We start from the raw sequence: 72089 nt of genomic DNA on the forward strand, positions 1-72089 counted from the left end.
TGAAATTCTTCAGGAGTTTCACCACGGATTCTCTCTAGAAGATCTACCTTGAATTCCTGTAGAAGTTCCGCCAGGAATTCTTTTGAAGGTTTCACTGGGGATTCTACACTAAGTTGCAACGGAAATTCATACAGGAGGTCTAGCTGTTCCCCCTGGAGTTCCCTTAGGAATTCGAAATATTTTTTTAAACAGTTTCACTGGTTTTTCCTCTAGAATTCGACCGGAAAATATTGTATGAGTTGCTTTCTTAGAAAGTTTCTCCAGTAATTACTTTAGGAGTTCCACCGCAAATTTCCGTGTGGGTTCCATCGTGAATTCCTTTATAAGTTAAATCAAATATTGCTCTTTCTGACTTTCTGCAGGAAATTCTACAGAATGATCTTCTAGGATCTCCACCGAAAATTCCTCTAGGCAGTACACACGTAACGCTGACATCTTAATTTTCTGACCCCATCCCCCTCCGTTTTTTTTGTATGAAAATCCTGAAATTCTTGCATGGGCCGTTCGGGTTTCTAGCACAACTAACCTGTACTCCCGTTTCTACCTAGAGCGTTACGTAGCTTGTGGACGCCACCCTCCCCAATCATATCAAAATGTGATATCAATTTGTTGCTGAATACAAATCATGTTCTCGATTTGCTGTAATTTTGTTGTTGGACTTTGCTCGGGAATCACCACGGGGTATTAGATTTCGTTAAGCATTAAGCGGTGCTATCCTAGATTTTCATCGGAGTATTAATCATCAGAATTTTATCCAGAAAGCTAAGCGGCGAAAATCTTTCAGGGATTACTCAAAGTTTCAACTCAGATAATTCTCCATCCATTTTTTCAGAGAATCCTCAAGAAATTTTCGCGGAGATTACTCAAGGAATTCCCTCGGGGAATCCTCAAGAACTTGGCTTAGACATTCCTTGTTGAATTCCTAATGAATTTCTTATCCTTTCAAGTCGTGCGCCTGTGAGATCCTAATACTGCACCACGCGAACGCTGTATACGACGAGCTCAAATCCTCAAGGAATTCCCTCAGAAGGAAGGCTCCAGAGGCATGTTATTTTTATTTGGGATATTTGTGCCAAACAGAAAATTTCGCCAGAAATTACTCTAGAAACTGTCTCAGCAAAGCATCGAGTAGGAAGGAATTCCTGTAGTAATCCCACAAGAGACTGCTGAAGGAATTCCTGAAAGAGTTTTTAAATAAATTCTTTATGGAATTTCTGAAGGAATCCTTGAGTGAACTCGTGAAGTAATCCCAGAGGATAGGAATCCGTGAGCGAACTCCTAAAATGATTCATGAGGGACTCTTAGATGAATTCCTCAGGGAATTCCTGAAGGTTTTCTTGGGAGATCCCAGGGAGAAAACCTGAAGGATTCCAGAAGGAATCCCTGAGAAAAATCCTAAAAGAATACTTGAGGGATTTCCTGAAGGTATCCCTGAAGGGATTTCGGAGGAAATTCAGAAAGTTAACGCAAATGGAACTCCTGGCGGAATCCCTGAGGAATCTCCAGAAAGAACGCCTGAGGACGCCTTTAGGGAGTTTCTGATAGAATCTCAGAGTGAATTCTTGAAGGACTCCCTGAAGGAATTCTTGAAGGAATCCCTGAGGGAATTTCTGAAAGAATCCCTGAATTGTAAAGGAAAACTCCTGAAGGATTGGCTAAGGGAATTCTCGAAGAAATTCCTGACAGAGCTCCTAATGGAGTTCCTGAGAAAATACCTTCAAGAATCCCTGAGGGAATTTCTGAAAAATTCCCAGAGAGAATTCCTGAAGTAATCATTGAGGGAATTCTGGAAGTAATCCCTGAGTGAATTTCTGAAGGAATCGCTAAGGGAGTTCCTGAAGGAATTACTAAGGAAACTTTTGAAGGAATCCCTGAGAAAATGCGTGGAGGAATATAAGGCAACTCTCCATGATTCGCTGAGACCTTTTTCCCCTGGACATCCGTTGAGAAATCCCTGTAAATATTTTTGAAGGTTTCCCTGAGAAAAATATTGGAGGATACTCTGAGTGAATTCCTTGAGTAATTCTTATGGAATTTTGAGTTATTTATCTGCGAGGGATTTTTTTGAGAATTCCCTGAAGAATCGCTGAGGTAATGCCCTGAGTGATCGCTAAGGAGGTTCCTCAATGAATCCATGAAGAAATTCCTTAAGAATTCTCTGATGATATTTCCTGAGAATCCCCTTTCGCAATTACTCGAGGAAATTCTTGGGTAATCCTTGAGGAAATTTATTGATTATCTCTGTGGGAATTAATTGAGGATTCTCTGGGGATTTTTCTTGTGAAATCCCTGGTGTAATTTCTTTTTTTTTTTTATCTTTATTATCGAGACTTTCAGCCCGAGGCTGGTTCGTCTTCGTGTAATTTCTTGAATCCTTAAGGAAATTTCTTGGAGAATCCCTGAGGACCTTACCAATGGATTCTCTGGCTACATTTCTTGAAGAATCTCTGATATAATTTCTTGAGTAAAACCTGGGGATGTTTATAAGGAATTCCTTGTAGATTTTCTGTGGAAATATCTTGAGAAATCTCTGAGAAAACTCCTTGAGGATTATCTGGGGATTTCGTGGGGAATTTCCGAATGAATATCAATTTCCCTGAGGACTTTTTGAACGAATTTCCGGTGGAACATCTAAAGAAATTCCGGAGAAGTTTATTAATGAATTCTCGAAGGATTTTTTCGAGGAAATTTCAAATTAATTCCCGGAAGAATTTCTGAATAAATTTGTAGATGGATTCCCGGAGATTTTTTAAAGGAATTTCCAGAGAAATTTTTGGATAAATAAATTACCGAAGGATTTTTTGGACACCTAGAGACATTTCCGGAGAAGTTTCTTGACAAATTTCCGGACGAGTTTCTGGAAGAGTTTTTTGAAGAATTTCTGGAAGAATTCCCAAAGTAAATTTTGAAAGAAGTCCCGGAGAAATTTGTGGAGGAAAATATGAAGCAATCCCCAGAGAAATGTTTGCATGAACACTCTGAAGAATTTCGTATGAAATTCCCGGAGAAACTCTGCTTTTGGGGGGATTCCTGGAGGATTTTCTTGAGGAATTCTCGGAGGAGTTTCTTGAGGAATTCTCATTTTTTTTCTGGAGGTTTTCACAGAGGAATTTCTGGATGAATCACCGAATAATTTCCTGAGTGATTCCCAGAGACAGTTCTTGATGAATGCCGGAAAAATTACTGGTGAATTTCGCAGAAGAACTTCTGGAGGAATTTCCAGAGTAATTTGGCGGAAAAATTTCCGGAGGAATTTCTGATGGAATTCTCGAAGATATTCCCGGAGTAATTTCTTCATGGATTTCCGAAAACAAAAAAAACCCTGGTTGAATTCCCAGAGGAATTTCTAGAAGAATTCCCAGAGAACTATCTGGAGGTATTCCCAGAGGAATTTCCAGCGAGATTTCTTGAAGAGTTTCCAGGGAAATTTCTGGAAGAATTCACTGGAGGGTTTTCCAATTCAATGCTTGTAGGAATTTTTAAGGAATATTTGAAGGAATTTTTGATGAAACTTCTGAAGGAATATTTTGTGAGGTATTCCTGGAGGAATTCACAGAGGAAATTTTGGAGGATATCCCATTCTGGAGGAATTCTCAATACTTTTTGTGGAGGTATTCCCAGAGTAGTTTCTGGAGAAAGTCTTGGAGTAATTTCTTGAGGAATTCCCGGAATAATTAGTGGAAAAATTCTCAGAGAAATTTCTTAAGGGGTTCCCGGAGAAATTTCTGGTTTCTCAGTGGAATTCATGGAGGAATTCCCAGGAATACTTCTGAAGGAATTCCTGGAGTTGTTTATTGAGGATTTTCCGGAGGTATTTTCGAAAAAAAAAACCCTTTCGGAATGTTTCTTGAGGAATTTCTGAGGAACTTCTGGATGAATTTCCAAAGAAGTTTCTAGACAAATTCCCAAAATGGTTTCTAGACACATTACCAGAGGACTGGAGGAATTCCCGAAGGATTTTCTTTAAGAATTTTCAGTGAAATTTCTGGAAGGGGAGGGATATTTTGGAGGAATTTCCGAAGAAATTCCGAGAAAATTACAGAAGGAATCTTTGAAGCAATGAAAAAAAATCTGAAGTAATTCACACAGAAATTTCCGGAAGATTCCTGCAAGAATTTCTGGAGGAATTCACTGAGAATTTTTTGGATAAATTCCTAGAGCAATTTCTTGACGAATTTTTCGGAGTGATTTCTGGAGTCATAGCTAGAGAAATTTCTCTTTTTCTTTCCTGGAGAAATTTCTGCATAAACTTCTGATAGGAGTTTCTGGATTAAAACCCGGGAAAATTGATTGAGGAATTTTCGGAAGAATTCTTGGATGAATTCCCGGAAGGATTTCTGGATGAATTTCTTGAGAAATTCTTTTATGAATTCCAGGAGAAATTCGTGGATGGATTTTTGGAGGAATTCCCGTAGGAATGCAGTTAGTGATTTACTGAGGATTTTTTGAAGGAATTTTTACGGAAAATTTTACCCACAGAAGGAGTTTTAGCTACAGAAATCTCGCAGGAATTTTGATTAGAAGGAATCCCTGAACTAATCAAAGAAAAAAATGGAGAGAATGCTTCGAGCTACTTCTCAAGGAACTCCCGGAGCAATTCATAGAGACACTTCTGTAGGAATGCCGCACAAATTCTTCTTATTCTTCTTCTCTATGGCACGACGTTCGCATTGGAACTTGACCTGCCTCTCTTCAGCCTAGTGTTTTTGAGCACTTCCACAGTTGTTATTAATTGAAGGGCTTTCTTTGCCTGCCATTGCATGAATTTGTATATTGTGAGGCAAGTACAATGGTACAGTATGCCCAGGGAGTCGAGAAAATTTTGCCGACCGGATCAGGAATCGAACACACCGTCTCCGGATTGGCGATCCATAGCCTTACTCAAGCAGCACACAAGTCACAAAGGAGTGTCGACAGCGCAGGTTTTCGGCTGTACTCGAGTCATTTTCAAATTATTCTGCCTTTGAGTTAGAATTACATGAATGTAGCTCCTGTACAGCCAAAAACCTGCGATTTCGACACTCCTTTGTGACTTGTGTGCTGCTTGAGTAAGTACTAGGCTAACTGGAGACTTAGCTATGGCGGCAAGTGCCAAAAATAGGTACATCTGCCCAAATAGTCCTAACTTCAAAGAAACTTTGCTAAAAATTAGGCTGTTTTTACTACTAATGAAACAAGTGTATAACAACATAATACAACCTGTAATAAATATGCATCGTGGAAAAAATCCTTAAAATTTGTTCACAATACACTTTTGAACGCCACTGTACTCAAAAATATCACTTAGCCACCCCGGGCAAAAGAAAAGAAAATCTTTTTCGCTCGCGTCCTCACTTCTTTGCGTCCGCCGTTCACTTTACTGCCGAAGAAAAGCGATCACGTTTCGAAACTTTTTCCGGAAATGCTGCACCGAACTTCAATTCAAATCCACCTTTTTCACCCCCAAAACTGACCCTTTCGACCCTAATCGTTTTTAAAGCTCCACTCCCGTTTAATTGTCACCCCCTGCGGCAGAAAAGAAAAAAAAAACTTTAGAAACGGTAGTTTATACCGCAGCGGAGCTGCAGATTACTACCTGCTGGCAGCCACGGCAACGACATTGACCGGATGGAAAACAGCGCCACTAGGTACTGGCTGCAAACAATAAAGCACACGGCAACTGTTGAGCGCCTGTCTGCACCTTTTCGCTCGTTTGCGCTCGCTTGAAAACGCGGAAAATGCGGGCGGGAAAACACTCTGGTTGCCGTGCCGAACTCCGATGCTGGCTGATGCTCCGACGAACCTGTGTGTGAGAGAATGTCGGCGCGCACGAGAAAGAGGAAAAACTGCGGCACTCTCTGACTGTGGAGCTCGCGTTTGTACCGGTAAGGAATTTTGAGGAAGAAATTTTACTTCGTATCACCACGACGACGGTCGGTTCTCGACTGACCGGTGAGTTTTCCGTGCCGTCAGGTGCAAGTGGTCATTTTCGAAAGGTGGAAAATGAGAGGAAAATTTTAAGAGTACATTCGCAGGGGTGTGTTAATTTGATATGCTTTTATATTACTGTATAAATAATTCAATTCAATGGTTCAATTGATTTGATATTGCAACATTGTAACATAGAGCACAGGTTAAATAAGCTGAACATTTGCTCAACTTTGGGGGCTGCGCGGGCCCGTGTTAAGTTGATCATCATTAACTTCTTTTACCGATCAGCCTAGATAGCCGTGTAGTATTAGTAGCGGTTAGCTCAACTGCCTAATAATAGCACTATGAACCACCTGTACCAGCGGTACGTGCCCACTAGTCAGGTTACCCCTTATTCATGATGTTATGCTGCCATATGCTTACCGTGCGTAGGAATGGATGGTTAGGGGATTTAACCTTCACGTCCCGACCCCCGACAATTAATTTTCAAAATGCTGGCATTTCGTCAATTTTCATCCGATTTTTTTGAAGTCGTCCTCAAACAAACACCTCCCCCACCCCCCTGACCCCAGTGCAATCCGGAATATCTCCGGAATGGTTCCGGATATTACATGGCCACTTCAGTCTAGTAAACTTGCACCAATTTATGATCGATTGAGGGCGACTTCAAAAAAATCAGATGCAATTTGACGAAATCCCAGCATTTTGAAAATGAGTTGTCAGGGGTCGTGTACGTGAAGGTTAATAATAACCGCAAATAGAGCCTGTGGAGTACCAGGGTACCCTACCATTGTAAACAGTGGAAAATGACATTATAGACATCGTGGAGGAAGAATTTTCATATCAGTACTAATGTCTAGGTGATTACATTCGGATTAAAAAAAAACTGCACTCGCTGAAGTCTGAAATAAAACTAAATCACTTAATTTATTTGCCCGCCCTGGTAACCGTACTTCACCAGGTCAGCCTAGGAAACAACGATGTCGCTGCACTATCTCCTATCGAAATGTCACGTTTCAGGACTCCAGTTTCATCGTGACAATTTTTTTTCTCGCGTGGCGTGGAAACCCAATATTTTGTGCCGAATATTTATAGCTTTTGTAAGCTAATTCAAGTTGTTTTCTTTTTATTTAATAGCCGATTGTAAGCGTTACTATCCTATAAAAAAGCTAATGTTGTGTGATGGTGCTCAAGAGAAACCGATTCAGGTGGAATTCCCAGGTCGAAAATTTGCCCTGGTTGATGCTATTGTTTGACTGGAGGTTTGATGTTGATTTTGTTGCTGTTGCTGCGAAGGCGTTCTTAGGAGTGATCATTGTGGTCATCTTTGATTGGAACCTAAGGTAGCATTGGTTGCGTAGTTTGCGTTGGGTGGCGTAGTTGTTCCTTGCCGTTGAAGGTGTCAACGGCGTCATTAACGTTGGTGGTATCATCAAAGTACGTGATTGATTTTTTTCTTAGGTATGTGATTTGGCAACTCGAATTTTTCTTGACTTAATTTCTTTTGTTTTTCAAGTGATAACAATAGACAAAAAATATGGGTTTAATTGGCACCATTGATCCATACGTGTAAAGGACGTCATTTTCTCATTATGTTGAACAGATGAAGTATATTTTTTCGAGGAACGGTAATCAAGAGGCAAAGAAGGACATTTTCCTGAATTTGTGTGGGGTGACAGTGTTTCGCAAACTTAAGCGCCTTTATCCAGCAACAGATTTGAAAACAGTTTCAATATGACAAAGTAGAGTCAGATATAGTGAAGAGGAACAAGTTCCAGTGTCGAATTCAGGTACCTATAGAAGCGGATGAGATTTTTTTGCTGAATGTGAAATTATTGGCTGTCGGTATTCCATCATTTGTTCGCCCAGGTTACAAATCTATACATCTAAAGCAATATTTGCTGAACAAAAAAAGTCAAAACAAACACTGCTATTATTTTGAACAATGTTTAACTTTTTTGCCGGTTCAAAGAAAATATACAAATTTTGCTATAACCAAATTCAGCATATTTGTATTTCGCAGTCACAAGTTTATGGGCGTCGTTGGTTGTTTTGGGAGGCTTTACAACCGTCAGCGCGGCCGCAGAATTTGACAACAGGGATGCTGCAGTTTGACGGACGTCTTGTCACCAGTTAGCTCCAAATGTCAACGATGAGAGGGGAAGTGAGATATGTGCTAATGATCGGTATGCATTTAATAGCTTCTTGTTAAAATAAGTAAAATCTACTTTATTTTCTAATTGGAAAATTACGAACTAAGAAACCGTGAATTATGTACATTGAATTTGACATTGCTTGGGAGTGAAACATGCAGATGATTGCTGGAAGATCAAATTAACTTTTATTACACTACATTTACATTTGTAGGTTAACTTCCAGGCAGAATTTGTGCTCCAGTTACTAAATTAAAATTTAAACTATACTATCATCTACGACTACGCCTGTGCCTGTGAGTAAATTTAAAATCCATTGAATGACTTTTTTTCTGTTCGGATGAGCCACTGCGACCAATATTTAGATCTTTTGTGGCAATACCCGTATCCTTAGTATTTAATGCATGTCGTACTACTTCATTGTCATTGAGAGGCAATGGAGAATCGATTTCTGTGCAGATCTTGTTTTGCTACCTCAGAGGTTCGAGAAATCGAATGTGATAAAAAAGTACCGTTTTCACAGGGATAAAAATCCCAGCGAAAGTGTGCCCTTAATCACACATAATCGATTCTATTTCTGAGAAAAACAAAACGGAAGAACTGATATCTGTACATGCATCGGAACTCTGGCTTCATCTATGTATTGCTTCTAGTTTAGTCCCAGGACAACATTGAAAAACCCGGGGCTTTAGGCTAGTTGCAAAACGCTGTCAAATTAGAGAATGTATTCGGTGATAAGAATTCACATGAGTCCTTTCATCACCAGCACTTATCAGCCCTTAGTAGGATATAACGCTATTAGATACGCAAAGCATGTTTGTTTTCCTTACATCAAGTGTAGTCTTGGCGAGGACGAACCGAGTCTTTAACTATCCGTAAGGCAAAATAAATGCAATTTTAGAAACTGTCACTAGTAACAAGGACTTTGTACCATGAATCCTTATTACCAAAACGCATTACCCTAGCTTAACAAGTTGGATGTCACCAGGGTTCAGTTTGGTAGATTTTACACCATAACGCAACCCAAAAGGGAGATCTACCCACGTTGCGGGCTCCATTAAAGATCGAGCATATTTGAAACCCCCTCAACCATTCATCCCTCAGCACGGGTCGCCTGACACCTTGGATTGGGGTTCCCTGTTTGGTGGACTTTTACCCCCGGAACAGGGGGTCCGTAGTGCTATTCTATTTAAGCGAATGACTTATAACTAAGACAATTATGTACGTTGACTAAAACAGGTAGACTAGATTATCACAGTACGGTTTCCAAGACGGAAAGAATTGACTAGAGACACGGAGTTGTGAATATTTGTTGTGCAAAGTTAGTTAAGGTCTATAAATCACAAAACTATAACTATTTGAGTTTCAAAGCTTCTTCCGAAATAAATGGATTTGCTACTAGAGCCGTGATCGCCTATTCTTTGTCCTGGACCGTGCCTACACCGGTAGTAAAGTTGTTCCGCAGATAACAGATATTTATCTTAGAACAAAATTTTACAAAACCTGTGTAATAACTGTAAAAACTTAATACGCTCCCCACCGCTTCCATCTGTAAATCGAATTGCTACAGTAATTGCTCTCTGACAGCGATTATTTACGTTTGGCATTTGTACTCAACCATTATGAATGCAATCGTTGCGCCATTTCTAAATGGTTGCCAGTTAGGTTTCGTTATTGAAATGACAGTTGAAATGGTTAAAACATTAATAAAATCTAGGAGATGTGTTGTCGCTAACACTATTGAATGGTCATTTCTATATAATATTTTGTCATAAGGAACGTCGCCTAGTGCGACAAAATCTCAACAAAAAAAATGGACGATTATTTTAAAGGACGTAGTTAGTGCACTATTTTTTTTGACGATGTGCTAATAACAGGAAAAATTTGGAAGAATACTTGAAGAAACTGGAGTTTGTGTTAGAACTTTTATCATTAGTCAATATAAAAAATTATTTTAGTAAGTGTAAATTATTCGTTAATAAATTGCAATGCTTATTTATGCCCTAAGCATTATTTCAGACCAAGTTTTCTAAGTAAACCTGGATAAAGAGTTGACAATACAATTCACAAAAAAAACAGAAAACATGAACGAATAGAAGACTGATTTGATTGCCTTCTACCAATTATTGAAAAATAATAATAAATTTGAACGGAATTCTAGTAAATCGTTTGAAGATTTGGTAAAGAAGCAACAAATGCCTTATCTTCTATGATCCAAAACAACCTATTGTGGTCAGAACTGCTGCATCGTCCTTTTGCACGTAGAGGCGCTGGAAATGGTATCTACTGTAAAAAATTTCTATATAGGTATTTTTATGTGATTAGAAATTTACTATATACACAGTCCATAAACCGCTGTTTGGAATTTTGTGAAAATCAGGTCGCAACTCGATTTTTGTTACTAGATTACATTGATATATAATAGATTTAGCTATTTACGACCATAAGATAACCGTCAATTTGATTCCAGTCAGAAATTTGTTTGAATGTTGCGTGCAAGTTCTGTGCGACAGCTTAAGTATAATATATGCAGGAATATTACACAAAGACAAGAACCAAAACAAACCACGTAGATAGGCAAATAACTGACATTACTGACACTAACGACAATGACTTCCAATAGGAAACTATAACCCACAGAACTTGTACAAACAAATTTCTGACTGGAATCAAACTGACGGTTTAAAATTAGAATAGCATAGTGACGATCAGAGTAGTGACCCACCATACAAAACTTCCCAGTTTTTCCTGATAAAAAAAAGTTAGTAATGTCTTAAATGTTATATTAAATTGTTTATTTTGATCATTGTTTGTAAAATTGTAGGAAATGGATGAAGCCCATCCGAAATTTGACTATAGTTCGTGTGCAATTCATACCACCAGACGAAGAACGATATTTCTGTAAGTTGTGTTCACCTTTGTAGTTTTTCTGTTTGTCTTCAATATGTACTACGTCCAATTTGTTTAAATAGAATCATTGAGGAAGATGGCATAGTCCATTGAAACGTCGGGCATCGAAAATATATGTCGTTTTGACTGCAATGGAGACTGCAACGCCGAAAAAAATCCCAAGTACAAAATTACCAGTCGATAGCATCCACAAGATAGTAGAGTGGGTCAAAATTGTATAGAAAAATTTAATTTGATCGTGTCAACACGTAACAAAGCATTTTTTTATTCATATTATTCAATTCATAGCCTTGAATGTGCCGAAAAACTTGGCGAAAAATCGCAAAGCGATGTTACCCTTGTGACAAAAGCTATAGCATCAGAATGTCTGATAATGCTTAACATTTAACACATAAAGATATAACTTGAGATACAGTATGACCCATAAAAAAATGCGAAAGTTTTCAAAGATATTGTTCACCTGCTTCCAACCGCTAAACCTCACATTTATCTATTGGATATCATAGTCGGTACACTAATCTAACAAAGTCATATAAACATTGACTGATTTAAATCATAACACTTTGAAAAAATAACGTTGAACATATGGATCTCAAAAACGTCCACGCGAAAAAGGCTATTTTTTAAGGTTGAAATTTTCGATAAATTTCTCCCAGTCACATACAATTTAATTTTATTTAAAGAACAGCACTTTCCTAGCTAGTCAATGTCTTCAGGCATCCGTTGACGATTCAGACAAGTAAAAAACTTTATTGTCCTATAAATTATGGGACGTTTTCTGAAAGTTTAGGTGTACAATAAATGAAGATTTTCAGAAAAAAAAATGTTTGTAGCATCAAACTGTTTTTAAGTACTACATATTTGTGTCAATTATAAACGTAGGTTTATAAGCCTTCATTAGCAAGAAATTATTTTGATTTTTTTAAACAGTATTGCTGCCAGCACTGCCCGTGATGGCACTGCATACTTACCTTACCGGTCAGGCTAAGGCCGGGGTGGCCTCTGCTGTACATAGTAGCCGCCTCCATTCCACTCGGTCCATGGCTGTTTGTCTCCAGTTCCGCAATCTGCGTAGGGTCCGCAGATCGTCCTCTACTTGGTCGACCCACAGCTCGTTGCGCTCCACGTCTTCTTGTACCGGTCAGATGACTCTCGAGAACCATTTTAGTCGGGTTGCCATCCGACATCCTGATGACGTGACCCGCCCACCGTAGCCTCCCGATTTTCGCGGTATGGACGATGGTTGGTTCTCCCAGCAGCTGATGCAGCTCGTGGTTCATTCGCCTTCTCCAAGTCCCGTCTTCCATCTGCACTCCGCCGTAGATGGTACGCAACACCTTCCGTTCGAAAACTCCAAGGGCGCGTTGGTCCTCTGCACGTAGGGTCCATGTTTCGTGCCCATAGAGGACGACCGGTCTAATCAACATTTTGTAGATGGTTAACTTCGTGTTACGGCGAACTTTATTCGATCGTAGAGTTCTGCGGAGTCCAAAGTAGGCACGATTTCCTGCCACAATGCGCCTCTGAATTTCTCTGCTGGTGTCGTTGTCGTCGGTCACCAGTGAGCCCAAGTACACGAATTCTTCAACCGCCTCGATTTCATCACCGTCGATATGAATTCGGGGAGGCGGACGCGGTGATTCCTCCCTGGAGCCCTTTGCCATCATGTACTTTGTCTTCGACACATTAATGACTAATCCGATTCGCCTGGCTTCACTCTTTAGTCGGATGTACGTTTTCGCCATCGTCTCAAATTTACGAGCAATAATATCAATATCATCGGCGAAACCAAGCAGCTGAACGGACTTCGTGAAAATCGTCCCACTCGTGTTTATCCCCGCTCTTCTTATTACACCCTCCAAAGCAATGTTGAACAGCAAGCACGAAAGACCATCATCTTGCCGTAACCCTCTGCGAGATTCGAAGGGACTCGAGAGTGTCCCTGATACTCGAACTACGCACATCACTCGATCCACCGTCGCCTTGATCAACCGTATCAGTTTATCCGGGAATCCGTATTCGTGCATAATCTGCCATAGCTGTTCTCGATCGATTGTTTCATACGCCGATTTGAAATCGATGAACAAGTGATGTGTGGGCACGTTGTATTCGCGGCATTTCTGCAACACCTGGCGGATGGCGAACATCTGGTCCGTTGTAGCGCGTTCACACATGAATCCAGCCTGATATTGCCCCACGAACTCTCTTGCAATCGGTGATAGACGGCGGCATAAAATTTGAGAGTGTATCTTGTAGGCAGCGCTCAGTAGTGTGATCGCGCGGTAGTTCCCGCAATCCAACTTGTCGCCCTTTTTGTGGATGGGACAAACGATACCTTCCATCCATTCCTCCGGTAATACTTCCTCCTCCCAAATCTTGGTAATGACCCAGTGTAGTGCTCTCACCAGTGCTTCTCCACCGTATTTTAGAAGCTCGCTTGGTAGTTGATCTGCTCCAGCGGCTTTGTAGTTTTTCAACCGGCCAACCTCCTCCTCAATCTCTTGAAGGTCAGGGACCGGAAGTCTTTCGTCCTGTGCACATACTCCTAGATCTGTTACCACGCCACCTTCGGTACTTGCAACGTCGCCATTGAGGTGCTCATCGTAATGCTGCCGTCACCTCTCGACCACCTCACGCTCGCTCGTGAGAATATTCCCGTGATTATCTCGGCACATGTCGGCTTGCGGCACAAAGCCTCTGCGCGAGCGGTTCAGCTTCTCGTAGAACTTTCGTGTGTCCTTAGCGCGGTACAGCTCTTCCATCGCTTCGCGATCTCGTTCTTCCTGCAGGCGCTTCTTCATCCGGAAGACTGAGTTCTGCCTGTTCCGCGCCTGTTTGTAACGTGCCTCATTCGCTCTCGTACGGTGTTGCAGCATTTTCGCCCATGCTGCATTTCTCGTTTTTCAACTGTTCACATTCGCCGTCGTACCAGTCGTTTCTGTGATTCGGAGTCGCGAAACCTAGTGCTGTAGCCGAGGTACTACCTATGGCGGATCGGATGTTCCTCCAGCCATCTTCAAGTGTAGCTGCGCCAAGCTGCTCTTCCGTTGGTAGGGCCACTGCTAACTGCTGCGCGTAGTCTTGAGCCACTTCTACGTTACGAAGTTGCTCGATGTTGAGCCGCGGCGTTCGACTTTGACGCGTGGTGATAACTGTCGAAAGTTTTGAGCGCATGCATACAGCGACTAAGTAGTGATCCGAATCTATATTCGCACTGCGGTATGTGCGGACGTTGGTTATATCTGAGAAGAATTTACCGTCGATTAGAACGTGGTCGATTTGGTTTTCTGTTTGATGGTCGGGTGATCTCCAGGTGGCTTTGTGGATATCTTTGCGGGGGAAGAAGGTGCTTCGGACCACCATCCCACGGGAGGCTGCAAAGTTTACGCATCGCTGGCCGTTATCATTCGATACGGCGTGCAGGCTGTTTCGCCCGATTACCGGTCTGTACATTCCTCCCTTCCTACCTGCGCGTTCATGTCGCCGACAACGATTTTCACGTCACGCGGCGAGCAACCATCGTTTGTTTGCTCTAACTGCGCGTAGAACGCTTCTTTCTCGTCATCGGGTCTCCCTTCGTGTGGGCAGTGGACGTTGATGATGCTGTAGTTGAAGAAACGGCCCTTAACTCTCAACATGCACATCCTTGCATTGATCGGCTGCCGCCCGATCACACGTTGTCGCATCTTGCCCAACACTATAAATCCTGTTCCCAGTTCATTAGTGGTGCCACAGCTTTGGTAGAAGGTAGCCGCTCGATGCCCACTTTTCCACACTTTCTGTCCAGTCCAACAAAGTTCCTGCAACGCCACGATGTCGAAGTTGCGGGGATGTAGTTCGTCGTAGATTATCCTGTCACATCCTGCGAAACCTAGTGACTTGCAATTCCATGTTCCAAGTTTCCAATCGTAGTCCTTATTTCGTCGCGTGGGTCTTTGCCGATTGTATCGAGTCGTATTTTCTCCTATGTTATTCGCAATGGGGATTTTTACGGGTGGCTTATTGGGCCTACGCCAACACTCCTGTCTCGCCGGAGGGCCATCGTGCCAGTTCTGTTTAACGTCCAAACCAACACTGGAACGACCACGCTGATGGGGCTACCACCTTGGATCTAGCTGGGCGTGGTGCAGCGTTCCTTACTCAGCCGCTGGATGCCAGAACAGACGCTGTTTGAGCCGCACCTCCTTGGTGAACAGACACTCGGATCGTACCTCCTCAATCTAGCTGAAGTCAGAAGGACAACAGTGCCCAGGCTGCACTACCAGCTAAGCACACAACTCTTAGATGGCGGTCTTTGTCATCGCTTGACCCGTGGAAGCATGAGGTAGGAACTTGTGAGGACCAGAGCTACATTGGACGCTCTCCTTATCGACTCACCGTTTTGCAGCCCATATGGCCATATGCCCATGATGGCACTGCAACGAATCATTATTTCGATAGGACAATTCGCTATACAAAAGAATGGAAATTGTTTTCCTGAAGTAACACAGCGTAAGAAAAATTAACTTTTGATCTGTCTCAAGAGCAAACTTATGCGTCTCTAAGGGGCCGTTCATAAACCACGTAGACTTTTGGGGGGGGGGGGGGGGGGGAGGGGGGTGTCTGGCCAAAGTCTACGCTTCATACAAATTTTATTTTTTTTATGGACAAAAGTCTACAAGGGAGAAGGGGGGGGGTCTGAGATGACAAAATTTTGGTCTACGTGGTTTATGAACAGTCCCTAACGAAAATATTTTGCATGAGTCGTTAATTTAGATGTTAATTGACCAATTTATCCTTTGATTGCTTGAAAAATATATTTCCATGTTTAATGGCTTGCAGTCAAAAAAGCCCAAAATCGCATATTCTGTCCTCTAAATTGAGGTATAGCTCAAAATTGTGACGTGTTGGAGCAAATATGAGGACAGATTCGGATTCAGCGGCCCAAAATCTGTCAGAGACACATAAGTTTGCTCTTGAGGCAAAAAAAAGTTGCGCTGTGTAATGCCATGACTGGTACAGTAGGCTGCGGCTTATTTTTCAAAAGTTGTTGGAACCTGGAATTCGTAAGCTCTTTTGAATTCAAATGACACAAAAAGAGAAACCTCTGAGTTTTAGCCAAAAATATTGAGATTTAGAGGTCGCGCAATCGCTTCAAAGTTGAATTTTCGAGTAATAAAAATTTGTTTTCACTTCAAGTGCCATAACTTTCTCAATTTTCATCCGATTTTCAATCTTTTTTTTTATGAATTTCTCGCAAATTAAATTTCGAATAAACTCGTAGAATATCATGTTTTCCAAAGTCACGCAATTTTAATTTGTGCAAATTTAATTTGTGAAAAATTCATAAAAAAAGATTGAAAATCGGTTGAAAATTGAGAAAGTTATGGCACTTGAAGTGAAAACACCTTTTTATTACTCGAAAATTCAACTTTGAAGCGATTACGCGACCTCTAAATCTCAATATTTTTGGCTTAAACTCAGAGGTTTCTCTTTTTGTGTCATTTGAATCCAAAAGAGCTTACGAATTTCAGGTTCCAACAACTTTTGAAAAATAAGCCGCAGCCTACTGGTACAGGCACTCTACTTAAGTCTTTAAAGTATCAGTTAGTATGTTTTCAAGAGAGAACATGGTTTCCAGTAGTTCTAAAGCAAGTTAGAGTGATCCTTTTGAGAAGCTTACACCAGGAGAAAAGGTTTACTATAGAAACCTACACATGAATCGAACGCAGAGGAGGAGGCCACACTTACTCAAAAGGTTTCTACGAATATTTTACTGATTGCAATCGAAGCACATCTTCTCACGGTCTGCTGGAGACAGGTAAAGCCCGCCAGGAAAAATGAAAGAAGACGAAATGTATCATTCCAAGTCGAAGAGCGGGCTGAGAACAGGCATGACCGAAAGAGCAGGTTAGTGGGTTTGAAAAATCGAACGAACCTCACCCTGCGCGAAGTGAATTACATTAAGAGGTGTTGCAGGAATGCTCAAATGCCAACAATGCAGTGAAACTTCAAGATCTAGTAGGAAAGCGAAGAAACCAAAGAAAGGAGAGTTGTTATATTATTGTTAAGCCTTCAGGACGCTCGTTGTTGTAAAAAGTGCAACACTATCAATAAACCTCGCTCATCGTATACAGCACGAGCGTGGTGCAGTTTCAGCTACCTGATGACGTGTGTCCTGAAAGGTTAAATAGAGGATTGTTTTATACGGGTGGTACGAATCGTGCTGAAAAAATTAACCTTTTGAAACTCGTTCCATAAATAATTATTGTAATTGTTGTATTTCTTTTGTTTTTTGATGAGAAAACATTGAGCAATCCCCTGACGTGGGTGATTAATTGTTTGCTTTCCGCGTTTGTAATTTTGTAAACGCGGTCCTTCACATAACAAAGGTTGATACTAAGATGTCTTACCTCTTCTCAACTGACTGCAAGGACATGGCCGATGCCGTTATTGTACCGAAAAAGAGAGTTTCGGAAGCGTACACGGTACAAATGTTAGCCACTCTCAGTCAATTATTCAGTGGATTCATTGTGCAACTATCATTGGTTCGGGCCAAACACGGAGTAGCAACTATAGAATAGATGTATGCAGTCAGTCTAAGCTAAGCTAAGGAAATGCCACGAGATGAATCCAAGAGTAGTCCAATCGACACAAATATTGGAATACAAAATGAATATTATACTAATATGCGGCTACTTGAAAGTTTGAATACAATATATGATTTCTTTGAATACAGCCCTACCAAACATCAGCTGTCAGAATCTTCCTCTACCTCTGAATTTTCCGCGTATTCGAACATCACCGTTTCTCTCATCTGTTGCCGAGTTTTCTCTCCCGAACAGCTGGCGCCCATCAAGCGTGGTTTTCCCAGAAATCTGGTTTGTTTTCAAAATTGGTTCCGATGTATGCGTAATAGTAGAGGTGCTTGAAAGCCGAATGGTAAGCTACACGAAGCCAAACGCATGCGCTTTTTACCTCATACTTCCTGATGCAGTAAAGTGTGTATCAGACATAAGGTTTATCTTTTTCGGGTATTTTCTATGAATCATCCAAAAGAGATTTCGAATATTGTATTTAACATTTCCTCAGAAAAAAATCTTTATTTTTGTCATAATTATTTCAACTGCAATCAATCACATTTTGAGCAGACGAAAGATAGTTCAAGTGCAAGCAATTTCTATTCGTTCACCGCCACTCGGTCATGGCCTCTGGTAACCGCGTCTTTCAAATAAAACCACCGACTTGGCATGCAACAAGTGTTTGGCTGGGGCAACGTTTGGCACGATTTCGATGTTTAGTTAGGGCCGAAACCCAAACAAGCGCCAATAATACCTGCTGCCGTTTGAATTCCTGCACACACTGTATGTATACGCGTCAATACGCAGTGTTTGCAGTAGTTTTCAGCCGAGTGTTTGTATGTTGGATGTGTGTGCAAATGCTGCATTAGTTTTCCCGCGTTTCATTTTCCACAGACGAACTCTGAATGTATTCATGCCGGGCAAGCACTTATGAAAGGAAAATGAGGAAAACAGCTTCCCTCACTGTCTGTCTGAATCTGAACCAAAAATAACTCATCTTGTGGCACAGTGTTGATGGCGGCAGTGACTTACTCGGGATGGCAGCCACTGAAGCGTGATACAAAAATGTGTTCGATGGTTGTTGATATTTTTGGTTTCAATTGGACTTCGAGGTCAAAAATAACCGCAGAATGCCTGCATTCGATTGGGTGTAGAAGGCAAATGTTTGCACCTTGTTCACAGCTTCCCTCTGAAATTGTTGGTGCTTGCAGCTCTTCGGGAGGTGTTGACAATTTGAAAACAAATTGTTGTTGTTATATTTTCAGAAATGGGAACTATTTTGACATCTTGATTGAAGATGTGGGTTTTCATTAATGAAATTTTTCTTTTCAAATATTGCTTAATACCGTTTGATGCGCTTATTTTCATATCATAGCAACTGATTATTCTCCATTGAACATCCCATATGGTCTAGTGGCTAGGATATCTGGCTTTCACCCAGAAGGCCCGGGTTCGATTCCCGATATGGGAAATATTTTATTAGGAAATTATGCTCACTATAAAACAAACCTCGAGAAATATAAAGTCAATGTGTGAATTATGAGAAAGATGAAGTTACTCTCATTCAGCATATATTACTCTGGATATATCGGAATAGGAAGGAAATGTGTCAGAATCTCAGAATCTCATTGTCAGATATTAACCCTCGAGCAGTCGCGTCTTCGGCCACCTTCAGCGGCACCGCGCACACGCTGTGTATCACAAGCGAGCTTTTTTTTCGTGGCACGTGTACTCAGTACACGACGCGATCACTTCCAGTTTAAAGTGTGCAAATTTGTGTACTGGTGGTGTCCACAAATCGCAGAGATGCAAAGAGGATGCAAAGAGCTCGTACCGATGAGGGTAGAATGGAGCGAAGTGAGATCTACAGAGTGGCTAAACTTGCATTGAAAACAGAGATTAAGGTACGAAGGCGGGCGTGCTTCGAAAATCTGCTAGGCAGCCAATACGACTCCTTGGGGTGATGCCTACAGAGAAATCATGGCCAAGACAAAGGGCGCGTCAGCACCTTCAGAACGCTCCCCCGAGACTCTGCAGAAGATCGTGGAAACGTTGTCCTGGGCCACGATACAAGCCCATGGGCCTGCGTCCCCTATCGCCAAACTGGTCATATCGAGGTCGTCCCGGTAACGAACTACGAGTCGCTTAAGTTGAACAAGGCTCTGACAGTAGCAATCAAGACCGCCATCGAGGCCAGCCCTTACATGTTTAGAATGGCTCTGGCCTCTCGGATAACCGAAAGCATCGATCGACGGTGGAAGCTCCTCTCCTCTCCTCTTCTTGGCGTAACGTCCTCACTGGGACAAAGCCTGCTTCTCAGCTTAGTGTTCAATGAGCACTTCCACAGTTTTTAACTGAGAGCTTCCTCTGCCAATGACCATTTTGCATGTGTATATCGTGTGGCAGGCACGAAGATACTCTATGCCCAAGGAAGTCAAGGAAATTTCCTTTACGAAAAGATCCTGGACCGACCGGGAATCGAACCCGTCACCCTCAGCATGGTCATGCTGAATACCCGTGCGTTTACCGCCTCGGCTATATGGGCCGGCTATATGGGCCCGGTGGAAGCTATTAGAGCTGTAACCAAAACGGCCAAAAGAAGCGATCGGGAATCCTCCGCTATTGCGAGGTCGTCACGCTTGTCGTACAGAATGCGCTCAACAGCGTCAAAAAAAATAAATATACCGGTTGTTCTTGGTCTTAGGGAACCAGTATTTTTTTCCCTGAAGAAGACGCCAAACCCGGTGTTGAAACGTCGGACAAAATTAAATAGTTTGTTCCAATAAAACAAGACTGCAAAGCCGAGACCATCTCTGATCTCCAATCACAGTCGAACCAACATAACAGATGTTGCATTTATAATTACCCAAGCAACAATTTTGGTTTTATCGAAGTTTTTTTTTAGCGATTCAAAAACCCTAACCATAAAGGTATTGATGCCGACTTGAAAGTCCTTTCGAGCTCTTATATGCTTCCTTTGCAGGGTTGTTAACGTTAATCAACGATTAACGCCGTTACGTTAACTCGTTAAAGTTAATTGTAACGATCAACGTTTTTTGCGTTGATTTTTCAGGGCCGTTGATCAACGTTAACGTTAACGCTAAGCGTTGAATTAACGTTAACGACTCCGTTGATTTTACGTTAATTGTGGAATTTGCCCGAATCTGTATGAACTTCTGCACGAATTTATAGGGCACTGCATGAAATTCTCTCCATCTCTTTCACTCTCACAGAAATTTTGAAAACAACAAGGACAAGAAACGTCAAAATCCCAAACAAAATCAAAACAGTGCAGTGCCCTATACTGGCCCTAGTACTGGCCTGCTTACTCTCACAGAAAATTTGACGTTTGAGTGGTGCTGACACCTCTCAAACGTCAAATTTCGTGTGAGAGTAAGCAGGCCAGTATAAATTCGTGCAGTAACCCCTTATACACTTTAGTGTATTCGTTTCATCGCATATCACATTGCCATCGAAACGTTCCTCGGAGATCATCTTAATTTCCCCATAGAGACAAATCCTGCTTCTCAGCTTAGTGTTCTATGAGTATTTCCACAGTTATAACTGCGAGCTTTCTCTGCCAATAGGGCACTGCATGAAATTCTCTCCTTCTCTTTCACTCTAACAGAAATTTTGTAAACAACAAGGCCAAGAAACGTCAAAATCCCATACAAAATCAAAACAATGCAGTGCCCTATAGCCATTTCACATATGTTTATCGTGTGGCAGGCACGAAGCTTCTCTCGAGGTCGAAGAAAATTTTCTTTACGAGAAGTTCTTGGACCCACCAGGAATCGAGCCCGTCACCCTCAGCATGACCATTGACCATGCTGGATATATGTTTTTTTTCTGGTTTATTTTGGAGATGCGAAAAGCGAAAATAGGGTCTGGGATCATTTTGGCAGGGGCATCTGCATGTGCAAAAATTTAAGTCAATCGGTTTGAAATTGACTGAGTTATAGCAGCAAGTGTCCAAAATAGGTGCTCCTGCCCAAATGGTCTCAGGCCCTTTATTTGAAATGAATTTCCTAGAGTGCATGATGAAAATGGCAAAAATGTGGGCTATTTTCTGTTGAATTTTCCAACACTGTACACAGAAAAAAAAAAAATCATGTAAAATTCAGCGAAAAATAATGCACATAAAGGGAATGCTAGAGTTAGTGCATATTTACATGAGATATCATGTAAAATTACGTTACGTTCGTGTAAATTTCCGCTAATAGTCGCGTAACTGGTTGGTGTCCATGATGATTTACGCGATGGTTGGCGGAAATTTACACCATGGTAATGTAATTTTACATTATATCTCATGTAAAAGTGCACTAACTCTAGCATTCCCCTTATGTGCATGATTTCTCGCTGAATTTTAATTACATATTTTTTTCTGTGTATTGTTTATTTTTGTCTTTAAAAAGTCATGAGTAAATAACAAAAAATATTCTCAAAGTCTATGTTTTTGACTTTCACAAGGAATTTCAACAATGCTTGCCTTGTAGGCTTCTAGTTTAGATTGAGGATTTTTTCAAATTGTGTTTATTTCTAGTGGTCACAATAAGCTATGTCAAATTATGTATTTATTTTGACCAGCCATCAGCTCCCGTGCTCCATTATTGCTAGCCCAACATTATATGTGGCAACTCTTTAAGCGACTCTTTGGAGCTTTGCCTAGTGCGCGAAGAGTTATTAGTCCACTAATGTGGGCGCTTTCTTATGAGTAACGAGTCGGTTAACGATATTACAGCGTGCCTGGTTAGTTTAGAAGCATAATTGACGTGCGTATTGTGAAACAACTGCAATAAACACATATTTTAGAGAATGGCCTGTTTGAATACTTAGGGTCTGTGTCAATTGGCGAATTAAAATTAATTTTTACTTAAATTTGACAGTTCAACACTTAAACTTGACAGTTTTCCTAAGGAAATAATTATCGAACTGTCAAGTTTAAGTGAAAATTTATTTTAATTCGCCAATTGACACAGACCCTTATTGATAAAAAAAATACACAATGATCATCATTTACATGGTAGGTAACATGACTACTCACGTTGTATCCCAGCAGTTTTCTTTAATTTGAGGATATTGGGGTTGATATAAAAATCCCACCGATGTATGGTTTTGCTTCGATGTCCCAATCGTCCCAATACATTCACTCTTGAATTTAATCATTTATGCGAAAAACGGGTTTTCTTCATTTTGAATCTTGAATTTCTACCAACTTGGACCGCTTGACTTTGTAGTTTAGTCCACTTTACAAGCCAAACTTTGCTTTTGAGAAACGCGATTGAGTTACCAAAAGTCAGTGAAAAAATTTGACTTTTTTGACATGTCTACTGCGATCAACTCAACAGTTCAAATTAACCACCTTCGGAATGTATGTTATTTAATTACTACGCCAGGTCTACCTAAACTAGGGCAGGAAGTGAGCTGTCCAGTGAAACTCGGAACAAATTTCGCGTACCGATCCAAACTAGGTACACAGATCGAATTCACGGGCCAGGAGAGATGACTGCATTAAAATCTTTCCAAACAAGATCCATTCTGTCACCTTTAGGAAGCATTGCCAGCCTACACTAACGTGTCTTTTTTACATCACAATGAGTAATTAACGGTTGAATTAACGCTATTCGTTAACGTTGATTTAACGCATCCCGTTGACGTTAACGTTAATTACCATAAAAATTAACGCAACGCCGTTGACGTTGAATTCGATGGAATTCAACGTCAACGGCGTTAATCGTTGATTAACGTTAACAACCCTGCTCCTTTGGCCCACGTTCTGGCTAGTTGGCCAAATCTTATCATGATCTACAGGCCTTCGTATGCAAATCGGCTTATATCATAGTTTTATCATTGTATCATAGTTTTATCATATCCCCGATACAACCTTCAAAATAAACCATCTTCGGACTTGCCAAATATTTGTTTTGCTTATTTTTCTCTATCAATGTTCGATCGTAAGAATAAATCATGCTTGGTTGTTTATCCAGCCATCAATTGGAAAGATCTGGAATTCAGATTTGTTTTCCTATTTAATACGTGTTAGGAGACATGCTACGGGAAATTTGTGTTTCTGATGATTTCTCCAATAGGGCTAATCCTTCTGAGGTGGTCATAACTGAGTTCAGGATAGAACTAGCGGTTTTATCACAGCATTTCTTGGTCTATGTTACGGCCACGAAAACTTTTGTTGGTTTTAAGCATTGCCTCACAGTTTTGTACATTTGTTTACAAAAAAAATCTCTCCAACAACAATCGCAAATGAAATTTTAAAGAAAGGGTATATCATAAATTAAAAAACAATTCATGACTACTTGACATGACTACCTTCAAGGCATGCTGATTGTTACTTGGGCACTTATCTTGATCAGTTTTAGCAGATCTAGATCAAAGTAGAGGACGTAAGAATGTAGTACCAACCAATCCAAGGCACTTTGCCGAAGACTCCAACTTTCTAGGGTGCATACCAAGAACACTAGAGCGTCGTGCTGAAAAACAAAACTAATCCAGATCAGTTTTAGAAAATCTAGATCAAAATCGAAGACGCAAAAATATAGTACTAATCAGCTCGAAACACTTTGCCGAAGACTCCAATCCTCAAGGGTGCAGTGTCGAATTGAAAGATAAAACTTATCTAGATCAGTTTCAGCAGATCTAGCTCAAAACAAAATACATAAAAGTGTACCTAGCACCAATCAGTCTAGACAATTTTGTTGGAAACCGTAAGCCTCTAGGATGCCTGCCAAAAGCACTGGAGTGCTTGTTCATCGAAAGCCGCAATTGACCGTAACTAAGGATGTTCAAGAAAGTGACGAACATTTTGTATGACCTCTGTACTATGCCTTATTAGCAGCTTTGCAGTAATTTTAAGATGTAACGCCTTAAATTTGGCATGCAAACAAAAAAAATATTTAAAAAACGTTCCTTACTTACGCTATACTGGAGGAAAAATGAGCCTCCATAAAAACGTATAAAATAAAAGTAGAAAAGTTGGGAAAAAGTTCTCTGAAAGAAAATTGAAAATCGGTTCCCAGGCGGCTGAGAACGAGCTGCTCAAACTTTTAGTTCCCACTTTTTTCCTATCACGATATTCTGAGTGTTAACCCTCACCCAAATCTTTGATTTTGATCTAAATATCATTTTCCGTTATCTAAATTCGATTTAAACATGTTTTGGAAGATGATTCTTTTTAATTCTCGATTAAGTGAATTTCGGTTTTTGATTTTTCTAATTTTTATTTTTGAACATCCCCATACTTTTATATTTTTCCTGGAAGCCTACTTGGGAGACGGATTTTTAGAGACGAAAACATTTTGAGATTTTATGATATTTGTTGAAATATTTTTATTTTTTTTTCATAGATTTTTTTTCCGTGTAATTATAAGAAAAATAAGTTTAGAGTGTATTCGATTCCCTTAAACCATTTTACTATGATAGTAGGGTAGGTAATCAAAATTTGAACCAAATTGCGGCTATCTGAAGCAGTGCAAGTGTTTTTTTCTCCTACATGGAAATAATGTACTACGGCAAAATCGTATGTACATGAAAGCCACGGGTATAAGCTTTCTGTTAAATGGTAAAAAGTTTGTATTTGCACCAAATTTCATTGAAATATTCGATTTTCCATCAACAATGATTTTAATCTAAAATTGAACCATCGTAATCATAATTTGAACCAATTTTAATCTTAATTTGAACTACTGGCGGCAGCAGCTCGAGCAACTCACAAAACAGTCGATTCCATGCTAAACAATTAAAAATCACATGTATCTGCTAATTCTCATACCTATTTTTCATTAGAATGTTCGAAATTCTTTAAGAATTTGGAAACTAAATTTGGAATTTTTTATCCCCCAAGAGTAAACAAAGCAACCACTAGCGCAATCTACAGGCCAACACTGGAAGCTCACCCTCCGTTAACTAGTTCAAATTTAGATTACAAATGGTTCAACTTAAGATAACATTCTCCAAGTAAGAATTACTTAAATTCGATAATTTTATGACAAATAATGCGAAATATTATTCAGTTGGTCGATTCTACGATAAATAAGCTTTCATTTGACGTATACACTTATTGCGTGTGATGCAATGCATGAGCTGTATGGGTGCACCGAAAATGTGCTTTCTCTGGGGGGAAATAGGTGAAATCACAGTGATTTTTCAATTGATTATTTTCGATGGCAAAAACGCTTTTTTCAATGTTTTTAAAGTTTATGTTATCAGATTATATTACGGAAAGCTGTTTAACATCTTTTTCGGGACAATATTTGCCTAAAAAGTACGCTGTTTTAAAGAATTTTGAAATGGTTCAAATTAAGATTACAATTTGACTAGTTCAAAGTTTGATTTCTTACCCTATGATCTGGCAAAAAATTAAAATATGTAAATTGAAGCGATTCAATACAAAATATACAATGACTTCTGAAAAGTGCCTAAAACATTATTTTTTCAATGAAAAAAAATAAGCTTCAAAAGACACCAAAAACCGTTTTGAGATATACAGAATAGTCCTTAATATGAACCAAAAATAAAAAAAATGATTGTCCACGAAACAAAATTACAAAAATGCTCAAACTCAAACGATTTGAATTAAGGAAACAAGGGGTGATCTCTGGGAGTTTATTTCTGTAAGTGTAACATTTCCCATAGTAAATCCTATGCAAACTTTGAACCGATTGCGCTGAAATTTTGTACAGTTCATATGGGACCAGAATGGAATCCAGAAAGTCGACTGAAGCGAGAACTTGATTTTAGTCTCATGCTAATATGCATTATATTGTAGAACATTTCGATTTTCTAGAAAAATATTTAGAAATACCAGGGCAATTTTTGAAAAATGACTGCTTTTCAAAAAAAATTCTCAAAAAAAAAACAATTTTTCGAAAAAGTTTTCCAACTTCTGTTTTATTTTTCAATATTTTTTGTATTTTACTACGACCTATAGGCACTCTTGAATGATATTCGTTTTTAAAATATCGCGTTTATTTTGACGGCAGAAACGTTCGTGTGCTGATAGAAGGACTATTTTTTATTTTGTATAATTTGCTAATGTACAGTTTTTATTTTCATGAAAGAGTCTGATAGTACAGTTCATATGCGTCAGTTTTCTTAAACATATTTTAAATATCTTGTCCAGAAGCTGAGATATTACTCCTTTGGTGAAAAAACAAAACTTCAAATATTGTCAGAACTTTGTATAAATATGGAATTTTTATGCTGGGGTAGTTGGCAGTTGATTCATGAAGAACTTTTATGTGAATAACAAGAACAATGACGTGTGTCGTACCCTTCAAGTGTGCCCATTTAGGAGTCCATAGAAAAACTCAAGAATATTATATTCTATAACATAAGGTAGCCGTCGTATTTGAACAATAAATGTTATATTGAAAAAATTCAGAAACTGAAAACATATTTCGAAAAATTGATTTTTTGAGAATTTTCAAAAAGGGTAATTTATTAAAAATCGTCCCTGGTGAAACCTCTTAATGATTTTTTTTTAGAAAATCGAAATGTTCTACAAAAATGTTTCAAATATGCATATATTTTATTTAAAAGTTGAGAGTTCTAACATCGATTTTTTTGGGATCGCCAACTGTTGGCTGAGCATTTTTTTTAAATGTTTTTACCTTTCGGTTATTTTGAGTGTTCGCTATTTATGAGCCGTGTCCTTGAAGCATTAACATTTAAAAAATTCTATCAGTATGTATCATGCTTTTTTCACACATATTTCTGAATAAAAAAGTGATTTTTTTTCTGTGTAGAAGTTACGTAAAACAAGAATAAAAAAAATGGCTTCATAATTTTACAAAAAATGCAAATTCTCAACTTTTGTAACCCCTTAACCCTTTGGACCCCAACATAGAAGCGGCTGTATAAATTCCATCACTCGAAAAATCGAATACTGTTCGGCAAAGTTGCAGCAAATGGAGTCCTTCATTAGGGAAAAATGGGAATATTTGTATTTGGGACTTCATTGATAACCTAGAACATCCTGAATACCGTGAAATTTGGAAAAACAAAATAATCGACATACCAGTTGTTCTAAAAGCAGAACTTGGATGTGGGGTATGTTTATGTGTATTCATTTAGCCTTCATCAAGAATATCAAAAGGTTTTTTTATGTTCTGGGATGTTCTAGGTGTTCCAAACTGTCCTATAGTGAAGTCCTTCATATCTACAAGAATAATTTAATGTTTTTTCGCCACAAATATGAGCATTGCATACCTATTGGGATCCGTGCAGCTCTTGACATCTACAATGTCATTTATAGACACTATAGGGATAAACCAAGCCAAACTACCTTGCAGTTCAAAGCTTTAGGTCAACACTCGTAATAGTATCCATATTTTTATACTGAGCAATGCTACATAATCAACCGCAGTTACTGGAGCAATCTGATGTCTACTAGCTTACTATAAACCTTTGTTACATTCAGGGTCGTCCAAACTGTTCTTTAATGAAGTCCTTCAAATCTACAAGAATACCTTTATGTGTTTTTGCCAGAAATAATCCGCTGGGAGCCGCGAAGCTCTTGAAATCTTAAATGTCATTTAGAAACACTACAGCGATATTCCAGGTTAGCCAAACTACCTTGGAGTGCACGACTTCAGGTCTACACTCGTTATATCTGCTATACTGAGTAACATTGCATATTTATCCGTGATCCAATCTGAAGTCTACTTTTTTATTATAAACCTTTGGGACATTCAGGGTTGTCCAAACTGTTCTAAAATGAAGTCCCACAACTCTACAAGAATAATTTTATGAATTTTCACCATAAATAATAGTATTGCATAGTCTACTGGTTTCGCGAAGCTCTTGAAACCTCAAATGTCATTTAGAGACACTACATTGATATTCCAGGTCAGCCAAACTACCTTGGAGTTCAAGACTTCAGGTCTACACTCGTAACAACAGTAATATATGTTATACTGAGCATCGTTTCATATTTAGCCGTGGTTACTATACCAATTTGAAGTATCCTTTTTTTTATTATAAACCTGTGATACATTCAGGTTCGTCCAAATTGTTCTATAATTAATTCCTTCAAATCTACAAGAAAAACTTTGTGTTTTCATAATAAATAATAGCGTAGCATAATGTGGATACGGTGGGCAGGGCATGTTGCAAGAATGCCGGACAACAACCCTGCAAAGCTGGTGTTTGCAACTGATCCGGTTGGCACAAGAAGGCGTGGAGCGCAGAGAGCTCGATGGGCGGACCAGGTGAAGCGTGACTTGGCGAGCATTGGGCGCGACCGAGGATGTGCTGAGATCCGTGAAGCTCTTGAAATCTCAATTGTCTGTTTGAGATACTATGGGAATGTTTCAGGTCAGCCAAACTATCTTTGAGTTCAAAACTTCAGGTCTAAACTAGTAACATCATCTAAATCTGACATACTAAGTAACGTTTCATAATCAATTGTGATGACTGGACCAACCTTAAGTCTCTTATATATTATTATGAACCTATGGGACATTGAGGGTCGTGCAAACTGGATCTATGACATTTCGTCGAAAGACATTTGGTCGAATGACGTTTGGTCGAATGACATTTGGTCGAAAGTACATTTGGTCGAACGGACGTTTGGTCGAATGGACATTTGGTCGAAACCCATATTATGGAGTAGGAAACCTATGACATTTAGTCGAACGGACAATTTGTCGAATTGACATCTGGTCGAAAGGCACTAACTGATGAAAAGACACTAGACCAGTCGATGACAAAAACCGCTAGATAAGAGTTATGTGCTTAGCAGGTAGTGCAGTCCACGCACTGTTGTATTTTCGACTTCAGCTTGAGGAGGTACGTTCCGAATACTCAATAGGGAGGTGCGTACCCAAGGTGGTAGCCATGTGGGCAGAGCAGCCCCGGCAAGGAAGCTTGCTTTAAACCGCCACCTACCAGAAAAAGTGAAACTAGAGAAAAGGGATTGATTTAACGGCAACAGACCAGGCAACGATTTAAGGATAACGATTGGAAAATCAAATCTTGGAACGTGAGAAATTTAATTCCACCCATACGTGTTGCGCACATGGCCCGTGAACTGCAGAATGTCGACGTTAATGAGGCTACTATTCGCAGATCAGCGGAAAAAACTTTCGTTGAACCTGTCATTGGAAAACTTTCATTCCGTTGCCAATTATATTGCTCTGCGGCTTGTAGCATCCGCTGCTAGAGCAATGCAAATCAGTAGTATATATTTACTTCGTAGGTGAGAATGTTTAAACACACACCTAGCGATTCCTGAGTGATACTTGCTTGCAGATTGATACAACCGTAAGAGGATAACATGAAAATAGTGACGCATTTAAACGCGTTCAAGTTTAAACTCGGCACGCTGCGATCAGAAATATTTGAAAATTCTTCAGTTGGAACAATAGAAATACTGTAGAACTCCAATGGCGCTGTAGTCACTTTTCTCATTTAATTATTTTAATAACTTTAATTGCAATAAATTACTATTTTTAAGTGGCTTTCTTGTAGCGGACCTTTTGTTTTGGTAAACAAATTTAATTTGACACTTCTAGTACCGCTGCTGACGCTGTAAGGGCGTGGCAAACTAGATGTTAGTCACACGAACAGTCGCGACATTGGACTTCTGTGGCTAGTTATTCTACTGTTGGAACGCGAGCGAGCTCTACATAACTACATTCGCAAAATGCCTGCATGATACCCTGGTATCCTCAAAACAGGAATGGTTATATATCCGCCATTTTTTCGATTTGAATAATTTTGGGATTCGATTCAGAAACTTATCTTTTATTGGGAGCATTTCCGAGTGAACCGGATTGATTACTGTGGTTTACGGAAAATCCAGATTTTCAGGGACATGTTCGGCATGTCAGCTATAATAACCATCAAAGATCATAAACTAATAGTCTTGTCCAATCAGTCTTGTCATCAGCTCATTAGCTGGCAATTCCATAAAAAAAATCTCAAAAAGTCATGGCAATCAATAACACTTTCTTACACCTCAACCTCACAATGTATATTTATATTTACGGATTTTCTGAAACTCCGGGTGACCAGACCAGTTTATTCGCATAACGTATCGATAGAGTAAGCACATATGAGTTCGGAGCTGAATCGGTATCTGAACGGGCGTTCTTGGGCAGTAAAAGCTCTGACACGCATGTTAAATGACTATTGCGTTTCAATCAAAACATTGAAAGCATTTATGTTATTTTCGGCTCGTGTTCAGTTCAAGTGAATTACTAAATTAAAGAACAGCCTATGTTTAACCCGGGAGCGGTCGCGTCGTGTACTGAGTACACGCACCATGAAAAATGCACGCTTGTGATACACAGCGTGACCGTGGTGTCGTTGAGGGTGGCTGAAGACGCGACTGCTCGAGGGTTAAAAGAAGGAAAAATATCAGATAAAAAATCTGCAGCTTCAACATGTGAACATGGTGGAAACGTGAAAAAACAGAAGGAAAACCACTGATAAAAAAATAAGCAGGTGGTACATGAAAACGCAATGAAAAATATCTAAAAAAAGGCATCAGCTGATGAAGAACAGCTACACAAACTAAGGAAAAATTTCTTCTGAAACATTCAGCGGTTGGTACAGGAAAACAATGTTGGGGTCAATATGACAGGCACGCTGAACGTGCATTATGCCATCGTGGTGCGAAAAACCTAACATCCTAGGAGGGTTAATAAACTTGAAAGAATAGCCTATGTTTCAAAGAAGGAAAAATACATACATGAGAAAAAAGACAACAGCTATAATATTCAAACATAATACAAATACTAAACTTGAAAGAATAGCCTATGTTCAAAAGAAGGAAAAATCATCGATAAAAAATCACAACCATAATGTCCACTGTCAGCATAAATAACAAACTTGAAAGAACAGCATATGTTGAAAAGAAAGAGAAACCTTTGATGGAAAAGCCAGTATGTGCTACACAAAAACACAATGAAATGATGAAACTTGAAAGAAGATCCAAGATTAAATATAAATAAGGAGAAACCTTCGATGGAAAATCAACATTTCGCCAATGCCAACGACAACTGTATTGCGAAACAAGTTACCTTTTCATGTTTGATATTATTTAACACGAATAAATTGCTATACGACTTAACGTTCATACTACCAAACATACTTTCAACCAAATAAGCTCAGTAACAAATGAGTTCAGATATCGAAATCTATATTATTTTTTGCACTTAAATCTCTTTTCATCGGTTAGTGCCTTTCGACCAGATGTCCATTCGACTAAATGTCATATGCTTCGTCTTCCACAAAATGGGTTTCGACCAAATGCCCTTTCGACCAAACGTACTTTCGACCAAATGTCATTCGACCAAACGTCATTCGACCAAATGTCCTAAAGCCGTGCAAACTATCCTGAAATTCATTTCTTGATAGTTACAGTAGTTATTGTCACAATGAACTATAAATTGTAATCTGTAACCCCCCTGGCATTTCATGAGTCATTTCAAGATAGTTTTGAGATATTCCAGATCGACAACACTACTCTGGAGACCATAGCTTCAGGTCAACACTTGTGATAATAGCTTTTGCCGCCACGTTAAGTAGGGTGCCTGTACCAGTTATCGCACTACCTAAGAAAAACTATTTCTACAAAAATAAGAAGAAAACCGACGAATGTCATCGATAGGTCAAATGATTGATTAGTATTCATACTTGACAGGAAAAATATAAAAACGAAGCCAAAACGACTTTTAGTATTTATTACGGCGTGTGCCAATGATAGGAACCTTGTACCAGTTATGGACACATTTGTTAATCTGGGTTCCACTTCGCACTATTTACATGCATTCCTTATGGGATTTGCCATAACTGGTACACTATGGCAAAATAGGGTGCAAGGAGGCCGAAAAGTTAAGGAAAATGATTTATTTGTACCATAATTTCAGTAAATTGTAAAGTTTGAATGATGGAAATCATCTTTTGTGATCGTTATCTGTTGTTCACGAAATTTTTCGTTATCTGTTGTTCACGAAATGATTGGCATCTTTAAAGGTTGAATATCAACCATGGCGAATTTGAGGTACTATAGCTATAACTGGTACACTGAGCCTAGTGTTCCATAAACCGCTGTACTTACCAAAGTAGTTAGAGGAGAAATAAGCGTTGTTATATAGTTTTGGGATATTATGGGCTTCCTTACTGTTATGAAGCTTAGTTGATAAAAACAACCACCCAGAAGACTTCCTGGACATAAATTACAAATCGTAGTTTTTAATTAAAGTAGTTACCTTCACATCCGTAGACTTTAGGATCTAAACTCAAGAACAGTTTGGTTGACCTAGGATATCTCGACTGATCTGATATTGTCTATTGACCTGTCTACTGGACATGATAGATTACTAATCGTTGCTTTGTATAATGAAAGATGTTACCGTTATACCCGTAGACTTTTGGATCTAAACTCGAGAACAGTTTGGATGATCTAGGATATCCCGACTGATCTGATATTGTCTATAAGTCTTTTAGAAGACTTACTGGACATGATGAATCAATCAAAGCAGGGCCCATATAGCCGAGGCGGTAAACGCACGGGTATTCAGCATGACCATACTGGGGGTGACGGGTTCGATTCCCGGTCGGTCCAGAATCTTTTCGTAAAGGAAATTTCCATGACTTCCTTGGGCATAAAGTATCTTCGTGCCTGCCACACGATATATGCATGCAAAAATGGTCATTGGCAGAGGAAGCTCTCAGTTAATAACTGTGGAAGTGCTCATAGAACACTAAGCTGAGATGCAGGCTTTGTCCCAATGAGGACGTTACGCCAAGAAGAGAGAGAGAGAGAGAATCAATCAAATCGTAACTTTGTTTAATAAAAGAAGTTACCGTTACACATGTAGACTTTAGGATCCAAACTCAAGAATAGTTTGGATGACCTAAGATATCCAGGAAAACTATTCTACCATGTTTATGCTAACTACAGAAAAACGTAGAAAAACTCCGTCATAACGCTTGGAAAAATTCCGGCTTCAAAGGGTTAAACATCTTGGCCAATTTTATGCTTGTTTGAATCGACTGTAAAAATGATAAATTAGTTGAGTATTATTTTCAGGAATTATTTCAATGTATATGACTTGCATATAAAGACTATGTAGAGTAGACTATATACCGTTACCGCAGTCAGTAATAAACAGATGCCACTGCATGAGTAATCAACATTTGGGTTTCAAGTGCCTACCCGGCATTTCACACAGCAAGAGAGATGAGGCAACAGGCTAACATTTTTGGACATGCGCTCTCCTATGCCTACAGAGCAGGCAACATATGCACTCATTAATATGCAACAAAACTGCATTTGCAGATGTTACTGCCTGCCATGCATATGTATCCCATATGGTCTAGTGGCTAGGATATCTGGCTTTCACCCAGAAGGCCCGGGTTCGATTCCCGGTATGGGAAAACTTTTTTTCATGGGAATTTTGACAGTCGTTTGTCATGTGTGTTCAATAATGTAGATTTGTTATCCAATCCAAGATGATGTGATATCTACCTACCGGCAATGAGAACAAGTGAACACGTTCAGTTTTAATTTGTAATGAAAAATAATTAAATTTATTAAAAATTATTTAATGTATATATACTTGACAGAAAATTTGTTCTTCTTCCATGTTTTTTTCGTCGTCCGCTCTCTGGCTCACTATGTTTTTTTTTTTGTTTTGTTTTGTCCATTTTGACGGAAGCGGAGCTTTTCTTCTCTGTACACATTGTTTTTGTTCACATTTTTTCGTTCGAATTTTCTGTACACCCGGCGTTTTTTTTTCTTCTGGTTTATCATCGACTTGTGTTTTTAAATCCACTTCATCCCTGCACAAGCGATTTTTGTTTTCGTATTTTGTTTTGTTATGTTTTACTTCTGTACAGTGTTGTTCTCTTTTATAATTTCATCAGTATGCATTTCGAATGAGGAATTTCTTGGTTTGAACTGAAACATTTCGTTGAAGTTGATGCGTGAATGGATTGAACACTTTCATCTAATTTGGCTTAACGTTCCGTGTGTTGATTGTTTGTTTTTCTTTTTGTTTACCGGTTGTGTTGTTGAGATGAGTAAAACTTACGAGTGTGTTTGTGGATTATAAGTGGACTCGGATGTTGTGGTTTCACTATTGGATTGTTTTTTTGACTATCTACGAGAAGAGTTGGTGTGGTTTGTAACTTGTTTTTTTTTTTCAAATTGGCTTCGTCCTATGCATGATATAAGTTTTTTTCCTTTTATCTACCGTTGTTGGATTTGGGATTGGGCTTAACTTGGAACGGAACAACAAACATCAGGAGAAAGTTGGAGTTGCCATGGGTTTGTGTGTATTGTGTTGATTCAGGTGTGGTTGTTTGTTTGTTGGGGCTTTCAAGTATGAGATCATTTTGAAAAACAAAACTACTACAGGGTTTGGAAAGAGTGGCAAATAAATTAATCGACTAATAAGGTTAGTTGCTTGGATCATCGTAATTGTTCGATACTTTTGTTATTCTTATGATCGGGGTTGGAACTTAAATTAAAACCGCGAAGCATCCGCGTGTCTACCTTTAAAGAGTATTTTTTAGTACGGTTAAGCTCTCGTTTGTATTTATTTATTTTGTTGTCTCTGTTTGTGTCAGCAACTTAGGTCAACGTACGGAAAAGAATTGGGGAAACAGGGGCTTACAAATTAGTGACTAAAAATAATACTTAATCGAGCGAATAACTTAAACGATGATGGTTCGACTCTCAGTGTTTCCTACACTTGAGCAAAATCGAACGTTAAAATGACAACATTTCTCACAATGTTTTCTCTTTGGCAAATAATTTGATGGAGAGGCTTTTGCGCATTTGCAGTTTGATCGTTTCTTGGCTTAAAACAATATTTACAAACAATTGTCGGCTAAAACAGAACAAATAATCCCGACTTTGGATCGGGTTACCATTTCATTCGTATGTGAGTGTTTGTTTCAGTGTTGGTTGAGTTGCTCTCTTGCTTGTTCGTCCTGGCTGGCGGACTGTTAGAAGAGGCCCGCCATTTTGAGGTATTTTCCTGTTCTGAGAGTGACGATTTGTTAAAAATTTTCGTTACGATTCCTGTTTGTTGCCGTTTTTTAAAACACGTTTGAACTGAAATGGAGTTTTATTGAGAATTTAACTGAAACACCTTGAACAGTTCCGACTGATTTTTTTTTGGAAAGATGTACCGTCAACTTGGACTGTGCTGTATTTTAACCACCATGCACGCCTCCCGCTTTGTTCATGATTTCATTTGATTTCATTTTTGGTTAATTAATTATTGTCTAAGAAGATAAGGAATTTGCTAATCGTTTTTTTTTCTTTCATATGAATGAGAGGGAAAGGTTTGTATTGTTTTTTCTTAGCCTTGAATGAGCATCAACACAATCAAAATGGTTGTTTCAAGGGGGATAGGGAGGAAAATTGACTATTTGCTTAAATGCAGCTCTTTGCGCTAATTTCATACTGATGAGTGTTTCTCTCTCTCACGTTTGTCGCTCTGGTTGTGAATTTATCCCTGATTTCTTACATTTTCTGCCAGATGTAGAGTTTTGCTCTGTCTGAAAGATGAAATTAAACATTTCCTTCCACTTGGGCTTTTAGTATAATACATGTATATAAATTTTGTTTTCGCTTCCTTAAAAAAACTTTTTGAAAGTACTTTTTTTTTGTTTCTGTTTATATTCATAGAGTCAATAGTATATTACAAGAAATATGTACAGTTCTTATCCTCTCATCTTTATGATTTATTCGCTATTCTGTTATTCCCTAATGTTTCTTTCGAAGATTTAAAAAATCAATTATTATACTTTCAATGACTTTATCTATAAATAAAAGACTTTTCTGTCCGAACTCCTCGTCGGATTCGACCTGTTTGATTCATTATCTTTTCCATCTCCCGTCGGTTCTATTTACACATACAACGTTTCGCATTTTATTTTTTCTTCCATCCGGAGTGATTGGTTTAAACTCGTTTTTAAACTTAATAATTGGCATAATGTGAGTTACATCTGCGTTAGCGACCTTGGAGATACACTTGCTATATGGACTGGAGGATCGCACGGTTGCGACCCATTGGCCAAGGTTCGAGGCTTTAACTAACAGATACAGATACTTGTGTACACTTAAAATTTTTGTTTCATGCGGTTTCGTTTCTTAAGCTTTCACCGTGTGAATGTTTGTTTCTGTGTTTGCATTGAATTTGGGTTTCACTCTTGGTTGGTTTGTTTCGTTTGAGATTTGACATCGGTTACGAACATTTAAAACGTGTTTTTTTTTGTGTTCTGATCTTTTATAGTCTCTTTTTCGCGATTGATTAGGTTTAATTTGATAAATTTCTCCATCTTCTGAATTTTGCGCTAAAACCGCGGTTGCTCACTCTGTCCGGTCGACTACTTGCCTTCTTGCCCATTTCAATTACCTATCAAATTGTGTTTAACTACATTCTGGCTCCTTCACTCTTATCTAGCTGTGTCCGTACCGCCAAATTGAGCTTTCGCTTTGCTGCCTCAAGTATCACTCAGTTCATGATTCAAGTTAAAAAATGAAGAATGAAACACTAACGAGATCCCGACATAAAACATATGGTTCAATTGAGAAGGTGAACGATGGATCACAACGAAGGTTACATTTCCCGACAGCAACGTATTCAAAAAAGTAAGTCTTGAATAAAACATCGTTTTAAAAAAGTTTAAAACATGTCTTATCCAATAATTAGACAGCAGTGAAGTTACATATGGATATGGCGACCGTGACAGTCCAAACATAGCGACCGTAACTATGATTGTGACAAAAATATTTCGAAAAATGTTTCAAGTCATACAATTACAAGACATGTTGAAAGCGAAATAAATATATATGGATATGGCGACCATAGCAATTTTTTACATGGCGACCGTAACTGTGGCTGAGGTTAGCAAGTCTGTTTGTTTTGCTCGCTGGGACTACATTTTAAGAGAATATTAGACACGCCACGTCCAATTTAGTCATTTTTGTAACAAGTTTTTCACTATTGACATCCAGTCATTTCTATGATTCCCAACATACTGATATGGGATGTTTTAATGGTTTCATAAAAATATAGCTAACATGAGTGTCGAACTTACGTTTTGATACATCAAACATTCATTTCAGTCCTCTGAGCATTTCCCACACACTCATAATTTGTTGGAAAGAATATCTTTTGTTCTTTTTAGATTTTTCTTCGCCAGGCTTTCCTCCAAGGAATTTCAAAGAAATGAAGATATAACAGAATGTTTCCTCAGAGATTTTTTCAGAGATTTCATTGTGAAATGCTTCAGGTAGTCCTGCAAGCATTTAACCAGGATTATCTTCTTTGAAGTTTTGAAAAACTACCCTAGGGATTGAATCCTTCGATTTGAAGGAAGTTTTGTCAGAGATTCCACAAGGAATTCATTCGGAGGTTTCCTAAAAAACCTACAAAAGCTTTTCCAGGGGTTCCACTTGAAGGTGTTCCTGTGTTCCGTTAAAGTTTTTTAAAACGAGTTGCCCCTGAGTTTTAGGAACGTTTAGTTTCTTTATTTTTGAGATTTGAAGTCAAAAGTTCGACGAAATTCCTTAGAAGATTTTTTAGTAAATTCAATAGGAAATTTTCCAGAAATTCAACCATACATTCTGCAGAATATTTTACAATGAATTCCTAGAAATTTTATAATTATTTTACGTGGGCGTAAGAAAGAGATGCAGTTAAATATGTCCCCGAAGCACTTTGCAAAGACTGCTCCTAAAGTTTCTCATAAGAATTCATCCAGAATTCCAGAAATCTTCTGTCCAAGGATGAACTATGAAATTTCACTGGAAGTCCACTTAATTTTAATTTTAAGTTAATCAATGAATTTATCAAAATATATATAAAATTTGTGGAGGGTTAAGAAAAAAAAATCAAAACATTGAGAAACTCAGATAGTTAAATGATACTTGAATGTGTAATAGGGGTTGAAAACTTAAAAAAAAAATACGCGTCAAACCTCCAAGCATTTTACCAGTTTCATTGCTTCACCACAGCTGGAATTTCTCTCAAGACTGTGGGCTAGTAGTTAAGGAGTTGCATTATAACCCAAGTAACACACTTGTCACATAAGAGTCACGGTGGCGCATGTTTTTGTTGTGCAGATGTCACTGTGACTTACTTCTAGCAAACAAACACTTACTTGCTAGAAGTAAATCACAGTGACTTCTGCGCAACAATAACCTGCGCCGCCATGACTCTTCTGTGGCAAGTGTGTTACTTGGGAAAATTTATCAGTAAATTCACTTAGAAATATAACTTCTTGGAACTCCTTCAGAGATGCAACCAGCAATTCTTACTGAGATTTAGGAATATCTCTTGGAATTCAGCTAAGCTTAGCATCAGGAATGTCTTCTTTAATTTCATTGCAGGTTTTTCTAGCAATCGTTCAAAGATTATTTTTTCAGTGAATCCATTAGGAAGGAATTCCAGAGATTCCCTGATCTTTTAGTTGAAAAAAAAAACAGAAAATTATCCGAAAATTTCTTCAGTTTTTTAAACATTGAATATGGAATTTATCAGGAAATTAAATTGCACTCAAAAATATCAAAGATATTGCAGGCATTTGGAGAGCAATTTCTTCTGACATTTTACCAGGGGGTTTCGTAAAAATTTGTTTGAGACTCCTATTCAGAACAGTTAGAATTTCTTCAAAGTATTTTGTGTATAATTAGGTTCAAGATAAAGTACACATAAAAAATAAGAACAAAAAAAATCAGAGTGTTTGCCAAGAAAATACACAAGGCAATTCTCCTTTAATTTCTACAGGAGATGTCATTACGAATTTCCCTCGTTTTTTTTTTTGTAGTTTCTCCAAAGATTCTACAAAAATAATGCTTAAATTCAATCCGAAACTATTCTGAAAATTTAGCGAATTTTGAAAAATTTTGAAAATTCAAAAAATTTAGAATATTTAGAAAATTTAGAAAATTTGGAAAATTTAGAAAATTTAGAAAATTTAGAAAATTTAGAAAATTTAGAAAATTTAGAAAATTTAGAAAATTTAGAAAATTTAGAAAATTTAGAAAATTTAGAAAATTTAGAAAATTTAGAAAATTTAGAAAATTTAGAAAATTTAGAAAATTTAGAAAATTTAGAAAATTTAGAAAATTTAGAAAATTTAGAAAATTTAGAAAATTTAGAAAATTTAGAAAATTTAGAAAATTTAGAAAATTTAGAAAATTTAGAAAATTTAGAAAATTTAGAAAATTTAGAAAATTTAGAAAATTTAGAAAATTTAGAAAATTTAGAAAATTTAGAAAGTTTAGAAAATTTAGAAAATATAGAAAATTTAGAAAATTTAGAAAATTTAGAAAATTTAGAAAATTTAGAAAATTTAGAAAATTTAGAAAATTTAGAAAATTTAGAAAATTTAGAAAATTTAGAAAATTTAGAAAATTTAGAAAATTTAGAAAATTTAGAAAATTTAGAAAATTTAGAAAATTTAGAAAATTTAGAAAATTTAGAAAATTTAGAAAATTTAGAAAATTTAGAAAATTTAGAAAATTTAGAAAATTTAGAAAATTTAGAAAATTTAGAAAATTTAGAAAATTTAGAAAATTTAGAAAATTTAGAAAATTTAGAAAATTTAGAAAATTTAGAAAATTTAGAAAATTTAGAAAATTTAGAAAATTTAGAAAATTTAGAAAATTTAGAAAATTTAGAAAATTTAGAAAATTTAGAAAATTTAGAAAATTTAGAAAATTTAGAAAATTTAGAAAATTTAGAAAATTTAGAAAATTTAGAAAATTTAGAAAATTTAGAAAATTTAGAAAATTTAGAAAATTTAGAAAATTTAGAAAATTTAGAAAATTTAGAAAATTTAGAAAATTTAGAAAATTTAGAAAATTTAGAAAATTTAGAAAATTTAGAAAATTTAGAAAATTTAGAAAATTTAGAAAATTTAGAAAATTTAGAAAATTTAGAAAATTAAGAAAAAATTCCGAGAATTCAGAGATTCAGAGAATTCAGAGAATTCAGAGAATTCAGAGAATTCAGAGAATTCAGAGAATTCAGAGAATTCAGAGAATTCAGAGAATTCAGAGAATTCAGAGAATTCAGAGAATTCAGAGAATTCAGAGAATTCAGAGAATTCGGAGAATTCAGAGAATTCAGAGAATTCAGAGAATTCAGAGAATTCAGAGAATTCAGAGAATTCAGAGAATTCAGAGAATTCAGAGAATTCAGAGAATTCAGAGAATTCAGAGAATTCAGAGAATTCAGAGAATTCAGAGAATTCAGAGAATTCAGAGAATTCAGAGAATTCAGAGAATTCAGAGAATTCAGAGAATTCAGAGAATTCAGAGAATTCAGAGAATTCAGAGAATTCAGAGAATTCAGAGAATTCAGAGAATTCAGAGAATTCAGAGAATTCAGAGAATTCAGAGAATTCAGAGAATTCAGAGAATTCAGAGAATTCAGAGAATTCAGAGAATTCAGAGAATTCAGAGAATTCAGAGAATTCAGAGAATTCAGAGAATTCAGAGAATTCAGAGAATTCAGAGAATTCAGAGAATTCAGAGAATTCAGAGAATTCAGAGAATTCAGAGAATTCAGAGAATTCAGAGAATTCAGAGAATTCAGAGAATTCAGAGAATTCAGAGAATTCAGAGAATTCAGAGAATTCAGAGAATTCAGAGAATTCAGAGAATTCAGAGAATTCAGAGAATTCAGAGAATTCAGAGAATTCAGAGAATTCAGAGAATTCAGAGAATTCAGAGAATTCAGAGAATTCAGAGAATTCAGAGAATTCAGAGAATTCAGAGAATTCAGAGAATTCAGAGAATTCAGAGAATTCAGAGAATTCAGAGAATTCAGAGAATTCAGAGAATTCAGAGAATTCAGAGAATTCAGAGAATTCAGAGAATTCAGAGAATTCAGAGAATTCAGAGAATTCAGAGAATTCAGAGAATTCAGAGAATTCAGAGAATTCAGAGAATTCAGAGAATTCAGAGAATTCAGAGAATTCAGAGAATTCAGAGAATTCAGAGAATTCAGAGAATTCAGAGAATTCAGAGAATTCAGAGAATTCAGAGAATTCAGAGAATTCAGAGAATTCAGAGAATTCAGAGAATTCAGAGAATTCAGAGAATTCAGAGAATTCAGAGAATTCAGAGAATTCAGAGAATTCAGAGAATTCAGAGAATTCAGAGAATTCAGAGAATTCAGAATTTGGAGAATTCGGAGAATTCAGAGAATTCGGAGAATTCAGAGAATTCGGAGAATTCAGAGAATTCGGAGAATTCAGAGAATTCGGAGAATTCAGAGAATTCAGAGAATTCGGAGAATTCGGAGAATTCAGAGAATTCGGAGAATTCAGAGAATTCGGAGAATTCAGAGAATTCGGAGAATTCAGAGAATTCGGAGAATTCAGAGAATTCGGAGAATTCAGAGAATTCGGAGAATTCAGAGAATTCGGAGAATTCAGAGAATTCGGAGAATTCAGAGAATTCGGAGGATTCAGAGAATTCGGAGAATTCAGAGAATTCGGAGAATTCAGAGAATTCGGAGAATTCAGAGAATTCGGAGAATTCAGAGAATTCGGAGAATTCAGAGAATTCGGAGAATTCAGAGAATTCGGAGAATTCAGAGAATTCGGAGAATTCAGAGAATTCGGAGAATTCAGAGAATTCGGAGAATTCAGAGAATTCAGAGAATTCAGAGAATTCAGAGAATTCGGAGAATTCAGAGAATTCGGAGAATTCAGAGAATTCGGAGAATTCAGAGAATTCGGAGAATTCAGAGAATTCGGAGAATTCAGAGAATTCGGAGAATTCAGAGAATTCGGAGAATTCAGAGAATTCGGAGAATTCAGAGAATTCGGAGAATTCAGAGAATTCGGAGAATTCAGAGAATTCGGAGAATTCAGAGAATTCGGAGAATTCAGAGAATTCGGAGAATTCAGAGAATTCGGAGAATTCAGAGAATTCGGAGAATTCAGAGAATTCGGAGAATTCAGAGAATTCGGAGAATTCAGAGAATTCGGAGAATTCAGAGAATTCGGAGAATTCAGAGAATTCGGAGAATTCAGAGAATTCGGAGAATTCAGAGAATTCGGAGAATTCAGAGAATTCGGAGAATTCAGAGAATTCGGAGAATTCAGAGAATTCGGAGAATTCAGAGAATTCGGAGAATTCAGAGAATTCGGAGAATTCAGAGAATTCGGAGAATTCAGAGAATTCGGAGAATTCAGAGAATTCGGAGAATTCAGAGAATTCGGAGAATTCAGAGAATTCGGAGAATTCAGAGAATTCGGAGAATACAGAGAATTCGGAGAATTCAGAGAATTCGGAGAATTCAGAGAATTCGGAGAATTCGGAGAATTCAGAGAATTCGGAGAATTCAGAGAATTCAGAGAATTCAGAGAATTCAGAGGATTCAGAGAATTCAGAGGATTCAGAGAATTCAGAGGATTCAGAGAATTCAGAGGATTCAGAGAATTCAGAGGATTCAGAGAATTCAGAGAATTCAGAGAATTCAGAGAATTCGGAGAATTCAGAGAATCCAGAGAATTCAGAGAATTCAGAGAATTCAGAGAATTCAGAGAATTCAGAGAATTAAAAAATAGGAAAAAATATAAGAAATATAAGAAAAAAAGAAGTTAAAAAATAGGAAAAAATATAATAATATTGATATAATTTAAACAAAAATCTGTTAAAAAAATAAAAAAAAAATGCCGAGAGTTTTGAGAATTAACCATTAAAAATTATAAAATTAAAAAAAAAACGAGAAATAAAGAAATGTAAGAAAAATTTGGAAATTTGAGAAAATTCAGAGGATTCAATAGAAAAATATATTTTTTTAAATTCAGAAATACAGAAAATATAAAGAAATAAAAAAAAACACAAATTATTTAGAAAATTAAAAAAATGAACAATTTTTTGGTAAATTCGAAAAAAAAATTAAGATAGAAACAATAGAATTTAAGATTTAACAATAGAATTTGAAATAGAAGCAATGAAAATTTTGAAAACAAAAGTGAAAGTATACAGAAAGAAAAAAAAACGTAAAAACAAAGAAATTATTTCATAAAAATGGATATTGTCTTTAAATCTGATTCGCCTCTTGAAATTTGTTTCAATGTTGTCTTTTTTCAAAAAACTTTTGAAATTTCTTATAAAACCCAAAAAAAAAACTATTAAATAGTGTAGGAAGTTAAAAATAGTGTAGAAAGTTAAAAAAAATCCAAAACAATTAAAAAAATTGAATTTGTAAGCAATTTTTTACTCAACCAAGCTGTTTCAAGATGAAATGTTGTAGATCCTTGAACATGATTTTATATGAACCACAATGAATCAAAACTTGTTCAAACCAAAATAGTCTTGTTCAGCATTATTGTTGAAAATCAAACTTTGAGCAGAATGATATTAAAAGTTTGAAAAGTTTCTCTTTTCATGTAGTTAAGAAGAAAGGATTGCATTCAATTGTTCAGTTTATCAAGAAACCCAATCTTCACCGTGATCCATCGTCACACCTCTCGCTCTCCGAGAATGACTTCAATGCTAATCAATGGCTCACGTTAAAACTTATCTTAACCACGAAGAACATAATCATAAAAGTACGTATATCCGAGAGAACTCCCATCGACTAACACACACGCACGCACGCGCACCGCGCTAACTGGTTTATAAAAGCAAACTAGCAAAGAGGGAAAAACTTAAACCAATAAAAGATCCTTACTACTTATCGAAAGCAACTTAACTGGAGAAGACTTACGTTTCACACCCGTTCTCACGTGCCTCACAGGCAGCGCAGTGGAAAATTGGTCCGTGGATGGAAACCTCCACGGAGTGGCCTCTTCCATCGCGTTTTGTGTCCTTTCTTAAACGTAAAATAGGTCAACATTGATTCGTTCGCACATTCGTTTCTCTTTCTCTCTCGCATTTCAACACGCGCTTAAAACTCAACAATTAAATTGTTAAATACATTACGTTACCGTTACTTGTTTTTTGTTTTTTTTTTGTGTTTCATTAAAGTTAAAAAGATTGTTTTAATGTTTTAATTTTAATTATCTTTGTCTTAATTCTCTTTGTGTTTCTGTTTTCTTCTCGGACTGCATTGACTGCGCTTCCCGTTTCACCTTCTTTCGACTCCTCTAACTTCTTCACCTTTCCCACCTTTTCTCCTTCTTTCATAAGTATTCTGCGGGACCTAATCGTTTTTTTAATCTCGGCCGATTTTTTCTCTCTCGAATTGTTAGAATTTCAAGTTCCCCCTCGTCGAATTTCGGTTGCCTAGACTACTAATTTAGTAATTATTATCGTAAATCTGCCACCGGGCAAGGGCCTACACTAGGTGTCCGTCGGCGTCCGTATAGCCGAGCGACGCGTTGAACGAGCTCAGGTTCGTACTGCTCGGGTCGTACGCCCCGATGAGCAAATTGTTTCCTAAACTACTGCCACCACCGGCACCACTGACCGGCACCAGGCCCGGCGGTGGGCCACCACCCATCATTGGCACAGGCGAGGGATTCTGGACACCGAGCATCTGCAGCCCACCGCCGATGCTGTTCAGGTGGTTCAGCCCACTTGGCGGAAGGCCCGACTGCTGGTGCTGGTGCTGCTGCTGCTGTTCTTTGCGCTTGTTGGGGTCTTTGAGGATACCTTGCGGTTGCTTTGGCGTCGATTGGGACACTTGGGAGATGTTCAGCAGGCCCGAGGATGCGGACGAGTCGTGCAGCGTTTTCACGGTGTGCTGCGTGTGGTGCGTCACGTCCGGTGGCGGGACCATGGCACGGGTTCCCCTCCGCAGGGTTCCGTTGTTGGTCGGCAGGGCCGGTATCACTGGCAGTGGGGGCGTCGAAAATTCCATCGGGGGGTAGTCCTGGATTGGCGGGAGAGTGCAAATGAAGTGAAATGTTAATCAATGTTACAGTTGTAATAAAATTTGCATGTTCAAATAGTGATCAATGTACAAATAAACCGAAACTGAGACAGAGCTGTGAGAAGATTTAAGTTATCTATATATATAAAAATGAATTTGAAGCTTCTTTGAGACAACAAAACTCACGAACGGCCGAACCGATCAGCATGACCCTTGCACGTTTCGATTCGTATTCATGGTGGCTCTGTTTATATGCATAAAAAGTTACGAAAATCAACTAGAATAGTGCGGTGCTATTTCGAGATCAACAGTTGTCAAACCACCACAAGACGGCAAGACAAAGTTTGCCGGGACAGCTAGTAACTCATAAAAAACCCTAATTAATCCACCTGGCGGTGATGGCGCCTTTCTCGTGCCTTCGAAAACACATTTCAACAAAACTCAAGTGACATGTTGATGAATATCGCACTTTCATACGTTAAACAAAAATCCATTACATGGTACCAGAAATCATATCGTTTATGATGTTTAAGCCTCAAAATATCTTGAATTTTGAGCCTCAATTTTGGATTTAATTCCACCATCTTGAATATTCTGGTGTTTATTTTTGGACTCCACATACCAGATATACCCATATTGCATGGTTTAAGAGCCCAGAGCTCCATTGAACAGCCACCATCTTGAATTTGGAGCCGCCATCTTGGATTTTTAATCGCCATCTTGGATATTCTGGTAACCATTTTTTGGAATTCAGAATTCGTCCCTATATCAAATAAACCCATATGACATGGATTTAGAAGAGCTTAAAGCGCCATTAAAGAGCCACCATCTTGAATTTTGAGCCGCCACCTTGGTGTTTGGGCCACCATTTTGCATATTGCGGTCGCCATTTTTGGACTCCAGACATCTTTCCTATCACAAATATATCCATATTACATTCATTTAGGGTCTAAAACTGCTTTAAACAGCCACCGTCTTGAATTTGGAGCCGCCATTTTGGATTTTAGATCGCCCTCTTGGAAATTGTGGTCGCCATTTTTGGACTCCGGATATCTTCCTCATACCAAATATACCCATTTTTCATAGTTTTAGGGCCTAAAACTCCATTAAACAGCCTCCATCATGAATTTGTAGCCGCCATCTTGGATTTTAGACCGCCATATTGGATATTCAGGTCGTCGTTGTTGGACTCCAGACATTTTTCCCATTCGAAATATATACTATTGCATGGTTTTAGAAAAACTACACTAAACAACCGCCATCTTGAATTTGGAGCCGCCATCTTGGATGTTAGATCGCCATCTTGGATATTCTGGTCGCCATTTTTGGACTCCAGACATCTTCACCATATCAAATGTACCCATATTGCATGGTTTTAGGGCCTAAAACTCTTTTAAACAGCCTCTATCTTGAATTTGGAGCCGCCATCTTGAACTTTAGAACGCCATCTTGAATGTTCTAATCGCCATTATTGGACTCCGGACATCTTCCCCATACAAAATATACCCTTATTGCATGGTTTAGGGCCTAAAACTCCGCAATACAGCCGCCATATTGAATTTGGAGCCGCCATTTTGGATTTTGAACCGCCATCATGGATATTCAGGTTGCCAAACTCCGTTACACAGCCGCCATCTTAAATATTAGACCGCCAGCTTGGATATTCTGGTCGCCATTATTGGACTCCAAACATCTTCCTCATACAAAATATACCCATAGTGCATGGTTTAGGGCTTAAAACTCCATTATACAGCCGCCATCTTGAATTTGGAACCGCCATTTTGGATTTTAGACCACCATCTTGAATTTTGGACCGTCATCGTAGAATTTTAGATCAGCTGTGTTGATATCCGCACAAAATTTGTCAACCATGCTGAAGGTTACAAAAATCGCCGCAGTTTGATGTGTCGCATGATGGGGCTTGGTTTAGTTTTATATGTGGCCAGTTCTACCGGTGGTGGTCCGGATCACTCAAATGCCCAGAACAACTCCAGAACGCCTTGACCGATCCGGACCATTTTTAATAGCAAACAATGCGGTAGAATTCCGGTGCGATTCGAGCTATAATCCGAAAAATCGGCCAATGGGAAGCGCTTTATGTGGAGCCTCGTAGCCGTGCGGTTAGGGTCACCAAGCTTATAATCGTACCATGCTATGGGGTGAGGGTTCGATTCCCGCTTCGGGCGTTGAAACTTTTCGTGAGAATAGTTTCTTCCCCGTTTCCACTGGTGCATGCTCCGTTGTCCGTTGTCTAATGTTAACTTTAAAACAGTCTGTACAGCCCAAAGCTGAAGACGTTGTCCGTGTCTATTTAAAAGTGAGTGACCTTTTTATACATACATACATACACACACAAATACATACACACACACATACATACAAGAAGGCGCAGGCAGGTCAACAATGACAATGATGGAGATAACGCAAGTGAATCTCAATCATTGCGATGCAGCACAGCAACTGTTGTGGTAGTCGACAACGGAAACCAAGTGCGACATCGCAATAATTGCAGAGCCGTACCGAGTTTCTATCGATAACGGTAACTGGGTGGCGGATAAAGCAAGGATAGCGGCAATCCAAGTTACAGGCGGGTTTCCCGTTCAAAAAGTAGTGGATAACGATCATGAAGGTTTTGTTATCGCCAAGATCAACGGTGTCTTTGTGTGCAGCTGCTATGCGCTCCTAAGCAATATAATCGGATGTTGGATCTACTAACTGATAAGTTGATAGGACGTGCGCCGGTTGTTATCGGCGGGGACTTCAACGCTTGGGCGGTGGAGTGGGGAAGTAGGCTGACCAACGCAAGGGGTTACTGTCTGCTGGAAGCCTTAGCGAAGCTTAATGTGAAAGTGTGCAACGAAGGCTCTGTGAGTACATTCCGTAAGGACGGACGAGAATCCATTATCGACGTGACGTTCTGCAACCCGTCGCTGATGAACAACATGAACTGAAGAGTAAGCGAAAAATACACGCACAAGTGACAATCAATCCATCCACTACAGCGTCGGTCGGCGGATCTCCGCTCTGCCGAGCACCCGGAGGACCTGCAAAAGGGAGTGGAAAACGAAGCAGTTCGACAAGGAGCTTTTTGTCCAGGCACTTCGGACAGACAGCGACACTCCCGCTATGACCGCTGTGGAACTAACGGAAACAGTAGCGAGGGCATGTGATGTTACAATGCCCAGGAAACTCGAACTGAATAACCGCCGGCGTCCAGCATACTGGTGGAATGAAACGCTCAGCACCCTAAGTGCTGCCTGCCTTCAAGCTAGAAGACGACTTCAAAGAGCAAGATCTGAAGCGAGCAGAGAGGAAGAATAAGAGTCCCAGCCAATAAAACAGCTTCTTTTATACAGCACGTTAAGTAAGGTTGCCAATTACACAAAACAGCAGAGTTGCGTAGCTGTTTAACCCTAAAAGGGATACCTTCATGGCCTCAGTTTCGTCACCTCGCTGAGTGTGTTCCATCAAAGACGAGCTCTGAAAGGCGCCTAGGGTCCAATGGACCCCAGGTATCCTTTTAGGGTTAAAGAACACTCTTACAGCTAGAAGCTGTGATGAAGAACCTGTTGGCGCAACTACCCAGCTTGTTCAATGTAAACATCATTGCGTTTGAGGTTTCACAAGTAAAAGCAGGATGAAATTGGGTAAGGTTTCTTGGGGCATAATAATGATGCCTTGTCTGGAGTAAAATAAAACGGCTATTTTCCATGCTATTTATATAGCAGTGTAGCAGCGAGGACATCATCGGGACCAGTGGATACGGAGACCAGAAGTTCGATTCCAAGTAGCGGCAACTTCTTCAATTATTCTATTTTAAAAGCGATAATTCCCATTCCATATTTATTGCGTCACGGTATCCATAACCTTACTTGATACTTGATACTTGATGGGCTACAATTCGTAGCGGTGAGTCTACGCCGAATGAAGTATCCGCCTCCACTGGCCTCGGTCCTGGACCAATCGCTTCCAGTCTCCCTGAACGTTTAGAGTCCTTAGGTCCTCCTCAACTGCAAAAATCCACCATGTGCGCGGTCTTCCACGAAGCCGACGACCCCTTCCTGGTTCTCTGCTGAATATAATCCCAGACAACCAATTTGCACGTATAATGAAGTTTATGTTCATGTTATACGTACTTTTATACGGTAAAGTTACATCGCATAAGATGCAGTAAAAGTGCCTTATGCGTACAAAAGTGGAGGCGCTATACGTGCATTGACGGGAAAATAATGACGCTATATGACTTGAAGCGATATCTTATGCGATGTACGGTATGCACTATTGCGACATAATATAGCACCTTATGCGACTTAAAATATTCGAAATAAAAAAATCTTGTCACCTAAGTATCGAACTAATAACCTTTGGATTATCGAGCCGCACTTCACACTTAGCACCAAACACTACTTATTAAACACACTGATTAAATGTCATGACATTTTAACTCACCTCAGTGCTTGTTGGAATGCACTTGGTTTCCGTGCGCTGTACGTGTTCGGCAGGCTCTTTGGAAATCAAAATGATTGTAACGGAAAAAAAGTTTTGCGAAACACTACAAATGCATTGTGCTCCCGATGGGTACCACAATGTAGACAACTGCTAAAAGAACCCTACAAATGCGCATTTTATTTTCCGCATCGAGCCCCACATTTTGAAGCTAGTGGGATACGAAAAGTAAAATATAACGAATACATTGGAACCTTACAAATGTACATTTTATTTTCCGTATCGGGCCCCACGTCTGGGAACTTAGATACGCAAAATAAAAAGGAACATTACAAATGCACAAAACACAAACATGCAACACATAACATAAATTGTGCCCAGTTATCCAAATAGATAACTAAGTCCGAACCTAGGATGACGAGGTTTCATTTTTGTTCTTGGTCCATCAGTCAATCCTGTAATCGTATTTCTTCTGGCGGATTGCCTTTTGTTTGCAGCGTTACTTGCTTACATAGCTTGTTTTGGTCTAGGAATTTCTAATCCTAAGGGGGCATCCTGATTTGGGCAACAACACAAGACCGTCTACAATTTGATGTCCGTGTTAGGGGACAGCTTGCGTGTTTTGTACTGGTTCGCTCCTGAAATGTTTGGAGCGCTACAAATGCACATTAAAATTCAGGGGCAAATGAACAAACCACAGTATAAAACAGAAAATTAACTGACAAAATGTTCACAACTATTAACAAACGTAACACACTCCATGCAACAATCGAAGAATTTTCTATGAATTGCATTCTCCAATTCATGGAAAATTCTTAAAACTATATTACATAGGTCACAACTACTTTACAAACGTAACATGATGTAGCATGATTTCCCGCACAGTTACCACTACTCCTCTCTTGCTAGCGCCACCCAATGTTAATTATAAGGTCAACAAAACAAAAACGATGACTTTGTAACTTGTTTTGTAACCATAATGATGACTTTTCACTTTCTTTTAGCTTTTTGGCACTCCAACAGCACCTCTTTCATTGTTATCGCATATCACATCGCAATATGCCAACGTTAACGATTCTAGCTTATGCGAGTTTGTATGTACATTCAAACGAGTTTATTTTCACTTTTATGCGATTTAGTTTGTACACCAATGCGAGTTAAACTGACATAATTAGAAAAACACCAAGCGAAGTCGTATAATCATCGCAGTACGCAATTATGCGAATTCAATTGACACTTTGCGAGTTCACTCGAACGCTTTTGTGAATAAGCAAAGTTCGTCGCAACAAAACATTGCAATATCGTCTACTACGATGTAGTCATGCTTTATAAAAGTTAATTTGCACTCTTACAGGATTTAACCAAATACATCGCAGTAAGTTCAAAAAATAACATCATATGCAGTCTTCCCAAACGAACACCGAACTCACTAAGTACTGCTGTACTTAAACTCCACCTGTACTCTGACTTGGTGTTTAAACCGCAACACACAAATCTGTACCCAAACGTGTACTTATGTTCAGAGTTCGTTCCAAGCACAAGTACGAACATATGTACAGTACACGTGTATCGTACGAAATGAAGTGGGAAGCGATCGTGCAAAAAAGAACTTTCTCGAACGACGATTGACAGTTCGGCACCACTCGTTTATCATTCGGAAAGCCGCTTCGGGTTTCATTCTCGGATTACGCTCGGTTCGATTTTTGTTTTGTACTTCTGTACGTACACAAGTTTTGTACTTGAGTACTCTTTGGTACGGAGTACGCTAGCAAACACGGGTACTCCGATGTTTGGCGTTTGATGTTCAACACAAGTGCAAGAAATCGTACCGAAGTTGAACATGTGTTGTGTTCGTGGGAAGACTGATTATATGCGATGAAATGTGTCTCTCAGCCGTACATATATGCGATAGTGACTTAAAATAGTACTTTAAACGATGTACAGCGTTCATCCTTATGCGATTCCTGGTTGGGATTTAAGCTTGTCGTTCCTCCGGCATACGTGCTACGCGTCCAGCCGACCGCAGCCTGCCGTGTTGTATTCGCTTCACTATATCCATCTCTTTATATACCTGGTACAATTCGTAGTTCATGCAACGCCGCCAGATGCCGTCCTCCAGTTTACCGCCGAGTATTAATCGTAGCACTTTACGTTCGAAGACTCCAAAGGCTTTCCGATCAACTTCTTTTAACGTCCACGTTTCATGACCGTATAAAGCGACCGGGAGAATCAGAGACTTGTACAACGCGAGTTTTGTCTTCGTTTGCAGCCTGCGGGACCTCAACTGGTTTCGCAGACCGAAAAAGGTCCGATTTGCAGCCGCAATCCGTTTTTTCACCTCGCGGGTAACATCAAACTTTTCCCCACCGTCACCACTACCACTGCCGGACCGACGTTGCACACCAGCAATCATGTACTTAGTCTTTGTGGTGTTGATCGTAAGTCCAATCATCGCAGTCTCTCTCTTAAAAGGTACGAACGCCTCTTCCACGACCCGACGGTCGATTCCGATGATGTCGATATCGTCCGCGAAGCCCAGGAGCATGTGCGACTTCGTGACAATGGTTCTGCTTCTGTTCACACAAGCTCTCCTTATCGCTCCTTCCAGTACTATGTTGAACAGTAAGTTCGAAAGAGCATCGCCCTGCTTCAGTCCGTCAAAGGTTACGAACGATGACGAAATTTCATCCGCAACCCGTACACTTGATTTCGATCCGTCAACGTCGCACGAATCAGTCCAATCAGCTTCGCCGGAAAACCATGTTCGATCATAATCTGCCATAACTCGTTTCTCTTCATTGAATCGTACGCCGCCTTGAAATCAATGAACAGATGATGGGTCTGCAAGTTGTACTCCCGAAATTTATCGAGAATTTGCCGCAGGGTGAACATCTGGTCCGTCGTTGATCGGCCCCCACGAAATCCTGCCTGATATTCGCCGACGAAGGACTCCTCAACCAGCCTCAGCCTGTGGAACAGAACTCCGGTTGAAATTTTGTACGATGAATTGAGGAGTGTTATTCCACTGTAATTCGCGCACTCCAGTCGATGCCCTTTCTTGAAAAGAGGGCAAATGAGACCATCCAACCAACTAGCAGGCAGTTTTTCTTCCTCCCATATCTTCACTATAATACGGTGTAAGAGTTGATACAGCTGCTCACTACCGTGCTTGGGAAGCTCGGCCGAGAGTTCGTCCTTCAAAGCAGCCTTGTTGTTCTTCAGTCCCCTAATGGCTGTCTTGACCTCGTCTAGCGTTGGAGGTTCCACAGCTTGTCCGTCGTCGTCGATTCGATTTCTGTCCGTCGCTCTTCCACTCCCACCGTTCAACAATACCTCGAAGTGCTCTCTCCACCTGGCAGCCACCATTGTCTTGTCTGTCAGCAAGTTTCCATTACGGTCGTTGCACATGACGGGAGAAGGCGCTGTTTTTCTCCACACGCCATTGACAGTTTCGTAAAATCTCCGCATATCATTCTGTTCCATACTCTCTTGCGCCTGAGCAATCACATTTTCCTCGTGCTCTTTTCTCTTTTTGCGATGGATTCGTTTTTCGGCTAATCTTGCTTCCCTATTTCGCTCCCTGCTCTGCCGGGTCCGGCTTCTGGCAACATTCTTCTCGTCCGTTACCATCTGGCACTCCTCGTCGAACCACCCGTTTCTAGGTCGTCTTTGAGCAGTACCTATCACCTCCCGCGCTGCTGTACTCATCGCTCCGTGGATAAACTCCCACAGAGTGTTGAGATTATCGCTCTCGTTGATCTCACTTATCCGCTCGTCTAGCTTCTGGTGATAGTCAGTTACCGTACCGTCTGCTGAAAACCACTGGATGTTGAAACGCATAACCGAGCTCGAATCTTACTAACTACGAGATAGTGATCTGAGTCGATGTTAGGAGCTCGAAAAGTTCTAACATCAATTACGTCCGAGAAATGTCGGCCATCTACCAGCACATGATCGATTTGGTTGCAAGTCTCGCCGTTTGGGTGTCTCCAGGTGTGCTTGCGGATGTCCTTGCGTGTAAAGTAGGTGCTACTAATGACCATCCCTCTGGCGGCAGCAAAGTTGACTAATCTCAGGTCGTTGTCATTAGTGACGGAGTGAAGGCTCTCCGTACCGATGATTGGACGGAAAAAGTCCTTGCTTCCGACCTGTGCATTGGCGTCACCGATGACAATCTTAACGTCGTGTAACCTATTAAAACCTAATTATATTTAATTGACTAATTTGGGGATGCCGTATAACTATTATTTATCAGCTGTGAAAAGGCTGAAAAAGCGCCTTCTCAAGAGGTTATCCAGTTGGTGGATACATTGCAGCCGACAAAAGAGCTATGACTTGGTGGCTTAGAAGCTGCACGCACAGCATATACATGTGGATTAAGTTCGCCAGATTCATTGGTATAGGGCTTGCATAGAAGCTTCCGTCCATATGTACACCACAGTAACTCAGCATCAAGCCTTATTGAGCACGCTTTGTTGACGTTTACATTCACAATAAATGTTAGTTGTGTTAGACGCCATTTGAAGTTTAACAAAGAGCAAACAGTGTCGATTGATTGGATGTACTTTGCCATAATGCGAACATTTAAACTACTAGTAAATCACAGCTGATACTAACCCCACTCACCATCGGCGGATAGGACAGGTATCGGTCGCTGTTCATATTGTAATAAGACCCATCCATCGGCGGGCCCGGGGACGGCGCCGTGACGTAGTTGTTCTGCTTCCCCAGCAGCTGGTCGTCGCGGCTTCGCTGCTCGTACACGACGTTGTTGTGTCGCGGGTGCGGAAGGGTTCGCGTGTGAGCTGTGAAAATGAGAGAGGTTTAGTGCGCATGATCACGGAAGTGGAAATTTTCGCTCGAAAGCGCCTTGAGCCCGGACACTCACCTGCGTTGATGTTGTTCGGATAGTGTGGCAGTGTACCGTCCTTCTGATAGCGAGGCGGTGGCATATCCGAGTTTTCCACCAGATAGGTGGATGCAGCTTTCTTGCGGGTTTCATCCTGTGTTTTCACGAGAGTTGGGGAGAAATGGATGTTAGGAAAAGCTTTTATCCTGGTGAATGGTGGTGATGGTGGGATTCTTACCATGTAGTCCGGCTGGCTGCCGTCGTTCGAGTAGGAGTCGCTCTTCTCCGACACACTGGACAGGGTTTCGCCTGTAACGGTGTCATTGTATGAGCTTGGGGCGTACATTTCAATGGTGGCGGATTTGCTGTTCTGATTGGATGAATCTGGAAATTTTTCAATTTCCAAAATACGCAGAGAGAGATGAAGAAGAGAACATGATATGAGTTTGGATGTTTCGTCGGAACTGGATGAGCATTAACGAATTCTAAATAAATGTATGATAAGAGGTCCTCCGGCATGATTTGCTCGTAGCAGCAGCAGCGTCCGTCTTTGAACTCGATTAGCGTTAATTACAAATGCCAGACTGAAAACGATGGAAAGCATTGCGTTTATCCGTCGCTGGTGGGCTTTGAAGCTAAATTAATTTCGCGAAAATGTGTCCCCTAATGTGCGATCAAAACGCTACTTGGTACTTTTAACCTACGTTTTTTTCCCTTCTTGGAATGTGGTTGCTCCCACACATTCAGTCGCTTTTATTTACGACACGGCTTGCATCCGCACAAATAATTAGAAAATATAGAAACCATAAAGCTTGGGTGACTCGTAAGTCATGGTTGTCATGGCGGGTCGTGATAATATCCGTTTTCATAACTTACTTTAAATATCAAATAAACAAAACACTTGGTATGATAAATAGAAATACGTAGTTGGGATAGTTTCCTTCAAAGGAAAGCCGTAAGATTAAAAAGTTAAAAAGAAAAAACCATGTGATTCTGTTTTGTGAAAAAATACTGGGATTTTTATTGGAATTTTAACAGAAATTTCCGTTGAATTTTTAAATGGAGAACCAGATGAATTTTTATCACAACTATTTCGAAAAAAAAATGCCCAAAACAATTTCTCAATGAATACTTGAGAATTGCTGATTTTTCATTAAATTAGTTGGCATCTATCGATCAATATAACAAGTTTTGAAAGCAAAAGGAAAGTTCTATTTATTCATTAAAATAAATTTAAATACGCCAATGATACCCTAAATACAATATCAAACATAAAATACAACTCGTGGAATGTAACATGACGTTTTAAATTATGAATTAAATTATTTGAAATGTTATTTTTCCAAAAATTGCTCTGCAAAACTAAATGTTTTGCATGGGAAAAGTTGGCCTTTGATTTAAAAAAAAAATCATATCTCAAAAACTAAACTTATTTTTTGATATGTTACGCCAAATTTCCTGAGTTTTCGGATAAAAATATAAAATCAGGGTACCTCTTTGGTCCCGAGACCATAAAAACGTGGAAAAACTAATATATTTGTATATTTCTTGCACAAAAACGTAATTTTACCCATTCAACGTATTTTTCCTTAAAACTAGAATAGCTTTCAAACAACAAAAAGAAGTTTAAGGTGAATATATGATGAAGCCACAACTCGAATTTTCAAGAGCACAAATCTGAAGAAGCGAATGTCGGTTTGCGCTGAAAAGTTGATCGATTGGTCACCACCAATCGGTAACCAATCGATCAACTTTTCAGTTTAAACCGACATTCGGTTCTTCAGATTTGTGCTTTCGAAAATTCGAGGTGTGGCTTCGTTATATATTCACCTTATAATCGGTCAAATGGTTCAAAAGTTATGATTTTTTGAAAATTTTTAGTTTTTAAAAACCTTGAATTTAACCACGCTAATGACGAAATAAAAAATACGGGTCTAATTATTTTCGAAGAACTATGAACCCACAAAGTTTCACGACAATCGGAGTTGCACTATATCGTTTTTCTATTGAATGGCTGTTGTGTATATATACATATACATGTATAAATATTAGACCGATGCAAATTTTGAAGTTTTTGCTCCCCTTTGCTTAATCAATGCCTTTTGGGGTCCTTATGAAGCCCTAAAAAATTGAACTAATATGGCACTAATGAGTACACGCAATGTGAATTTTGTATGAAAATTAGTATGGGAAATGCAAATCTTACTCTTCGGCCCTAATATTGTGTTGTAATAATACCCAAAAAAAAAAAAAATAAAACTCCCTCGGATTCCCGTTGCCCAAATTGGATACTATCAAACTTCCGAAGACATCATACTCGTAAAACCTATGGAAAAATTGTTATTCAATTTATTTCAAACAGAACACTTTGAAAATGATGCCTAATTTATATTTCTGGTAACACTGCTGAAGGAAAATTATTCCTAGCAGGCTTAGCGGAAAATCTTGTTTTGAATTGTGACAAGATGAAAAGCGCAAAACCCCTTCGATCCCGTTTTTAAGTTTTTCTGGTTGAACCGGTGAAAATTGTTTTTTTGTCTTCCCGAATCCCAACTAGAAAAGAAGTTTTGCAGGTGTTTTTTTTTAATTTCTTTGAAGTTGATTAAGTGAGATCATAAAAAGAACGGCGGAAAATGTCATGAGCCTTAATTTTGATAATAAAAATTTTTAAATAATAAATAAAATGAACAGCTATTTTTAAGTGATAGAGACGCACAAGACTTGATTTTTTTTATAAAAATGCAAAAATATTATTAACGAATGTTGTAGATTTTATTATTCGCCCGGTTGGATCACACATCTGGAAGGAGTTTCTTCTTATTCTGCTGTTATATAGGGCATCTACACTTACATTACGTATTAGATCTTCACTCGGCGGTTTGCTGAACCCATATTTCTACCCAAGTTACACGCTTGTCATGTGGGGTTGCGGCTGAACAGATTTTGGTTGTGTGGAGGTTGTTGCGACGTTATTCCAACAAAATAGTGGAATAACGTCGACTCGACTTCCTTGCAGTCGGGGCTTGTGCTGCCGGTGCTCTAATGAGACATGGGTGTTGCTTGGGTATCCTCATTAGGAAATGTTATTACCTTTTATTGACCTATATGTACTGTAATATATTACATTGTGTTCCATTATTGAGTATATATTTATATATCAACAATTGCATTGGCATTTTATTACTGTCATAATTCTTTAGGTCAAGAAAGGACTCGACAACGAATGAAAATCACTCAAATTATTCACAAATTAATACCTTATTTCAGATGCTACATCAAATTAGACTTCATTAGATTTCAGCATATTATTATATTGATATTTTCATATTTCAATGCTATATTCCATCATAAGGGCTCGTTCAAATATAACGTATGCTATACGGGGAGGTAGTGGGTCTAGCACTGTGTTACGCTTCATACAAAATTTCAATTTTTCTCATACAAAAGTTGTTTCGTCGAGGAGGGAGAGGGTCTGAAATAGTCAAATTTTGCGTTACGTAATATTTGAATGAACCCCAACAAATTATACTATTGACTATATAACTATGCGGGGTTGGGAGGGTGCATCAGGGCATCATTGAAGTTGTAACTGTACGACGGAGTGGTTGCCAACCGGAGTGAGGTGAGAAGTAACTATAACATCCTTGTAGATGGGTTCTTCTATCCCAACAGTTGCAATGGATTTGACGCGCCCTTCTTATAACAAACCATCCCGTAGAAAGCTTGATAAGTAATGTGAATTTCATTATTCACCTTGTTGGATCATACTGTTGGGAGGAGATTCTCTTAAACCCGCGGATTTCGCGTAAGTGTATCTACTTACGGGTCCGCCACACCCCCTTTTGGCCCTTCATACAGCGGTATGTTGAATTCAAAGTGGTAATGAAATTTATTCTTTACTGTTAAGTGGAACTGCATGCAGAGCAAGACTCAAGCTAGGATGGTGGCTACCTACATACATACATACATGCAAAAATATGTATTATGCATCTTTAAGATAACGAAACAAGGGCAGTGTGCAATGGTAGCGATTTTCTTTTTCATTTAGGTTTATCAAAACAACATGGTACTCTTTCTAATCTTTAGAATTTCTTTCAGAATTTCCCCTACAGGATCTTCCAGAAATTTTTCCATACAATTTTTTTTTTCACATATGGCTTCGTGAAATCTTTAATGCACGGACTCCTTCAGAAACGCTTTCAATGATTCCTACAGAAAATCAAAGATTCAGAATTGCTTCAAAAATCTCGAATGATTTCTTTAGAAAATCTTCCACGACTCTTAAGATTAAGATATGACGAAGTCGCACCTAGAATTTTCAAGGGCATATAAAGTTCCAAACGATTGTTTGAGCTCAAAAGTTGAACGAGTGGTTACTCGCTGGTGGTGACCAATCCATCAATTTTTTAGCACAAACCGTCATTTGAGTCTTCAGATTCATGCTCTTGCACACTTGAGGTGTGACTTCCTCATATCTTCACCTTAAATAAATTTCTTCAGGACTCTCCAATAGTCTCCAGAAACCTCTATAAAATCTCTTATAGGTAGTTTTCCATCGATTCCTTCAGAAACTCCGCTTGTGATTACTTGAGGAAATCTTCTAAGGATTCGTCCAAAAATTTCTTCGAAAATTTCATCAGGGATATCTTTAAAATTTTTAACAGTGGTTCCTTTAAAAATTCTTTAAAAAATCCATTATAAATTCTTCAAGTGGTTTCTCCAGCAAATCTTCCAGAGATTCACAAATTCGAACAGGTATTTCTTCTGGAAAACCACCAGAGGTTTGTTCAGTTACTGCTCTAGAGATTCCATTGAAAGTTCCCGCAGGAATTTGAACAGGAATTTCTTCAGGGATTCATCTAGAAAATCTTGGTATTAATTCCTCCAGAGATTCCAACAACACAGAAATTCCTTCCGGATAACCTCCAGAAATTTTTCCATGTATTTCCCCAGGAATTTCTCTGACGTTTCCTTGTGAATTTCTCCTTTGATTCTTTTTAAGAGTTTATTCAGAAATATTTCCTCGGAACTGCTTAAGACATATTTCAAGATACTTTTCTAAGGTTCGTTTCAGAAGCTTTTCTAGGCGTTTTGCCAGATATTCCTACAGGAATTCCTTCAGAAACACGTCCACGGATTGTTTTTAGATTACTTCTAGAAATTTTCCCAAAAAATTCTCAATAAACGTTTCTAAGAATTCCACGAAGGGTTTCCTGAGGAGGTTCGTTAGGTGTCCCGGGAAATTCTTCATAAATTTCTCTTGGCATTCCTTCAAGAATTTCCTTGAGGTTCGTTCGGGAGTTCTTCCTCAGATTTTACAGGGATTCCACTGGAGATTTTTTTGAAAATTCCTCCAAGGATTCTTTTAAATTTCCCTGTTTGGATTTCTTATTGGATTTCTGTTTGGATTCCTTATGGAATTCTTGCTTAGCACCCTTTTGAAGTTCCTTCAGGGATTCCTCCAAAAGCGTTCCCGGAAACCGCTTTTGAATTTTGGGATTTTTTTTTCAAAAGTTCTTCGATGAAGTTTGAGAGATTACTTTGGAAAAACTTCTGAAGGTTCTTACAAGAAAGGGTTCCTGCAGAATTCGGAAATTCTCTAGGTGACTCCGATTTTATACTTAATTTTCAAAATTTTGTCGAAAAACTATTGTTGCCCCCCCCCCCTCCCCCCTCGAAATGGAAAAATCGGTATGAAAGAACACACATAAAACAATTGGAGGAACAAGGAAAATTGCTGGAGAAGTTTCTGGCGGAGTCCATACAGGATTTTCTGAACAAATCTCTTTTAGCATGTTTGCCCTTCAATAAATTTTTAAGGGTCCGATTCTGGCTTCCAGGACATTCTCTTGGGATTTCTTCTGAATAGACCTTCACAAATTTCACTAAGTAGGGGACCATCTAGTTAGGACTTCTATTTTGGTCACTTTTCCGTTAAAATTCAGTCAATTTTCTTCGGGGATTCCTTCAGACATATCTCTAAAGGTTTTTCAGAAATTTCGCGGGGGCTTTTCTAGAAATGTCTTGAACGACTTCTTCAGAAGACCTTCCATTAATTTCCTCAGTAATTTCTTCATCATTTCCTTAAAAATCTCCAGAGATTTCTTTAGAGATCCCTCCATGGATCCTGTTTGAAAAATGTTTCACTGGTTATTCTAGAAATTGCTCTAGTAACTCTTTCAAAAATTCTCTGCGAAATCCTCCTAGGACTTCCTTTTGCAGTTCTTTTGAGGATTAGTTGTTAATGTCTTTCTTAGATTCTTTAAGAAATTCCTCAAAAGTCCCCTTTGAAAATTATATCAGAGATACTCTAAGAAAATCCTCCTTAGATTTCTAAAGAACTTTCTCATGGGATTTTTTTTCTTAAAATCTTTCTGAGATTGCTTCAGAAATTCCTGCAGGGATTCGTTCAGAAATATTGCTTGATTCCCAATTTATTATAAATTACTTATTTAGCCAGTCTTCCATCAATTGCTTTCAAAATTACTGAATGAATTCCTAAAATTAAACTCCAGGAATTCTTTTCAGATAATCTCCAATGGATTTCTTCAAGCTTTTCTCCAAGGATTCTTCGTGAAAATGTTTTTATTGGATAGCTTCTGAATATTCTTCATAAATTTCTTAACAAATCTGGATTTTCCTCCAGAAGTTTTTCAAGGAAAGTATTTCTGGATTCTTCTTGAAAACCTTTCACATTCCACTGAAATTCCACGGTGAAATGTTTCAGAAATCGCTCCATACATTCTCTCAGAAAATCTTCTCTCCTAGAATACCTGTTGAAATTTCTAAAGGAAATCCTGCAGAACAAAAAAAAAAATGTTTGTGGAACCACTGAAGAAATTTATAAAGAAAAGTATTTTTTATTAAGAAATGATAACTGGAAAACCCTCTGCAGGTAGTCATGAGAGAATTTCTTTAAAAATTTCTCGAAAAACGCCAAGTAATAGCTTCCGGAGTATTTTTTGCAGGAATTACTAAGCGAATCTATGGGGAGTTCCTGGGAAAATTTCTGAGTTTCTAAAGAAAAAAAAAACTAAAGCAATCTCCAAATCTCTGTGAATTATTTTTTGTGGAATCGCATCTTTTCAAAAAATCTTTAGAGAATTCATGGAGAATTTCCTGGGGCAATTCTCAAAAAAAATTCTTGTGAAATTCCTAGAAGCATTCCTAGAAGCAACCCGAGGAAAAATTTCCTGGAGGAAATTTTGATCTAATTCCTCGAGGATTCCCTTCAGAAATATTTAAAGAAAAACATGAAGGAACTTCTGTACGAACTTCTATAACAATCCTGGAAAGAATTGGATAAGGTATCCCTGAAGGAACCCCAGGAGGAATTTTCATTGAATTGCTGAATAAACCCGTAGATTACTTTCAATCTTTTGAAAAATTTCTTGAGAAACTGCTGATGATGACTCAAGAAAAAATCCTGAAAAAAAGTGTGGAAGAATTTGTGGAAAAATTTGGTGGAAAAACATGAACAAGAATGCATTCTCAAGAGATATACCTGGAGAAATCATTAGATTTTTTTTTCTGGAAGCATTCTACGAAAACCGGTAGAAATTCTGAAAAAAAAAAGATAAATCCTGCAAGAATTCCTAAAGGAATTTCTGGCGCGATTCCTTGAGGAAATCGTGGAGAAAGTTTTAAAAAAGTACATGGATGAAAACCGTCCAGTCAGAGTGAGCCAAATGCAATTCTTCCATCGACGAAAAATTTTTTTTTTCATTATGGTACATTTTGATATGATGCCCAGAATGTAATCAAGAAGTAGGGTGCGTGTACCAATTATGGCACTATCTAAGGAAAGCTATTTATACAAACGTCAACAATAAGTTAAAAGACAGCTTAGTTTCCATACTTTACAGGAAAAATATAGAAACGGAGCCAAAACTACTTTTAGTATTGATTACAGCGTGTGCAAATGATAGGAACCCTGTACCAATTATGGTCACATTTTTTAACTTCGGTTCCTTTTCGCACTATTTGCATGCATTCCTTATGGGGTTAGCCATAACTGGTACACCATGGCGATAAAGGGTACAAGAAAGCCGAAATTTTAAGGAAAATTATTTATTTCTACCATGATTTGAGGAAAATGGGAAGTTTAAATGAGTGCTACTATCTTTTGTGAAGGTGATCTGTTGTTCACAAAATTTTTCTTGTTGATTTACATCGTCAAAGGGTGAAAATTAACTATGGCGAATAATTAGTACCATAGCCATAATTGGTACACTTACCGTAATTTGTAATAAGACAGGATAATGCAAAATATGAAATTCCAATTGTTTTTTTCTCCGAGACACATGGTCCAATCTGTCTGCACACAAAGTGAGGCATGTGAGTTCAACACGATGATCTTTAAAATGTGATAGGGTTTCCACCTCTACTAAGCACCGAGCAAAAATGATCGAGTTTATTCTTGCATTTGTCCAATGCCTCCTTGCCAGTTTGGTTTCAATGACTAAGCCATAAATTAGCTTTAATATTACGTAAAAGCATATTGTGAAACAAATACCATTTTCTTGAAATAATGATATTGAATAATTGTCCCTCGATTTCTATTTCCGTCTAGTCCACGTCTATTTTGGGCCTAACATGAATTTAATTTTCGTCATACCTTCTAGGTGACATTTTGGTACATAGGGTGGTCAAAAATTATGATTAGTTGTGTATTCGAAAAGCCGGTCAAATTCTTCGCAATCCAAATCAAGTTATGTGTTCATAGTTCTATTGAGCAGAAAGCTGAAGATAGATGCAGCTTTAAAATAACGATCAAAATATTTCGGGTAATATGTTGCTCACCCGATCATAAAACGCCATTACAGTGCAACGAAGAAATCTTTCTCTGTGGTTGTGAAATTGTACGATGTTTCGTATGCAGAAAATTCACGCACACATTTGCGTGCCTCTTTCCTATGATGAACACAACTGTTTATTTACAATTTACTGACGGGAAAAAACAATTTATTCTATGAATTTATGAAGCGCTACAGAGCTTCTGTGGGATGTGAACTGAAGGTCAGTTCAACAAGTGAATCGGGCGAAATGAAAACTAAACACTGATAATGCAAAATTCAGCTAGCTGCTGCTTTGATGCCATCACCTTCGTCGTACGCAAAACAATAAAAAAAAAAAGAAGTCGTAAGTGAAATGACATTGAAACGAGAAATTTTGCGTAACTATTCGTTTTCCAATGCTATAGAGGTTGGTTATTGATATACTACATCTCTTTGCTTCCATCCAATGAGGCATTGGCAAAGGTTAGTCGGCATCTTTAATAATTGGTTATTTTCCATCTGATATGACGGGAATAAGCGCATGTTCCCTATGTCTAGGGAATTTCAAGGGACATAAAAGATGAACAAAAATACATCAATTACCGTCAGTTATGATTGCTTGTTGAAAAGATAAAAAAATAGTGTGTAGATTCGAGTAAAGCTGCCACATAATTAAACAATGCTAAAGGACTCAAACGTAACTAATAAAAAGATACTAAAATTACAAAACTAATGAAAACAAAATCATACCATTACCTTTCCCGCGCTTTTTGATGATGAACCACGCCACCAGTCCGGCGTTCACAACCAACAAACACAGACCGGCCAGTGCAATGCAGAAAATGACGAAACTGGGCAGTTCCGCCTTTTCGGCCAGCTCCGATGGCATCGGTTCGGGTCCTGTTGGGTTGTTTGTCGGATCGGATTGTTTGACCGGAAATGACCAGCGTCCGTCCGGGGCAAGAGGAGGAGCAACAAAACGCCACCGGCAGCCGAAGTAGCCGAAACGAAAACATGAAAGTAAACAAAAGATAAATAAAAACCGGAGAAATTAAATTTAAACTTAAAAGTTGATGGAGGATGTTGGTGTGGGGATGTGGGGAGAGGATTCAGGTTCAGGAAAGGAAATTGTCAGGATTGATGTAAAATTGGTTTCGTCGGAGTGAAACTTAAAAAAAAAACAAAAAATAAAAAAAAATTGTTGACCAATTATGGAAAGAAATAAAAAAAATGTAAAATTTAAAGTAAAAGTCATCCACAATAGAGTTTTCGTCACAAAACCCAATGCTTGTTAAATGTGGAAATCTTGGATAATGCGATACCGATTGCATCCACAGTGGTCACTATGTAGACCTAACCCATTTTCAGCGCAGTTCGCGCTTAACGTCCTCGAAGAAACGCAGAGTAAAGCCTCTTCGCCACTAATTATCACGTTTAATAGTCACTCTCTCTCTCTTTCAGCCAGTCCAGTTAGTGACTGGCCCCATCGCCGGGTGCATGAATGTGCATTATGGTTGATGACCGTCACGTTTGTTGCGCCGTTACGCGTCCATGTTAATTTCCCAGACCCATGCTTTTTGCACCTAGAGGGGGACAACTCATTCTGCAACAAAAAGCGACTTTTTTCGTTGCGTTCTGAGACTGTTGTAGGACTTTGGATCTGCCTCTCATTGTCGGTTCTCATAATTGGCACAGCCCGGATTGTTACGTGAAAGTCATGAGAGAGAGAGAGCTGTTAAAACACTGTTGTGACTGTCGTTTGTTGGGTTGCTGTTGATTTTTTTTGCTGTCGATGAAGAACACATTGTGTGCCACAAGCGAAAGTCATGGCGGGGAATTAAAAGTAACGAACTGGTTTAATTATCTGGTTTAACTATCTGGCCGACTGTTTGATTGGATTTTGTGCTTGGCAGAAGTAGATTTCTGGGTTTAACAGTTTACCGCCGCCATGTTGTTGAATAATGAACAGGCTCTCCATGGAGAACTCGAGGAGCTCCATGGTCGTGTGGTAAGAGCTATCAAGCTTCTAATCGTATGAGGTGATGGTTCGATTCCCGCTTCTGGCGATGAGAATTTTTGTGAGAAATGTTTCTTCTCCGTATCCATTGGTACATGCTCTGTGTGTCCGTGATCTAGTATTTCATTCAGCCACTGACTGAAGACGCTGTCCGTTTTCCTCTCATTTTCTTGGCGTTACATCCACACTGAGATAAAGTCTGCATCTTAACTTGGTGCTCTATGAGCACTTCCACAGTTTTTTAGCTGAGAGCTTCCTCTGTCAATGACCATTTTGTATGTGTATATCGTGTGGCAGGCACGAAGATTCTCTATGCCCAAGAAAATCAAGGCGATTTTCTTTACGAAAACTTCCTGGACCGACCGGGAATCGAACCCGTCACCTTCAGCAAGGTCATGTTGAATACCCGTGCGCTTACTGGTCATCGATGATTATTATGGCTTCCTTAAATTTTCAATTTTCATTCTCGTCCTTACACAAGCTCATAAAAACCAAGCCACTAAACCCCGTCGTCCTTGAATTCCAAAAGCTCATTTTTAATTGCTCTACCGCCAGGTCACGCTGTCAGACGTTTCATTTCGCTTCATACACTTTCCGGTGCTGAATTCAATTTACTTTATCAAATTTTCCATTTATTGACATTACACTTCCACTCGACCACCCCGACCACCGCCTTAAGAGCTGTGCTGCTGCTCATAAAAATGTTTCACTCGCCGCAGCAGTCAGCTTGTCTGCCCGCTAAAAACCGAAACATCATCAGAGCACCCTCCCTCCGATCTGAACTTCTGTCACTCCGATCAACCCGTGGGGATCATTTCATTTGACCACGTGTCGTCGCTTTTCTTCCAGTTCCAGTACCACACCGAAGACACGACTGCTGACGACAATCAGCAGCAGCAATATTATTGGCATTCCATAACCCCCCTGCCGTGGACTGAGGGGAGGTTTGGACCCTCTCGCTGACTCTCCGAGTACAGTCAGTGTACTGCTTTTCGAAATGAGGTGAGCACCTCCAATCAACTGTACCAAAGCTGACCAGTTAGTTGAAAAGTCAAAAAAACTCTCTCCAAATTAGCTAACAGAGACACGAGAGTGAGCCGACAGTGAGCAGCAAGTGAGGAAGTTGGATGTGAGTCGACATTGCATCAGAGTAAGTTTGAAATAAGTCGAGGAAAACTGGACCGCGAGATGATAGTGGGATGAGAATAAGTCGACAGGAAAAGGAACGGAAGTCAAGAGTGTGTTGAAAATGAGCTAATAGTGAGTTGAAGGTGAGACGTGAGACGTGACTACATCTCTATTGTGAGTCAGAGAAGTCAGGAGAGGTAATTGGATTGTAGATCAAAATAAGTCAAGAGTGGATTGAAATCCAGACTAAAAACAAATACAAGTGAGACGAGAGTGAGTTGACAGTGTCATCAATCAAGATTGATCATAGGTAGATCATGAACTAAGTTGAGTATGAGCTGGGAATCGAGAATGGTAGACAGTAATGGAGAATTAGCCAAATTAGGTTGTGAGTTTGTCATCATAATTTACTCAATAGAGTCAGTCAAGAGTGACCGACGAGAGCGAGAGTGAGTCAAGTATGACTGGGTTAGTTGACTTTGTATCTTGATCAATTCGCTATAGTCACTAACTCACTAGAGTGATCCGGAAGTGACTGGATATTAAACTGTTAGTGAGGCAAAACATGTTCAAGAGTAAATTGAGATTTGTTAGACTTGCTCACTATAGTGTGCCAAGAGTGAGTGGATGGCAAGCTAAAAGTGATTCTAGAGTGAATAAAGATAGGGTCATTGGTGAGCAGACAGTGTTTCGTGGCTTAAGGTCCCATTAGACATGACAAATATTTGGCCAAACAAGCCCAACAAATGACCAACACAACGTGAATCATGGCAACCTCGGATGAATGTCGGGCTACAATGACAAATATTTGTCATTATGACAAACAGTCTAATGGCCCCTTTATTCAGTAGAGTAAACCGAGGGTAAGCGGAGAGCAAGCTGAAATTGAGGATGGAATGAGTCAACAATGGGTTGTTGGCGAGTTGACATGTTTCTTGGCTAAGGCAGAACGGTGAGCCAAGAATAACTGCATTACAAATTAAAAGTGTTTCGGGAATAAGTGAAGAGTGGGTTGTTGGTGAGTTGACAATGTTTGATTTCCTCATTTGAGTGAGTGGAAAGCAAGCTTAAAATGAATCAAATGAATCTTCACTTATTCCCAACTCACTTTTGGTTTGTTATTTAGTCATTTTTGGCTCACTGTACTGCCTTAGTCAAGCGAGCCAAAAGTAACTAGATCGCAAACAGGATGTGAGGCGAAAATGAGTCTACAGTCAGTGGGTTGTTGGTGAGTAGAAAGTGATTCGTGACTAACTCAGTAGAATAAACCGTGGATGAGTGGAGAACAAGCTGAAATTGAGGGTGGAATGAGCCAACAATGGGTTGTTGGTGAGCTGACAGTGTTTCGTGACTAATCAACATCAGTGAGTTGAGGGTAACTGGAAGGCAAGCTGAAAATAATCTCGCTTTGAATCATGAGTGAGATGTTGGTAAGTTGACAGTGAATCGTAACAAACTCACTAAAGTGAGCCATTTGGCACCAATTTTTCAAATGGAGGAGAACGGGCCTCTGGACCTACTAATACCTGAAAGTTGCAAACTGAATGTGAAGCGAGAATCAGTCGACAGTGTGTTGATAGAGTTTCTTGACTAAGTCAGTAGAGTGAGCCAAGAGTGATTGGATAACAAGCAAAAAGTGTATTGTGACTAACTCAGTAGAGTAAACCGACGGTGGGTGGAGAGCAAGCTGAGAATAAGGCGAGAATGAGTCATGAGTAACATGACCGCAAAGTGACAGTGAGGCGAGAATGTGCTAAGAGTGGCCTGTTGCTGAATTGACAATGTTTCTTGACTAAGTCAGTGGAGTGAAGCGAGGATGAGTGGAGAGCATTCTGAAATTTAGGCGAGATTAAGCCAAGAAAGGATTGTTAATGAGTTGACAGTGTTACTTTGACATAGTTAGTTGAGAGTGAGTTGAGAGTGACTGGATAACAAGCTAAAAGTGAGTCGAGAATGAGCTGAGAGAAAGTAACTCAGTAGAATAAACCGAGGGTGAGTGGAGAGCAAGCTGAAATTGAAGCGAGAAAGAATCAAGTGTGGATTGTTGGTCAGTTTACAGTGTTTCTTGACTAAGTCAGTAGAGTAAGCCAAGAGTGACTGGATGGTAAGCTAAATAGTAAAAAAAATAGTCGATAGTGAGTTGAATGCATGCCAAGTACTGAGTCGAATATCGGTGCATAGTGAATAACGAGAGAAATGGGAAAGTAAATCAGAATCGTTATAGAGTTAGAGATGAGTTAGGATTTTTTTTCTGTCTGTCAAGGACAATTCAGTCAAGGGTAGAACGAGAGTAAATTCATAATGAGTTCAGAATGAGATGAGAATAAGTGGGAGTGTTAAAGTGGCTTGAGAGTGAACCAAGAGTCGGTATGAAAGTGAGACGTAAGTGCAGTGAGAGTGGGTCAGGAGTAGATCAGAAGTTCAACTTGGCAATACGTAAGTCAAGAAGAAGACGAAAATAAGCAGGAAATTTAAACTTAGCTGATGATGAGAGAGAGAGTCAATAATGAGTGGAAAATGTGACGGTAGTGAGTCACAATTAGATTGAAAATTATATTGAAGTTGAGAGCGAGTCAAGACTAAGACGAGAAAAGGGTGGAGTAGATTGAGAGGGAGAGAAAAAGTTTAATCAAAAGTGAGATGACAAAGCACTCAGAGTGAGTCACAAGTGAATACAAAGTGAGTGGTGCGTTAGTCAAGAATCAGACGAAAATACGAAAAATAAAATAGAACTGAGTTGAAAAAGTGAGTTTCATGAGTAGAGTGAATCATTTGTTAAACTAGTGATACAGACAGTTGAGTGTAGTTTAATATTGTGTCACGAACGAGTTTGTTATAATTGAAAGTAAGTTGGAAGTTTATCAAAAGTGAATATAAAGTGAATCAAAGTTCGATCAGAAGTATATCCAAAATCAGTCGTGAGAAAGTCGATAGAGTGTGAAGAGTGGGGCGAAAGTGAGGTGGGTCGAATGATGTCAACCTAGTCTTGGGTCAAAGTGTCAACCTAGTCTAGGGTGAGTGAAGAATGAATTGAGAGCAAGTTATTAGTGAATCAAAAGTGAGATGACAATAAATAGACAACAGGGCAGTATGAGCGAGTCAAAAGTAAATCAAAAGAGAAAGTGAGACGTGATTAAGCCAAGGGGTCTTGATTATAAAAAAAATGGGCTAAAGGCAATTGAGGACTGCGTCGAAAATGAATCGACGATAAGGGTGAGTGAGAGTATTTATTTATTTTTATTTATTTATGTGAACCCGTAACGTAGTGAGTAGCGAGTCAGTCAAGAGTGAGTTAATTAAGAATGAGTCAAGATTAAATTAAAAGTGAGTCGACAGTGCGTAGAGCATTCTCTATTAAAGAGGTCTCTAGGCAGGGCCCATATAGCCGAGGCGGTAAACGCACGGGTATTCAGCATGACCATGCTGAGGGTGACGGGTTCGATTCCCGGTCGGTCCAGGATCTTTTGTAAAGGAAATTTCCTTGACTTCCTTGGGCATAGAGTATCTTCGTGCCTGCCACACGATATACACATGCAAAATGGTCAATGGCTGAGGAAGCTCTCAGTTAATAACTGCGGAAGTGCTCATAGAACACTAAGCTGAGAAGCAGGCTTTGTCCCAGTGAGGACGTTACGCCAAGAAGCAAGAGAGATAGTATCAAAGATGATAGAGAGTCAATGTTTAAACTAAAAAGAAGTGGAAGTAGTGGATTGAGAGAATGAGAGTCCAACATGGATCGAGAGTGAGGTTACAAAGCATTAAGAGTGAGTCATTAGTAAATCACGAGTGACTCCAAAGTGAGTGGTCAGTAAGCCAAGCGTGAAATGAGAATACGTTGAAAAAATAGAACTAAGTTGAAAGAGTGAGTGTCATGAATGGGATAAAGAGTAGGTTTGCATGAATCCAAAATAAACCGTGAGCAAATCAGGCGATGCAGATGAAAAAATAGAAATGAGTTGAATTTAGTTGATGAAGAACAAGTTGAATATTTGTTGAAAATACTCTTAATTAAGTGAGTCAACAGTAGATCAGATGTTTGTCCAAAATGAAGCGTGAGTAAGTCTATTATTGGACGAGAGTGTGTGGAAATAATAAGCACTGCGTTTAAAGAGTGAGATAGATAGTCAGAAGTGGGATGAACGTGAGAGCGGCTTGATCGAGAGTGAGTGAAAAGTAAGTCAAAAGTAAACGTGAAAAATACAGAAGTGAGTTAGAAGAGAGTGGATCAAAGTATACTGGAAGTATGTCTCAAATGAATCTGATGTATGATGAGCATAAGTCAAGAGAGAGATACTAATAAGGCAGCATCCATTTATTACGTAACGCTAAAATCGACATTTCTTGACCCCCCTCCCCCCTCCGTAACGCTTTTTTGTATGAAAATTCTAAAATTTTTATATGAGCCGTAACGCTTGATCGTACTCCCCCCTTCCCCTAGAGCGTTACGTAATTTGTGGACAGTGCTTAAGAGGAATTAATTAGAACCTTGTCTGTAGTGAGTCAAGAACAGATTGAGAGTAACTTATAAGTGAGTCAAGAGTGAGATGAGAATAACTGGATAGTTTTAAAAGTAGCTTGACAGTGAGTCAAGATTCAGTTCTAAAGTGAGATAAAAGTGCAGTATGAGTAAGTCAAGAGTAAATCAAAATTAAAAGTGAGCCGAGATTATGCAAAAAAACATTTCAGAATTCAGTTGAGAGAGCTGCCCATCACTGTGAGAAAGTTACTCATTCGATGAGCATGTTAAGTTTCACGTGTATTAAAAAGAGTGAGCTCAGTGAGAGTCGCAAATTAATCAAGAGTGAGACATGGGTTGAGCGGTTGAGCAGAGAGTAGCTAAATTTAAATTAACTGGTAATTAAGAAGGATTCAAGAGTAGATCAATAGAATTTTCTATCAAGTGAGCTGAGAAAAGCTCAAGAACGAGGCAAGAGCGCGGTAAAACTCAATTAGACGAGAGTAAATAGTATGTTTAACCGTTATGTGTGCGACAAACTTTTTACTTTTTTCTACACCGTGCTTTTTAAATGGGCGCTGGGTACCCGGGTACTCTGTCGGCCTCATAAGGGTTAAAGTGAGTCGAGTATAACGATAGTGAACCTAACATGAGATGAGAGTAAGCCAAGACTAGATAAGGGCTTGATGGAGACTTGGGAAATCTGGGCCTCTCATCCCAAGCAGGTATTGGATTTCATACGAAATGCAGTACCTGATTGGGAAACACGCCAATAGCTGTGAGGATGATCATTTATCCATAGTGATGAGTCTTTTCAGTACGGCAAAAATAAAGAGGATGACACTACAATAGATCAAATTAATGGTCGCAGTGGTACTATGTCCCCAACAGAAAAAAGCCAAGACTTTGACGAGAAAATGGAAAAAGGGAGAAAGTACAAGATGGAAAATTGAAGTTGGTTGAAAATGGGTCCAAAGTGATCGAAAATGGCTTGAAACGGAATCAAGAGTAAGAGTTGGTTGTGAGTAAATAAAGAGTGAGGTAAGAATATGCGACAAA

General features: G+C 38.9%; 1 protein-coding gene and 2 non-coding genes across 8 annotated transcripts in view; 2 read left to right on the forward strand and 1 right to left on the reverse strand.

The window, feature by feature from the left end:
* Positions 1-18932: 18932 nt before the first annotated feature.
* Positions 18933-19004, forward strand: Trnae-uuc (transfer RNA glutamic acid (anticodon UUC)). The gene has a single exon. It is a non-coding gene; the product is annotated as a tRNA-Glu (tRNA).
* Positions 19005-33862: 14858 nt separating this feature from the next.
* Trnae-uuc (transfer RNA glutamic acid (anticodon UUC)) lies at positions 33863-33934 on the forward strand. The gene has a single exon. It is a non-coding gene; the product is annotated as a tRNA-Glu (tRNA).
* Positions 33935-44069: 10135 nt separating this feature from the next.
* LOC109409926 (nephrin) overlaps positions 44070-72089 on the reverse strand; it is an 851818-nt gene continuing 823798 nt past the window's right edge. For 3 of the 6 annotated variants that reach the window (XM_062855795.1, XM_062855794.1, XM_062855790.1), the window contains 4 exons: positions 54891-55036; positions 54692-54806; positions 54421-54608; positions 44070-45357 (listed from right to left, as the gene is read on the reverse strand). In XM_062855795.1, coding sequence (XP_062711779.1) covers positions 44821-45357; positions 54421-54608; positions 54692-54806; positions 54891-55036 — 986 coding nt within the window. In that variant the 3' untranslated portion in view covers positions 44070-44820. Of the gene's footprint in view, positions 45358-54420; positions 54609-54691; positions 54807-54890; positions 55037-64185; positions 64330-72089 lie in introns of all 6 variants that reach the window. The other 3 variants (XM_062855793.1, XM_062855792.1, XM_062855791.1) reach the window with 3 other exon arrangements.

Source organism: Aedes albopictus, chromosome 3, assembly GCF_035046485.1.
Source record: "Aedes albopictus strain Foshan chromosome 3, AalbF5, whole genome shotgun sequence".
Classification (NCBI taxonomy): domain Eukaryota; kingdom Metazoa; phylum Arthropoda; class Insecta; order Diptera; family Culicidae; genus Aedes; species Aedes albopictus.